This window comes from Ammospiza caudacuta, chromosome 5, assembly GCF_027887145.1.
Source record: "Ammospiza caudacuta isolate bAmmCau1 chromosome 5, bAmmCau1.pri, whole genome shotgun sequence".
Lineage (NCBI taxonomy): Eukaryota > Metazoa > Chordata > Aves > Passeriformes > Passerellidae > Ammospiza > Ammospiza caudacuta.
The window spans coordinates 7,054,374-7,125,771 of record NC_080597.1 but is presented as its reverse complement, the minus strand read 5'-3'; the positions used below and the strand labels follow the sequence as shown (position 1 = coordinate 7,125,771).

Below are 71,398 nucleotides of genomic sequence, written 5' to 3'. Positions count from 1 at the left end.
ATATAAGAAAATGCTTAGGCAATGTGGGTTTGTCTGGCCTCCATTTTTATGTGTTTGTACTAAGTTTGGCTTTGGCATTCCTGTGTGCCACCCAAGTTGTATTTTATTTGGAGGAATTTTCATGTTGCTCTCTACTTCAGAGGACTCAGCAAAGAATACATATTTTACACTTTGCAACATGGAACTGGAACTGTCACTATAACATGTTTAGATATTGAATTGTCTAGGCACTCATTTATCTCAAAACCAGGATATGTGTTTTCTGACACAAACACAACCACCTTCTCTTTTGACTCTAATGGCTATGTAAAGCACCCATAATTACTAGTGAAACACCCCAAAAGTGCCAAGTTTGAGCACGTGTTTCTTTCCTTTTTTTGTTTATTTATGTATCTATGCATACATTGTTACACTGGCCTGGCTCTTGCTTCAACATATGCCCAATTTCAGCTGAAAAGCTCAGGAGGTTAATGTTCAGTGTCTTCCAAAATGAAAAATTCTTGTTTAAAAGACCTTTTGTACACTTCAGGAAGTTACATGGTTTTGCCTTCAGACTCCTACATTCCAACCATAATTTCAGGGAAAGATTGAATAGATACCGAGTCTAGAAACTCATCCATGGCATGAAGAAAAACAAAAGTGATATAATAACCAAAAATACAATGGAAGCACAAATATCTATGTGTCAAGAATCTCAGTCTCATGGAGATGTAAATCCTCCTGGCTCCACTCTTTTCATCAAAATTGTGAGAATTTGCAACAGAAGAGGATTTCCAGCTCTTGGGGGAAAAAAGGAGGTCCAGCATCCTATGAATTTCTATATGTAAGGCAGGAAGTTTATTAGTGTGTCCTCAAAGATACTGTAGTTCATCTCTTAATTTAAAAAAGAAGAAAAAAAGAAAAAACTAGAAGAAAAGAGAGGGGAGGAAAGGAAATTGAGGAAAGAGGAAAGAGGAAAGAGGAAAGGAAAGGAAAGGAAAGGAAAGGAAAGGAAAGGAAAGGAAAGGAAAGGAAAGGAAAGGAAAGGAAAGGAAAGGAAAGGAAAGGAAAGGAAAGGAAAGGAAAGGAAAGGAAAGGAAAGGAAAGGAAAGGAAAGGAAAGGAAAGGAAAGGAAAGGAAAGGAAAGGAAAGGAAAGGAAGGGACTTTTAAAGTTTGAAATTTAGAATAACACAAATCACTGTAAAGTCAGACCTTTAACACTTGATGGTATAATGCACTACACTGAGTTGTAATACTTAAAAATATTGACACTGCTTGTAAAATCTTATATAGGACTTGAACTTAAAGTTCTTTCTGTTATTACATTTCCCATCTCCTTTTTTATGCTTTTTTTTTTTTTCAGAGTAAAAACTTCTTACAGCCTCTGCTTCAAATACAAGAAAATCTGGTCCCAGATGTCACTAATTGGGAACAGGTTAGCAGAGGGATTTACAGAGAGATGCCTGAAGTTACAAATCATCATGTGGGATCTGACAACAGCCTGTCTCACTGGGCTGTTTCATTTCATTGTATGTTAATAAGCTTTAACCAGCACCATGCAAAGCATAGAGGACACTTAGTGTTTGTAACACACCAAGTACCATGTAAATATCTCTCTTCTAGCCAGGGATTCAGCATAAGCACAAACTGAAATGAGAAGTAAATTAATCAGTGTCTTTTGTTTCTTAACGTCTGACATTTAAAAACTAAATTTAAGGAGTTAAATGTCTTTCAGCAGATCACTAGTTAAAGAACATTTCAAAATTAATTTTCTCTAATAAACACAATGTTTGGAGAGGGAAGGAAAAGTAAAGGGAATTGCATTTAGGTATAATGTAGATTTGCTTTTGCTGCTGAAATCAGCAGGAACGTTGCCATTAATTTCAAGGGTAGAAAGACTGAACTAAGTACAGTACAGTTGCACTAAATGAATAAACAGAAATATTTCCTGCCCATGGGGTTAAAACACTACGCTAAAACACAAATATTTAATTTGAAATCTAGTCTTTAAAAAATAAAATTATCACATTACAAATAATCAAGACAGTTCTGCACATTTACATGCAAGCTTAGTCCAGAGACCACTGAAGTCAACTGACAATTCTCAACACATTTCAGCTGGTTGAAACTGCCAGGTAACACTCACTATTGGCCCATTATTGAACTTAGATATTAACACTTGTGTTCCATTAGAAATGTTTACTTCAAATTTATTTATTAGGCTTTTTTCCTGCTATAAAGTAAAACAATGCAATTGCACATAACAAATTCTGGCATGCTCCCAATGACAGTATTTTGTGAGCCTTATTGTCCATTTTCCTGGGTTTCATGTTAGTCATTAGCCCTGGTGCTAACTGAGAGTAAGACAGAAAAACAGTGGGAGTTGTCCTTCATTTTCTTTTCATTGTCTCAAATGACTATATAAGAATTTGGGTCCATTGAAATATACTGCAAAATTCTCCTTACCTCACAGGAAATCCAATCCAAGTTATGTGAAACATTTTCTGCTGTGGAGATTACTTTAGACATACTCTGTCCTTCAAATAAAATGAAAACTAGCAGACAGTTAATATGCACACATATACTAACTAACCATATCATTATTATTTTAACATGTCATTTATTAATGTGCAAATTCTTTTGACTCTTCATTCCATGGTTGTGTGAATATTAAGATCCATGTTTGAATCATGCAGTTGAAATACACTGGTTTTGAAAAGAAAGGTTTTAAATAGTGAGATTCCATTTTGGCTTTCAAGATCACTTTTTGTCACTAGATAACTCAATATAATTATTCTGACAAGTAACACCAGACACTCTCACTCCCTTTCCTGTAAGACAGGTCTTTGGCATACTATGATGTATTGTGGAGCCACTGGTCTTTATGGAAGGCATATTCCTATGGAAGTATCAGCTTAGGAGAAGGAGAGATGGCACTTAACTTTCACCAAAAAATTGAGTTTTTCACTTAAAAGAAAATCAATGTAAAATTTTCACTTAGTGCAATCACAAGCTGCATCTGAATTCCATCATGGAGTCATCTTTGTGTTGTTTTAAAATTACTCTGTAATTTTTCTGTTCATTTAATCCCTGGTTTCTGTATTAGATTCATTTAAACTAACAGAAGAGCTCAGAAGGCTTAACAAGATATGCGAAATGGAGAAAAGCAAACTGCCGTCTTGTAACAATTGCACAGAAAATGCAAGTAAGAACACTAAGTTTTTACCAAGCTTTCTTAGAGGATATTTCAGGGTCTCAAAGGAAGTGCCCCAAGCACCCTCTCAAGCTCAGAATGTCTCCTCTTCAATATTTAGGGAGGAGTGCTTATTTCTGGCTTTGTGGCATCCAGAGTGCTCAAAGCATTAGTAGTAATTACTATTAGTTATGAGTTATACATTAAATTCATTATGGAAATTAACACTGAGATTACTGCAAGAATGAAAATCATCATCACATTCTTACTATTCTCCCAAACTTCCTGAAGTACAAAGCAAAGAAGAAACAGACCAAAACATTTCAAAAGAAATGTTTTGGTGGTACCAATTGTGTCTCCTTCTAAACAGCCAGTTTGGCTTCCCAGTGAGAAGCAGGGAAAATAAATCTGCTATGCTGATCAGAAATGTAATCCTCAGACCACATTCAGTTCATATTGAAAGATATGCATGCACACACAGGTCTCTCCTCCTGTGGGGAAAAGAAAAAAAGGGAATGAAATTTCTTCTCTAAACTAAAATTTTTATTGCTCCTAAACCAGCCCTTTACAGCCCCTTTAGAATCTAAATTTCAAACAGATTTGCCTAGCCCCTCTGATGTATTCAGGGCAACTTATAAACAGTAAAAGAAAGGTAATATAGTGGAGCCTCTTTGGCAGTTTGCCTGAATCCAAACACAAATCATCTGTTGGCAAGAGAGGAATGGTTTGGTTATGTCAGAAGTGGCATATGTTACTTTAGGAAACAAATTTCCTCTGCAGCAGGAATTTAAACACAAGTGCAGCTCCAAAGGATCTGAACAGTGCTCTTAACTGAACAAGAAAACTTGTTTGAATGAATGAATGAATGAATGAATGAATGAATGAATGAATGAATGAATGAATGAATGCATGCCCAACACACAGGAAGGGATGCAATCTGTCTGATGATTCAACTAATATGCTAGAATACAAAAAAAATCTAAATGCCATCCTGCAAAACAGCTACTACCATTGTTTATTATAGCTAAAGGATGAGAAAAAATTAAAATAACAAAATTATGATCTATGCTGCTTCTAATTTAGACTTGAGTCTTAGATGCACTGATATTGGGAGAAAAATTCTTAGTGAATGTTCCCTCTTTCACTCCTAGCTTCAAAAATACTCTTATTCCAACTTAAACATTTTGAATTCCTGCACTTTATTATTTACTAGATAGGCCAAGAAATCAACTGTCACATACAATGTGATATTATTTCATTACACGTTGTCAGACATGAAGAACTAAAGTACTTTGCTAACTTTATAGAACATTATTATTATTATTATTATTATTATTATTATTATTGCTGTTAGTTTTGTCAGGGGTCAACATACACTGCAGACAACAAATAACATAAGTAAAAGACTTAGTGTAGTAAGAAAATTCTTAATTTTGTCAGAAATGCTGTAATATATTGCTAGATTTAACATATACTTGTACATCTATAAAAATACATTAATTTCGTAATCAGCAGGAGTCTTTAGGTGAACTCAGCATCCTAGGGTGCCAACTATAAGCCTCATTTAATTGTTAATCAAGCAGGTATGTTAATGATGGACAGCATGCTAGCATCTGGATAGACAGGGAATTTTCAGTGAGTAGAAGAGTGATTTCCCTATTTATCCCTTCATTTTAGCTTTATGCTAATATAAAAATATTATTTTCAAAATCCTAAACTTGCATAAATCTCATGAAGTTGAACAAAAAAGAGAAATAATTGCTGTTAATAGAACTAAACTGAAGTTAATAATGTAAAATATACTTTTCTTAAATCCCTGGAATCCATTAAAGGAAACTGTGTTGTGGCTGTGGTGGACTGAATGTTAATCTAACACATATGTTTTGCAAATGCCTATTCATACATAAATTCTCAGATGAAATATTTGAAAGCATTATTATAATCTTGTACTGGAATATTCTTCTAGATCTTAAACTGGGTAGTTTTAAGAAATATATACCTTAAGGAACCACATAATTTTTGTTGAGTTTTAGCTGAAACAAAAAAAACACCCCAAGCCCCAGTAGGTTCTTCAGAAATGACCCTTCTAAAGGGTTTTGCATTCTAGACTGCTACAGCAGCCTCAATGAGTCAGCAAATGAAGAAAGCACTATTCTGCTTGAATGAACATCAGCTGGTTTTGAACTCCTTTTTCTCATACCAGGCTTTTAAAACAGAAACATGAGTTTCTACTCACGCTATATTGAAAATATGTATGGCAGATAAATAAGCTTAAAAAATAACAAGACATAAATCCTAATTAAAGTGCCAAAGTAAATGTAATTTTTACTGTAATCAATACTCTCTGATATTGTCTGTACAGTTTTTTATGCCTCAGTTCTCAGTGACAACAAATACAATGAAATGTCTAAACCAGACTGCAATTTGGTCAGATTTGGAAGCCATTAAGTCCATTTAAGTAATTTTGGAAGTCATTAAGTCCCTTAGTATTTTACAAAAATATCAGCTCTAAATTCTTGCTTGGCTATCTCAATAGTCTAATAATACAGTGCACCACATCCCCAAACAGGTGATTTTGGTCTTAAATTGTGTGATTTCAGTCTTCATTGTTTTTAAAAAAGAAACACTTTATTTGCACTTCTTAGGAACAGGAATTCAAGCCAGGGGGCCATTTGGACTGGTTTGTTTTTGTTTGTTTTTTTTTTTTTTTTTTCTAGCTGTAGCTGTAAGTGGATGCTCATTGAAGAACAACAGAATAAAAACAGACTTTTCCTTTAGAAGCCCCTCAGTTTCCAGTTATATGCAGGTCACACGATTTCCTAAGCTTACTGGAATTTTTTCTGTTTAGTAATCTTAAGTGGATTCCTCTTCAAAGTGTTTGTCCACTTCCCCCTAAAATCCACATAAATATGAGCATCTGCAAAGCCTCCTGGTGAGCAGTTCCATGGGGCTGCTACTTTTTGCATAAAGAAATGCCATACTGTATTTGTTCTGAAATCAGCTTCATCTGATGGTCCTCAGTTTTTCTATGAAAAGAGACAGCAAACAGCTGACCTGCTTTAACTATCCCTGTGAAATCTTTGGATTTCTTATCAGCCCTCTAAATCACTCTTTTCTGCTAACCTAGTAACCCAGTCCTTCTAGAGAAACTCCATACTTTTGTTACCTTTTTTTGCCTTTGCTGAATATTTTCAAGTTTTAATACATTCCTTTTTAAGACCAAGAGATCAGAATTTGCACAATATCAAAAAAACCATGATTGAACTATAAAGGTACATGGTGGCATAATGGTGTTCCCTGTTTTATTTTCAGTCCTGGAAATGCCTAGCAGTTGATTTGGTTTTATGACTGTCACTGAGCAATGAATCAATGTTTTATGAAACTAAAGATCATAACCTCAGAATCTTGCTCTTGAGTGGGAACAGCTGGTTCAGTTTTATGAGACTCCTGAGTTGTTTCTGCCATGTGTTTGAGTTCACATTTATTTACTCTGAATTTCAGCTGCCATTTTATTGCCTGGTCCTTTAGTCCTATAAGCTCTCCTTTACCATCTCCTCTTCTTCCCTCTATCCTCAATAACTTAGTAGCATCCAAACTTTTAATCTGAATGTTCACATCTGCTTCTAGGTTATTTATGAGTACATTGAAGAGAGTAGAGCTTAGCACAGACCACTCCTGAAATTTTCAAATGACTCTTCACTGTAAAAACTACATTTTAGACTAATCCTCCTTAGCCAATATTTTAGGTGACTTTTTAGCTAAGCAAGGACCTTCCTTTTTGGTCTGTGCTGATTCATTTTCTTAAAAGCTCTCAGTGATAGACTTCTTTAAATGCACTGCATATCTACATGAACTATGGCCTGAAATAACAACATGGTCCACAACTTCACTGATCCTCTGAAAGATCACCCAAAGGTCCATAAGGCAAAAGTGTTACATAGATCATATTGAGTAAGGTTTTCCAATTTTAAATTTTTATTATGAATTTATAACTGAATTCTGCATGGAACAGATCACTGCACATTAAAAACAGGAACAAATTAGTATTTCCAAACCCAAAAAGGTACTATTTTACAAATGTGGGGCAAAGAAAGAAAGAAAGGAAGGCACTCACTCAGGGAGGTTGTGGCTGCCCCATCCCTGGAAATGTTCAAAGCCAGGTCGGATAAAGCCTTTTGCAACCCGGTCTAGTGGGAGATGTCCTGGACATGGCAGGGGAGGTTGGACTATATGACCTTTAAGGAGCATTCCAACCCCTTAACAGTCTAAAATTCCATGATTCTATGAAGCTGCCTTGAGTTGGATTTGATGATCTTGGACACCTTTTCCAACCTCAGTGATTCCATTTCTATTCTAATGGGTGGTAAACTGAATTACTTGGATTTTACTATCCCTGCAATGTACCATTCTGTAAGCCAAAATCGCGTTTTACCAAAAATGTGACCTCAAATGATTAATTCTTTTCCTTTAATTCATAGAAGAAAAAAGACTAATTAATTCATTAGGAAAACCTAGAAACCTGGAAAACTAAAGTTGTTGAGGAAGAAAACTCATATCATTATTTCAACCCTTTCAAGTACTTGCAAAAACCTTCAAGGAAAAATACAGCATTTAATTGTGATTATTTTCCTTCCCTATGAAAGAATTTTATTTAAAAAGAACTACATTTATTACAATTACCTTTTTAAAGTGATACCCACAGCCAGTGTTCCATAGCCAGCTACACCACCCAGTATCCTCTCCATATAACACTGGCTCATAGTCCCCTGAAAGCATATCCCAAACAGATACTGTTTTTCTACTATCTAAAAGACATCAAATCTCCTAGGCCCATCCATGAAAGCTCCCTATGATGCAAAATCAATAAGTAAAAAAAATACTGCCTGGATCATGAGATTCCAAATGTATTGGATAAATTTCTAATTATTATTTAAATTGAGTTGCTATATTTATAAAGGCATTTATTTCTTTCTGCATTTGACATTAATTATCACCTAAGTATATTTAAAACTCCACCATGTAGGACAAAATGGGAAACAGAATTCTTTTTAAATGCCAAAAGTATACATGGGCCAAAATACTTCTGATTAAAATTTAGGACAGAAAAAATCAGTGAGAGGTAAACACACAAATGGAGCACAAGCAAACAGAAAGATGGCAGTATTCACAGAATTAAATTGTCTTGCTTGTAATAATAGATGAACTGCTTACCCCCTCCCAGTGTCTTCAGTTTTTCATTCATTTATCAATATCAACCCTAAGTCACTTATCAAAGGAACTGTAAAGTAAATTTAAGGGTCTAAAAGGACAAACAGTGCTGGTAGAGTAGATGCAGGTCATTGTGCTGTGTGTGGGCAGCAGTTTTACATGTATAGAACACGATTTCAATTTCTCCTCTTTTAATGAAGAGTAGTTCAGTGCAGATTTTTTGCAAAAGGGAACTGGTGCAAGACACAAGGAGTAAGGAACGTGAGTTTCTGAAGCTGTGCTGTTCATGTCTGGTTGGTGACAGCCAGGCTTGGCCAGCACTGAAGTTGGAAACCATATGGGAAGTGTCACAAACACTTGGAAAATACTGCTCTGAAAACTACTCGAGGCAGTGAGGAGCATGTTCCAATTACAGCATCATACTGTAAGTGCAGTTGGCACAGATGCAAGGCAGGATGAAAAGCAACAGGCTGAAAATCGGAATATTTTAGGGGCAATTGCTGGGACTTTGTCAATAAAAGCTGTGCACGTGAGTGAACAACTTTTTGGCCTTTAGTAGTTAAAATAACAATACAATTAAGCACCAGGCATAGAAAAAATATGGTGTGTTTTTTACTTTTTTTAAAACTTAAAATTTGCTGTAATCATTTGAGACTGCAGTGAGTTAAAGACTTGATTTATTTGCAGGGTATCTCAAACAAAATACATCAAAAAATATTTTTGTCTAAAATATTAGCAAATCTCAACATCCATTCAATATCATTCAAACAAATCAAATAGCCACATCAGTGTCTGTTCTCCACTCAATATATTTGCTCTATGTACAACAAGATGTGCAGTTCCCCAAAACATTTTATACCCAAATGTAAGAATTGAATGTGGAAAGACAATGCTTTGTTTTAACATCTCTGTGAGCACAAAGCCTCAATTCTGCACCAATTATGCTTCTACTAAACAGCTGCATTAGGAACACTTAGCAGTCTCTGATAAGAGAGGCTTATTTTCCTCCAGTGCAAGTTTGAAATTCAGTTTACCCACCTCTTCAGTGCACCATAAAATGCAGGATGAAAGAATTTTCCAAAAGACAAGAATCTTCCTAAGAAGAAACTTCTATAAGTGAAGAATCCCATTAGAAATCCCTCTTTTCTCTACCCAAGCATGCAACTCCAGGTACAAATGCCACACCTCAGCATCAGGTAACACTGCTCTCTGCACAACAGAAAACTCGACCTGCCTTAGCAATGAAGGGCAAATGCTTCCCACGGTGCTGCTCCTGCATTTTGTTCCATGCCAGGGAGCCAGTGTCAGGGGAATGTGACAGGCATTGCTCTGTTCAGCACATTGTCACATTTGCAAACCAGTTTTTACCCTGGCATGTCTAAAATACCCATTCCTGCTCTGTGTTACTGCATTACTGCAATTTCCTTTTATATTTAACTCTGCTGAGTGATTTCTAGTTGAACTTGTATAAATCACTGTAGATCAGAAGTCTTGTTCTAGGGCAAACATTAAAGGCTAAAAAATAATAAAGAAACAGAAAAAAAAAGGAAGCTAGATTGCCTAAAATACTTTTCAAAACAAAATTGCTCCTAGTGCTTTCACACATCTCTCTCTCTTGTACATTATTTTCACAGACTGGGCCAAATTCAATAGACACATTGAATGGCCTTATCTGATCTCAAGTCATTACTTAATTAGATGACAGAGAATTATTACATGACAGGGAGTCGGTGAGAGAAAGAATAACCCTGGGCAAAAACAAAACTCCAAATCTGAGATATAAATACACATAAAGCAAGCACCACTGCTTGTTATTTTGCACTTTTTCCAAAAAATATTAGTGCTAAATTAGGAACTGGCATAGTGAACTCCGAAATGATCACACACAGTTGCCTTGAATTCTCAGAAACAGAAGATTAAGATTTATATGAGGAAGATTGCATTATAGATGATAAAAGGTTTATGTATCATGCTCTAGGAAAGTTTATTATTTCCTAATCACTGGGAAGAGTCTGTGGACTGGAATGTGACATGGGGAAATAGACGTTTTTGTGTAAGAGGCCCATTATAACAACCGAAAATAAGCAACTAGATCTTGGCGTCTGTCACTGAAAACAAAAAGCACAAGTTGAAAAGATGGAAGAAAATGGATTTTTTTTCTTCTCATAGTTTTAAACAGCAAGTTGTGCAGAATCTACACATCTTCATGGCTGCCTCAAATTGTAAGATAGAGTCAGACAGAGTAAGATAGAGTTTCCATACTCAAGAAGGTGGAGATACACAGGGTTATACATTTGCTCTTCATATTCTAAAATAATTTGGAATATTCTACCTCAGCTGGAGGAGAACAGTATCTCACAGCAGGAGAAGACTAAAAACCACCTTCTCTGTCTCTCAACCTTTCCTTCCCCATCTCATGGAACTGCTTCATTTGTAGTCTGTTGGTACTATTTATGCATCCTGGAGTGTTTGTCTTTGGTTACAATTTAAGGGGTGTATTCTTCACCACCTACATCACCTTCTGATGAGCTGTCACTGGCTGTTTTTTGCAACAGCTGCCCAATGCACACTCAAACTAAAAGGGGGCCATCTCTGCTAATAGGGCTCCCAGGGCTTCCCAGAATGACCCACAGAATTACATCATCCTATTGTGAAAAGCCCCACTGGGGGTGGTACTGAATGTTCCTACCTGTACAAAATCTGGGGCTTGGGACCCCTCAATACCACCACTGGTGCACAGAGGGAAAGAGCTCTCAACAAGCACCACTGGACCTCCAGAGAAGGACCAGACCTTTCTACAGCATCACCACTTCAACAGGACCACAACCATCATCCCAGTTGGGCTGCTGCCAACACCCTGACCAGCAGGATGCCAGGCTGTATTCTGACATTGTCAGTTTAAGCCAGTGTTTCTGTACTGTTGCCTTTATTGTAATTTTTCCTATTAAATTGTAGTTCTGACTTGGAATCTCTAGCAACATATTCGTGTGGAGTTAATTCCTCCTCTGGTTTGCCTTCAAAACAATACAGTGCTTTTTTCCTATTTAAAAGATAGAAAGATATTGGTTCTGCTCCCCTGGAACTTCCAAGAATGTGTAATTTCTGAGAATTTCTTTGGAAAACCTACATTTTGTATATATGTATTTGTATATGAGTTGACTCATTATGAAAGTAGATTGATTAATTCGGTCCAGAATAACACTACTGAGTAAATAATCCCAGAAGGGATTAAAACTTCCTGGTTTTACATAGAAGAATTTTACCCCATCAGAGTTTTTTGCTGTCAGTGGACAGCATTACTTTTACTACAGTATTAAGTTAATGAATTTAATTTTACTTCATTTTACTTCATTTATTCCTTCTCCTTCTTTTAGTTATTTTATGTTTTCCTTTTCTTATTTCTCTGTCCAAAACCTTTTGAGACTAATTTAATAACATGGAAGAACAAATGAAAGCAAGGAGAAATCAACCTATGGAAACTAACAATCTATTTTACTTGTATATTACTTCAAAAATGACTTATAAAGTCTGACTTGCCTTGCTAAATTACACAGTTATCCAAATGGCCCTGAGGTTGTGCTTTAGAACTGTCTGGTACAGAGCTGACATACAGATGTTCCTTCTCTGTTCCTCTGAATGTCACAGTGATATTGAGATAAAAGGCACCTAGATACACAAAGGAATATTTTCAATGAAGAAAAAATATATTCCCTTCATTGTTTTTAGAGTCAAGAAATGAAATCATAAAATTACAGAATGGTTATGTTTGGAAGCAACCTCTGAAAATGATGTGGAGACTCCCTCAGCCAAACAGAACTACTTAGAGATGGTCACTCAGGACTGTATCCAGATGAATTTTGAGTATCTCTGAGAAACAAGACACATTTGCTCAATCTGTTACAGTGCTCCACCATTCTCCTGGGAATGACTTCCAAGTACAAAAGTACAGCTCCATGCAAAAATTGCACCACACACTGTCCTATAAAGAAATATAAACGTTTAGGAAAAAAACACAGAAAAGCTAAAACTGAAAATTCAGGTTGGCAGTCAAGTAAATCATCACAAGAATACATTGCCCATTTTACTTCATATCTATTTGTGTGTTCTTACCTACTATTAGTGATAATACTCTCAACCAAAAGTTTCAGTCTCTATTTTCTGTGACATGAATATGAAGGTAACTCTACATGTTCACACTCAATACTATCATATCCTTTGATTAAATTGTAAGCACTTGATAAGAGAGGATACCAAAAGTACTGAGATCCCACTGCTGACTTTAGTACCTTTGGATGTGGACATAATCCACTCTGAACCAAAACTCACAATGTCTCCTCAATGTAAATGTCCTTCAAGATTCCAGACAAAAAAGACACCAGTAAATTTGTATATTGATGCAGCATGCAGCATAATGACAATTCTATGGACTATACATATATTTTCTCTAGACATTCCAAAAAAATACAGCTAATACTGATAAAGACAACTATACTTTACACAGAAAGTAAGAATGAAAAAAACATTTTATGATATTTAGTTTGTGCACAGATTATTCAGGGCCTGAAGCTTCAGCACAGTCATAATTTAGTTCACAGAAGGACAGTGCTTTTAGGCAGATGAACAGAATTTGATTATTCTGTGCATCTAGGACCTCACATTTTAGCATATTAAAACTATTAACATGGCTCCATTCTAAAGATAAACAACAGTTTCTAGACACAACATCTTTTGTTTGCGTAAATGCTTTTTAGTGAATCTAAGTAGACTTTGAAAACCATACATTTTTTGTTTAATGTTCCTTGCCAAGAATGAGAACACCATTTGGACTACAAGCTCAGTGACATCACTGCTGAAGAATGAAATTATTTTCCTGGCTATTTAAAAAACCTGGATACTATATAACATTTTTTAAAGTGTCTGTTCCTAGGATATACATATCTATATAATTGACATTTCCCAGTGGGAACAAATCTTCTGTTTTCAGAGAGGTCAAACAGACCATGAAGAAGCTAGGGCTCATAATTCCTTTTTCCTCAATGCACTACAGAGAAAGGAAAAGAAAATGGTGGAAATTTGCTCTTCACAGGAAAATATAAGAACATAACTAATTGGATCAGACCAGTTGTCCATCTATCATAATATCCTGCCTTTGACAGTAACCTATGCATTAGAGGGAAGTAAGAGAAAGGCATAATAGACACCTTCCAAAGAACCTGCCCACAGCTGAACTTCCACCACTGAACTATGAGCTTCTGAGCCAGTGGAGCACTGAGGTATGCTTTATCTTTGAGTATGAGCAGCTCCATTCCCTTGAATGAAATCATGCCTCCTCCCACCCTCCTTTAGTGATTTATCACACAGTGCTCCTTAATAATTTGTTTAAGCCCTGAACACAACTCCTGACATCATAATTTTCACAACATGCCCAAAGTGGTTCAATAGATTCTTACTAAGCATATAAAGAAATTGTTCAATTTTATTAAACCTTCTCAAAGATTCTATTTCCTTACTTTTTGTGTTGCTTTCCAACATTTCCTTCTACAATGGAAAGCATATTGCCTTCCATTTTCATTGTCTTCTCTTCCCTTATCAGAGACTCAGTAAGACAGCCCATTCACTGTGCTCTCAGTTGTAGCATTTGTGCAAAGCTCAGGCTGGAGACACCTGAGCTAACCCAAACCAGACCTAATCTGGATTGCAACTCTGCACAAACGCAACTCCTCTACTCTTGAGGTTGGCTGCATTTCAGGAGCAGTTGGTGTTATTATGTTGCACAGAAGGCAGCTAAACAAAAGTCACTTAAAACCTGAGGATGCCCATGAGAACTACAAAACTATTAAGTAAAAATAATATGAGACCTTTAATGGCTCGATGTATGTGGGTATTTGTTGAGATATTCAGGCCTACCAGTTACCCAGTAGAACTTGACATCTATTTTACCTATCAGTTTGTCTTATGTATTTTTAAATCTCTCTCTAATGACATAAAATCTTTGGTATATTTATTGGTTTTTGTTCTAATCAGTTCTTCTGCTTTATCTGTCTTTATAATTTAATGCTATTATTTAACTTTATCATTTGACTGCAGTGCTGTGAAATAGTTGCTTGGAATTCAAAGTGAGCATAGAAAATAGATCTAATTTATATATTTGTTTATACTGTTTGCTGTTGAATTGTTCTCATTTTGCAGATTAGAAGTCAAACTGGAGAAAGCTTAAAGTTGTTCCAGTCAGACATGACATGGGGCAGACCAAGGACACACAATCATTTTCCCCAGCGTTCTGAACTATTGCACAAACTGATTCTTTCTGAGATTCAAACATTTTTTCTTTCTCATCTCCAAAATGCTCTCTTTTGTACTTCAGAATTTTTTGGCAGAGGACACTCACAGCCAAGCATAAGGTATTGGATCATGTTACCATGCTATGTCATTCCCCAATCAGTTTGGGTTTGGGGCTGTGACAAACTGGCTAAAAACTTTTCCTCATCAAGTCTGTACTTGTCTCAGCTCTTTGTCTTCGGTGGCTACAATTTCTCTTTAATAGGTGTCATTATTATTTTTAGCAGCCATTGTCTTCCACTAGCTTTAAGGTATTATCATGCTGCTTACTGGCTTTATCAGTGAAGTGTTGTATGTGCTGCCATTGTAAAAAAACACTTCCTAACATGTCTTGGTTTTCAGAGACCTGGGCTAGGAAAGGTTTGATATTTGTGCTTTGTCCATAGACCCCTGTGACTTGCTTTTTTCCCTATGGTTATAGGACTTGCACAGTGACAGAATCTGTATTTCCTGTCCTGCATTCCTGCTTTCCATTCACACATTGAATTCCTTACCAGTTTCAACCCAAACAAAAGAAGGGAAAGTTTTCAAATAGAAATTTCTATTAGATTCACAAGCTGAGCTTGGAGAAGGTAGAAAGAAAAAAAGGTGATGGATCTGTTCAGGGAAAGGATGCAGCAGTTTGATACTTCTGTTCCATGTGGCTTCTGCTCCATGTGCCCTGTCAGGCAGCACAGATGCAGATCTGAACAAAGCACAGCTTGTGGGCAGGTGACACAAGAGAATTTTACTGCAAAGTAGCATCATCGAGTAGAAGTTAAAATACCACTATGTTATTTATGAATTAATTTCCATAAATGCATCATAATATCCAGAATACAGTAAGTCTCATGTGCTAGAGATCTACTGTACAAAGTGATTTTCTTTAGTAGAGATGCTGCTATTACTCAAGTACTTTCTCTTGACATTTACCTTCATGACAACATCAACAATCCAATCCTACATCAGCTAGTTAAAAACTACAAAATTTTCCAGTAAACTGTATGAATTAATACACACAGCAGAACTGAATAAACATTTAAATTCATAGTAAGGCAGATCTGTAGGCCCTGGGACAATGATTGTTATACAGGTATCTTTAAGAGTTCATCTTATTAACAAATAATATTAGAATAAATAGAAGTAATTCACGGTGCTGGCCAAACTTGTCATACTCATTTTTTGTTCATTAACTTTTTCTAGTAAGTTGCTCTTTTGTACTGAAATATGACAATAAAACAGTTTTCTAGCACTTAGGAAAGCCCTGAAGGAGGAGGCTGAGGCCTTTCTTTTTCCCCAAGCCTTTGGTATGTTGAGCTATAATTGGTAACTTCAGGGCACATGGGTTTTCTCTGACAGAAAAGAAAAATGTACTTTAGCACAAGTCACATTTCTAGAAGAGAAAAACATGTACTATTTCTTTAAAATCTTTTCAGCCTTACTTATGTCTAACAGAAGGCTTTTTTCTGCTCCTTGCTGATGCATTTCCTCATAAACTGAATTATGTCATAGTTCTGTGGCTTTACTTATATACAGGTCAAATTGAAAACTGATGCTGTATTCCAGCATCAGTTAATTTAATACAGCAAGGGCTTTCATCTTCAATAAGGATGCAAAATCATTTTCTTCTTCAACGCATGCAATTAACAATTTGAATTTTACAAGGAAGGGAGGAAAGAAAACCCCAAGCCAGGAGAACATTGCAGTGAGAGCCTCCCTTTTTCTGTAATATTCCCTTTTTGTGCTTCACTTTTTTCAGCATGGAATTTAATTGGAAATACATACCCATCTGGTAGCCTGAGATTCTTCCATCTCTATGCAACCTACATCTAGATTATAATTATGCAGGAAGAAATTCAAACTTTTATGTTCCATGTTTCAAAAAAGGTATCCAGGCTGTAAGAGGACTAAGTCTCCCAAGTGTCCGTTTGCATTGAGGAAGCCTGTCCAGAGTGTGCAATTTCTTGTCAAACTATAAAAACTAAATCAGAAATGTGCAAGCAAAAGATTCTAACAGGTATGTAGGCAAACCCTGTCCTCCTTGCAGAATACTAATGCATCAACACACATTGTAAGCTACAGAATAAGAAGGGCAGACTTACTTCAGAGTGGAAGAGGCTTTATTGAAACTGTCACCTTCCATTTTCCTGAGCTCAGTACATGCTGCTTCCCATGTTCTGGCAGAGTGGTCACATAGCTGTGCACACCTGAACTTTCAAATCATGGCTGCAGCTACAAGTGTCCATAATCCTGACCAGAACCTCAGTGACCTCTGCTCTATTTTGTTCATAAATTACCTGTAAAGAGGCTCAAAAGTGCAAAAAATTGGAAGCATGAAATATTACTTTCATAATTTACCCAGATTTTGATACAGCCATGGTTTGGTGTTTCTGACTTTTCATTCACATTTTATGTAATTGTTTTTCTACTTTTTTTGTTTTTCTATTCTGCTTTTTGATTAGATATCTGAAAACAGAGATGATTCAGTTAACCAGCATGAAATCTGTTTTCCCACGGCTAAGACAAAACTTGCACTAACCTTTGTATCAGTGAAATTCTATTCCATCACCTTAAAGAAAAACTATAGCTCTATTCCCTATGGGATGCTAATAATTGCTTACCAAACTAAAAGCCAACAGGAAGAGGTAAGGGATGAAATTTTGGTTCCATCAGGGATTGTGTACCTTTTACTCATACAAAGGTACACACCACACCAGAGCTCAATTCTTTATGCCATACATGACTCATGCTCTCACTTCTGGAAGAACTGTTACACATCCTACTAAGGTCTCAAAAATAGAAAAGCAAAGAGCCTGTAGACCATTTTTTAATGCAGCTCATCAAAGCAATAAGTTATTTCCCAGCTGGATAACACCAGCTGGATAACACTTGGCTAGCCTTAGCAGAACCTCTCATTCTTCAGTCATTTAAGCTTAAAGGGAAAAACATTTTCTTTGTAGAAATAAGCTTATGATCTCTGTTGGAATGAACTCTGGCCCTGGCCATCCTTCCAAAAAACTACTATTTTATCTTTCTTTTTTTTTTTAAGCCAGCAGGAGCTGAGCAGATGGTTTTAAAAATTGCATTTTAATTTCTGTCTATGTGCACACATCTCTTACTTACACATTACATGCTCACATATATTGTGGGAGGCTAAAAACATTGATCCACTGCAATTCCAGTTATCCTGAGTCTAGGCTTGGGACTTGGATCTCTGAGCTGGACTTAGGTAACTACAGATAAAAGCAGACCTGCATCTCCCAAGAATTCAGAACTCAAAATCATCATTGTTTCACACTGGCTGTTATTCCAGTAGAAGCATAAACTCAGGGAATGACTGGATCCTTCTGCATGTGAAAAGACAAACAAGATTTTCCAGTTAGAAGGTTTGCTTGAAACTATGTTACCCATCTTGCTACTCAGCAAACCCCAATTATTATATGTCCTTTTAACTGAGTTTTCTCATATAGCATACTATGAAACTGTTGAGCAGTTGTACCATTTTTTCATCCATCTTTTCACTAATTTCCCCTCTCATCCTGATTTCAGAGCAGTGTCATTGGTTTCAGGCATTTTAACCAATTTTCAAGACATCGTGTTTAAAACATCTCATCACTTAATCACTGTTATTGCAATTAAATTAGCATTTAATTGTCATAGCATTAAACTAGTAACTCATATCTTAATATTACCAATTAAATATAATTTTTTAAAATACTAACATCTTTATGTAGCTAGCTGTTTATTTTTGTCAATTTTTCCCTTATATGCTCTATTTTCCAATCCTCACTTCCTTCCTAGCATTTTCAAATAAGAAACCTAAATTAACTCTTAAATTTTATTGATGGATAAAGCTCATTGAAAATCTAATAAAGTTGAAAGGTAAATAATTTTCATTTTTATTTGCCATATCAAACACTCACAGTATTTACAGTACTCTGGTTTTTAGTGTATTTCAAGCACCACTGCAACAGCAAATATTCTCATTAGAAAGGCCATAGCACACACTGGAGCACTGTTTTGTTTAAATTGGTGTGACAGTGATGCATCTGAATCCTCAGTATTCCACTCTCTTGTATTATTGCAAAATGTCATAGTTAAATTAGACTTTATTTTATTTTAAAAAAATACACTTATCCCTATTTTCTAAGGAGCTCAGTGTGATTATTTTTTTCTATGTGAACAGTAATTGTGCAATTTCTACTATGACATCTAGAGGCTGCTGCTTATTTTCTGTGGTTTCTTGTATGGGCAAGATTTTTGTGGTTTCTTCTGTGAAGAATCAGGATTGCTAATGAGAAGCCACAGGAATTAGATTTCTCAGGGTGAGAGTTCAGCACAATTCTGCTAAGCAGCACTACATTTAGAGCATCAAAAGCAAGAAACATTCCAAAGGGGAAATATGTGGCCAAGTTGGATGTAAAGCTTAACAACACAGACCAAAAATAAAGTGTAAGGATCTCTAAAGTAAAGGTATAAAATTTATATTCCTTTCTGAATACCTCATAAGCAGGTGATCTTAAAAAGAATCCTGAAGGACACAAAATTTCTTAAAGCAGCAGAAAAAAATAACGGCATTGCAAACAGTTGAAGAGACTTTTTTTGTATATTTACAAAAAATACACAAAACTACAGTGGTGGAGAGTAGGAATGATTCCAAACCAGAACACTGTGGATCCTATTTGGTAGAGTTTCAAGCTGTTATGTTGATTACAGACAGTCCAGGACAGCGTAACAAAACAGAAAGTAACAGGTTGCACAGAATGAAAATTCCCTTTGAAACTTCCCTTTGGAGGGAAATTGCTAAGCCCCACAAGCCCAGGGTAAAATGCTATTCAACATCATAAAGAAGGAAGTAAATGTTGTGATCATATACTTTCCTGATCCTACTAACCTACCTGTGCAGTGAAAGGATGATGGGGAGATAAAATGATGTTAGCTGAAGCTTAATAAAGGAAAACTCAAAAGTGACACATACCAAGAACCACCCTCCCTTTCTCCCCAATTTTAAGTATATATTTTGGGGGACCTGAACTAGGTCATAAAACTGAAGAAAAAAATATACTTGATATATTTTGAGATACTGTAGAATTCTATGAAAATACCTCTCAGTGGTAAACAATGGCCAAAACCCCCAATGTTAGAATTCTCTAGAAATACACGTGTTTGCATTATGAAAAATAGGAATTAACCAGAAAATATCATTATTACACAATCTTCTGACCCCCTCATCTCATAAAGGTTATATACAGAAGCCATTAAAAAGGACTGAGAAACCTGTATAACTTCTACTCAGGAAAAACTGGACAAACTTTGGATTCTTCTTTCTATAAAAAGGGAAAATTAAATGGTCATGTCACAGCAGTCTAAAACAACTTTAAACATATGAGGAACAGCTATTAAAAACATTTTCATAAAAAGATTAACAAGAAGCAAGCGAAGCTCAAGGATGCCAGGTTCAAAAAACAAACAAACACAAGGTGAGTCTGCAGAAATACTTTTTGGCTGGTACATTTATTTACCTGGGTTCAAAAAGCAAAGGGTTTTTATCACCATTAATGATTCCAATAACAACCAGCTATATATTATGGCTCTGGAAGTCCTTGAGACAGTTTGCTGGAAAGCAGTATTGCCCCATCTTGGAGAAGCTGATGGCTTAGCTGGATATTTATTCTGATAAATTTCTTAGTCCCTCTTTAGGGAAAGGAATGGAAGAAGGGGAACCATACCCAGAATTTCAAACTCATTTGCTTACACCAATTACAATAATTTCCAAGGTTTAACTATGCACTTTGCATTACATCACTATCAGTGAGACAGAAAAGAATTACATCTCATTTACATATATAATTAGATAGTTCATGTGTCAATGAACAAAAAAAAAAGATCCCAATCAAATTTCTACAATCACATCAAAAAACGCTACTCCTCTTTAATCAGTGTTTTGAATCAGGCAGCAAGATTTTATCAGTGTGATCCCACAGGGCACTACTTCAGCTGAGCAAACAGACCTGTTTAAACAGTCCCCTTTCAGAAATGCTTCCTTCAAGCATCTTTAAAATCTTCCTGCTAATATCTCAAGAACCATGCATTCTTCATTATCTTCACAGAGGTAAGAATAACTCATTTGAGTTTACCTCAGCCCTCAGTTTTTCTTAAGCATCTTTCCTCCTTTGCTTGGTGGAGGCATCTTCAACCTGTTTCACCCCAAAGTTCATTACCAAACATTACCATTATTGCTAAGACAAAGAATCACCAGTGGACTCCAAACCAACATCATCAGGATGTTTGTACCTCAGATTTATGTACTGTTTGCTGGCAAATTACAGTTTGAGATCTGTTTTCATAAATGGGCTCTATTTTTATTTAAGGTTCACAATATTAGAGGTCTTGGATTTTTAGCTGAGTCTCTCATCTGACTCATTTTTTGTCCTCTTTCAGATATTCTGACTCCCAGGGTTAAGTCTTCCAACCCTTTTTGCAGTCCTTTCAATTCAGCTCTTTGTCTTCTGGATTTAATTTCCTTGTTAGCTCCACCATCCATTTCCCTTATGCAGTTACTTTCCTACATTGCTTGTCCATATTTTCTTTCTCTGTGTTGTTTTCTCCTCTTTCACATCTTCTGACTCCTAGGTTAGTCTTCTAACCCTTTTTGCAGTCCTTTCAATTTCAGCTCTTTCTCTTCTGGATTTAATTTCCTTGTTAGCTCCACCATCCATTTCCCTTATGCAGTTAGTTTCCTACATTGCTTCTCCATATTTTTTCCCCTGTGCTGTGCTCAGCCGTTTTCAGATGCCAATGAGAGGCTCTTTAATTGCTAAGTCAATACTGTCACCATGAAGACAGGAAGTACACAGGTTTCATGAAACTCCTTGACTTTGTTTGGTGCACATCTGCTTTTTCATCCCTTTTCTGTCACACCTGGGAGTTGTCCCCACTCTCCTTCAGCAGCACATTACCTCAAACCTGCTCCATTATTTCCAAAGCATCAGGGTGTATGTAGGAATACTTTCCCCCTGCTTTTTCACACTAAATCTAACACAGATTCTGTTTCAGTGCCTTGCCTCAGTGCAATAATCACCTCCATGACTACTGAACTCTTTTCTCCTTATTCCCACTGACCAACTTGACCACTTCTTCCTTTTTCCTTGCATTTCTGTCTGGCTGAGTTTTTGCTTTTAGAGAATCCAAAACAAAAAACCCAAAATCAAACCACAAACAAACACATTTTCTGCCTAGGTCATGTTCCTTCCCTCCCAGAGAAGTACATCTCTTGTGGTCTCTGGGAGGCAGCATTCCTCTCTGGCAAAACTGCATAAAGCAGCACTAAAGTTAAAATTCAGATTTCTTTCCAGAAGTTGATTCCTATAGGCATGAATAATGTAAATATTACAGCTAAGCCTGAGACACAAGAGTCAAACAATCTACTACTGAATCTACTAGTCCTATCAGAACAACAATAATGTTTAAAAATTATTACAATGTTTTCCTTTCCTTAGAACAGATCTGTCTGTCCTTTAGTTTGAAAGCAGTGTTTGAACAGGGCAGGGAACAGAAAAAAACAATAAAACATGGGATTGCTCAACTGAAAATTTTAATGTGTCTACATACTTCTGTATAATTCTGGTTGATTTATCCAGATCATCACCGGGTGGTTGTATTAAACTGTGCATAAAACTCCTCTGTTGGAATATTTGAATACTCTTCCTCTTTAAGATAAATGTTCCTAGAAATGAGTAAAAATTTTTAAAAGCCATTAGTAATTTTTGTTATTATTCAGAAGTAGCCTGAGAAATCTAAAAACTATATCATGCATTAACACCCATAAATGTTCATAAATTATTAGAAATGGAATTTAATGTAACTAAAACTTGTTCTGCAAAATTTATGCCACATCTCAATATAGAAAAATTGGTTTTTTGGTTCCTGAAATATCCTTCCAGAAATCTCAAGAGTAAAAAAGCCTGAATTAACACAATCCCAAACTTTTGTTTTCATAATAAGAAGGCATCATGTACTGGAAATGAAATTCATTTGCAAAAGGTATATATGAACCTGAGACTGGCTCAGTTGGTCAGAGCATGGTGCTAATAATGCAAAGGTCAAGGGTTCATTCCCCATATGAGACATTCATTTAAGAGCTGGACTTGATGATCATTTTAGGTCCCTTCCAACTCTGACTATTATGTGCTTCTGTATTCATGCACAAAAAAAAAAAAAAAATCCAAAAAACAAAACTGGAAAAATAGAACACTAAATCATTATGTTTGTTTTTCTTGTCCTGCATGTATTATCTTTCTCCTTCCCCATAAGAGCAGACACAAGAACTGCCCTCCAAGACACATTCAGTGGTTAGTTAAAGAATCATCTAGGTCTGTCATACATAATGGAAATGCTGTTAGTGTTGCTAGCTTAACCCTGAGCTATCAGAAACTGGCAGCTCTACTGGCAGTTCATCCTTTTTAGTTTCAGATATATTAAAGAAGCATGTAATGGTTTTTCACCTTATAATATGATTTTCTGCATAGCTAATTATATTTATTCACTATTTTGCCATCTATATAAACAGTCTGTTGTCAGTGGAATGCTTTTAAGAATTACAGATTCATGTCAATCGGTAACACTCAAAACCTACTCTCTGAGGTTTGATTAAAGAATAGTGGAAAACACACTTCAGGTGAATCGTTGAGTTTTTTTAAAGCATGAACTTGTAACGAAAAAAATCACAAACAGAACAAGTCAAAAGAGCTCTTTGAAAGCCGAGCTATTGGGTTAATAATGATGAAGAGCTTTTTTCATTTGAACAGTGCTGCTTTGGTACTTACTTTGCTCTTTGCTCCTGAGAGAGCCCTGCATTGACAGCATCCAGGTCTCGGCGCTGCACCTGGTCCTGGCGCTGCTGGTGCCGCTCCCAGAGCAGCTGGGTCCTGGCAGCCTGCACGCGCTGCCTGTCCCACTCCGCATCCCTCCGGCGCTCCTGCTCTCTGGCTCTCTGCAGCAGGGAGAAAAAGGCTTCATTTTCTCTGTCCAAGATGGAACTCTGTAGATAAAGTCTCATGGGTAAGTTTATCAAAACCTTGCTTGCCTTTATTGAGCACTAGGGGCAGCATATGAATGGGGAGAAGGGAGCAAGGATTTCTAAACCACACAGAAGCAAGATACGGCAAAAGAAAGAGCTATTCTTTTCTCTCTGGAAAACCCCAGAGCAGCAACAGATTTTTTTTTTCTCTCTGTAAAACCTCAGAGCAGCAAAAGATTGTTTTTTAATTATTGTTAGCAAGAGTTGAAATTTCTTGAAGCAAGAAGTGCATAGACATCAGTATGGCTTACAATATGGCCAACTAAAATAGGGGAGCCACGAACACCACATGAGTAGAAACTTTTTTTCCCTCTGCCTCACTTCTTGTCTGACACCCCACTGAACAGAAACAAAAAAACAGGCCTGCAAAAAACTTACTTTTCTTGGCTGTACTCATTTTCAGCCAGCCTAATGACTTGAATGGGTTCATTTCAGAGTAATAGGAAAGGCAGGGAAATAACAATTCTACCTTCAGCTTTAATAACAGTACTAGGTAAAATATAGTATAGCCTACGGTGTTGTAAGGACTAAAATATAAAATCAAACACTATTCCTTAGCTGTCATAAATGCAGCCTATGCACAAGGGAGGCAAGTCACTTCTATTCCACAATATCTAGGCCTGAACACTCTTGACTTCATAGGAGCCTAGATGTCTTCATTTTAACTGCCTGCTTCTATACACCTCTAGAAGCAGGTTACCATTGAAATTCTATTTTATAGCATGGCCTCATAGTTGTGTGGGATGGTAGAAATGAAACTCCATCACATTCTTACATTCATGAACTTTTAGGCTTCTGAAATATGCACGAGCAAGGTCACTGGGCCTGATCTATGTGCCTTGCTTGGGCACCCTTGAGCATGAGAATACTGCTTTGGCCTGCCCTGCTTTCACCTTCAGCTCCTGGATCTTCATCCCCTATGGAGCAGCCTTGCAGGCATCTTGTGCACTCTCAGGTCACCATGAAGCCTGGGTCTTGGGCTGGGTCTTTGCTGCTCAGCTGGACCATCATGGACCATGCCCTAAGATCTCCTTGGCTCTGGGCTCCTTAGCAACCTTCCTCCCAGTCCAACTCCAGGGCTCCAGCCTACTCCATGACATCTCCCAGGTGCTTCAGAGGTACTATGTTCAGTTATACTGATTAAAGTTTGGGTAAAATCCAGATCAATGGAAAACACAGCCTCATATTGACATGTCCAGGGCAAACAACGGCATTTTTATTTTGCAAACATTGTCTATAGTATTATTACAACCAAAAAAACCAAAAATACATGAAAATGCATGTGAGCTGAAATACCTGTTTCTCCAGAACTTGTTCCTTTTGGAACTCACGAATTGCCATCAGCTGCTCCTGGTTCATCCCCTTCCATCGATCCACCAGCACACCCCCAGGACCGATTGCTTGGTCTGGGTTTTCAGAAAGGAAATCTCCTCGAAGCAGGCAGGTTATTTCATACATATCGTCTTTCATTTTCTGAGCCTTTTCCAATTCATTTTTGTGATCTAGTTCAGCAACCTAAATTCAATGGAAAGAGAGAAGTGATGTTTTTTCCAAGAAAAATATGAACTAAGGGGTGAAAAAATGTTAACGCATCATAAGAGATGATTTCCAACCTGCATACAGTTGTCAAAAGCATCACCTACAAAAAGTGATCATTGTCTTATTGGCCAAGATCAAAACCCTAATATCAAACAGTTCTTTAATGCTGTCATATCACATATAGCAAGTAAACTGGGGAAAAATAACTTTGTTTTATAAGAAAACACAGAATTAAATAAAAAATAATTCCACATTTATCCTCAAGTAAATGACGAGTATATATTTGGCAGACAAACACAATATGGAAGAAATTTCAATAAACATTTACAATCTCGAATCACTAGACTTGATTTATGTATCACACACTGAATCTAGGTGAAAAGCATGGGTAAGCCCTCAAAACAAAGACAGATGTCCAATAAAGGTCTGAGGATGCAGCCCTGATTCTCTTTGCTGATACAAAATGCAAACCTGAATCATATTACATGAATGTATCTGAAATACTGGAGATCACAGTATGCATTTGCTATGGAAATCACTGTTTCTAATGTTCATGACAAAGCACAGTCTCCTACTCAAAGGAAATTTTCCCTTTACAATACTCCAGAAATAAAATACAATGATCTTACTGAACATATTTACCTTTCAAAGAAGAATGAGACTAAATAAACTAATTTGAAGAAGAATGATAATGCTATGCATCTTTCATTTCTAATACTGTCTCATTCTTCTGTAATGCATAAACTAAACTATCTGGAACAATGCCTGGCTCCAGCATCCAGTGGACAGAGAAAAACCTTCTGCTTGCTAGGGCACACAGAGCACAGGGGATGGAACAGCCTTGGAAGTCAGGTGACAAGAAACCCCCATTGAAAACATGACTTCTTATTTTGATTTTGTGCATCCTATTTTCCTTCTCTGTCACCACATTTTCTAAAAAAATAACAAACCAACTAAGTATTAATTTACCTGGATTTTATTGAAATTTTTAGTAGCTGTACAAACAGCACGCCTGCTTTCCTCTTCTTTTCTTTGTTCTTCCATAATCTTTCGGTCAAGTTCAATCCTAAACTTGTCATAAAGATCATCTAAATTAGATTCAAATAAAACACAGTCAATATTCATGGATTTGATGTGCCATATGAGTTAACCAGGGGAAGAGACAGGGGGGAGTTACAGATACAGCAAGCTGAAAAACTATTTCCAACTATTTTCCAAATCCTACCATCAAAGCTGTCCATCTTGGGATTTCAGGTGATTAACTAATCAGTTTAATATGTAATATGCATTGTATTAATATATAGTATGTACAGTTTAATATGTATTTATGTTGTCTAAACACTTAGTGTTAAAATGAAAGAAGTATGTTAAGTACTACAGAAAATAATGTTTCATGACAAGCTGGGAAAGAAAAATCTGTGTTATTTTTTTTTATGCCTGATGAAGTTTGGCCTGATGAAGCAAGCATACCAACTGGAGGCACAAACTAGAAATGAAACCTGGGTGACATTAAAATCACATGTTATGAAACAGAGACTTCCTAAGAGAAACAGTGGATACATTGAAGCCTATAAAGTAAAAACTGGTCTAGTATTTCAAAGTTAAATATACAATACCATATTTTCATCAGATACACCACAACTTCAGAAAAAGAAGATTAAAACTACATTATCTTTTTTGTTACCTGCCAATTTTTGGTCAGCTAATGCATTTTTTAAGTCTTTCTGTTGCTGAAGAGACCACTCCCTTATTTGCTCCTTTTGAAACTTCATCCTCTGATCATGGTTTAAGTCTTCACCCACAAACTTCTGCATGCCAGAGACAGTACAGCGAGGATCATCATCTGAGACTCGAGCAGGTCTGTCTTTCTTTAGGGCTTGTGGATCATTCAGGTCAAATTCACGTCTTGTTTCTGGCCCCTGAAAATTCTTATGGAATTCAGTTAGAGCCCTATTGATGTCTCTGATTTCATTTTTCTGGCGTTCTTCTAGCAGACACATGAGCTTGTCATTTTTCTTCATGTGATGAGCTAGACAAAAATGAACACAATGAAACCACAAGTCTTAGGGGTCCATGAGTCATTGGACTGCACACATAAGGTGAAAATAAAATTTTTAAGATGAATACACAGAATATAAGTTTTCAAACTCTTATGCATTAGGAGAGTATTTGATCCATAAGTACCAGCCCAGCAAACACTCTAATGTTAGTAATATTAACTTTTGAAATATTTTCAGCTTTTTAGGTATAAATTATTTTATTAATGTAAGAATGAAATATGTGCATGTGAAACAAATACAATAATAAGTACCAGAATTATGAGGTTTCATTTGGTGAAAACCTGCTACATAAGAAATGTACAGTAAACCAGTTGATCCCACTTACTTTTAGTTTACAGCTAAAGCTGAAATACATTGTTGCTTGCCAGGAAGCAAACCAAAATTGTCCTGCAACTGCAAGGAATATAGGTAGCTCTTCCATAGTTCCAATGATTTTTCTAACCATAGCACTAAAATCATTGGCTGGTATCAAATTTTGAACAGCTTAAGAGCTCCTGCCCATTTAATTGGGACTACATAAATTCCAGCATTTTTAAGAAAAACATACAACAAAACTCCCGCCCAACTAGCCATTTTAGTTATTTAAAATAATTTGCTAGAAAATATAATTTCCTCTTTTGCCAGACTCCACACTGCTGCTGGTAGTTTCCCAAGAGTCAGACCCTGACAGGTGTATTTTCCAGCCAGGAAAATCACAAGCAACTGTAGTAGAACACAGCATGGAAGTGGCACCTCCTTTTTAGCTCCTCTTGAGGCACACAGAGAGCTCAGGCTGTGGGACCCTTTCATCTGATAGCCCAGGAAAGCATCCCAGGCAGGGAAGACCACAGGGCACAGCATGAAAAATTTGTGTGGCTGCAAGTTCTGATTCAGCAATGGCTCCTCTTATCACCTTACTGTACATGACTCATGCTTCCAGCAATAACAGCCCAGAGAGGATTCCACAGAATCCATATATTCTATGGAAGAATGGCTAGACAAAAGATGAGCTCACTCTTCATAAAAGCAACTAAAACAGGTCAGCCACTACTATACTCAAAAGGTATACTTACCACTTAAAATGGTAAGTAATTATTTTTTTTTAATCCTGTTGCATACTCAGGTTTTTAAATGATGCTATTCATCAATACCTTTTAAAAGAAAACACTGAAAATTCTGGCCTATCAGGCAATGTATCCCAGTTTAATCATGTCAATAGAAATCTTAAGCTAACAAGGAGAATACATAGTGTGCCAATGTAGATGTATGAACATAAATAGGACATAAATTGGATGACTGAATTTAGAGAATATATGAAGGGATAAAAGAAAGCAAGAAATGGATTAAAACATTTCGCTTTTCACAGAAACATCACAGTGTCTAGGAATTTACCAAATCTTTCATGCTCTGCTTTTTCAGCTGCTTCTTGAATTTTCCTTTCCTTGACCTGTGCATCCAATGCATCTTTATCAATCTATTAAAATAAAAAAAAAAGCAGCTCTTTAGGAGAACAATTAAAACATTGTCAATCTACATTGACTCACAGTTGTACAAGATAGATATAACCCCACTAGCAACAGAATTTATACACATTACTAATGTAGGTAAAACAACATCCAGAAACAGAAATATTCTTGTTTGTTTGCTTTGTTTTAATAATGGTAGGAATGTTCTTGCACCTGATCAGATGAAAACACCACATTTACATGATACATAGAGCTATAAATATTTTCAGCTGCATTACATAGAATATGTTTCCCCCATTACAGCTGGCAATTTTATTTTATTGTTCTGCTTTCATTTATAAAACAGATAAGTATTTTAACAGTAAAGATGACAGAAAGTTTTAATAGTTCATATTTGAAAAAAATACAAAGGGTTCACTATAAGAAAGGAATGGAAATGTTTCCTGTCTTATCAGAGAGAATCACATGGTTGCCAAAATGCAGTACAGGATACAGGATCTGTGATGAGCTGCCAGATATGGAACAGAACATCCACATGCATGGCAAGTGGGACCTGAGCAAAGGATAATACAGGTCACATCATCAAATGGGAGCAGACACCTCCATTTTGGGCAAAAGAATGTGGCCCCACATTTGTTAGCAGATTGTGGCAAATTAATGGGCAGAAACATGGATTTTACTCTTTTTTTTTTTTTTTTTTTTTTTTTTTTTTTTTTACTGATGAGCCACTTAATGTCCTTAAAAATTTTGTCAAAAATACAATGACAGATCTTCAGGAATCTGGTAAAAAATTTTAACAGACTTTGTCTAAAACCTATTCAGATGAAAAGAGAAACAGATGACAGCTGAAAATACACATGGTTAATGCTGTAAAGGACAATTGACAACAGCCATCAGCAAAGAGCTAAGTTTGTAAGCAAGGCTGAAACCATCAAGAATTCTATCCTCCAAAAACAATGGTGTTGTGGACACTAAATATCAACTCTTCCAGAGGTCTCATTGGGAAAGCCAAGCTGACAGTATAACTACAGGAAATACTGCTAAGAGAAATTCAATATAAGTTCTTAGAGTGGCAATAATAGAGGCAGGTCAGTGTATCCACTTGTGTTACACTGTTGGCTCTGACCTCTCCAAAACACTTTCACTCGACCCAAAAACATCCCTAAAACTGACATTTCCAGTCACATAAAACTATAGGTTTCACTTTTAAGCATTTAAATAAGAAATCTGTGAACAGTTTGAGGCAGCTAATTTCTAAACTCATTCTATTTATATATAAAGTTTACATGTAAATTGAAAGTAATTTTTCATTTGGATTACACATCTGAACTCTTCAGAAAAATCAGTGATATACTAGGATAGATTCTTCAAGCTGTAAGTGAAGAGGGCATTATCTTATTTTTACATTACTCAGATAACAAAACAGATACAGAAGTAAAAGTAATAATAAAGCTAGTAATAATCAAGGAAAAAATACAAAATCTGAGTTCCCATTCTGCTGTCCAGTATATTACCTCCATGTTCTTAAAATATTCAAATCCTGCTTTAGGATTTCTGGTTTCTAAGTCAAATATTGTCTTGATTTTTAAATTTTCTCAGTGACTGCCACTCAGGTTAAGTGGTCAGAGAACTGAAGCAAAGAATCTTAAAACCACACAGAAATACCGATATAGAATAGCTCTGTATGGATTTCCTAGCTCTTTATGGTTTAGACCTGGCCTTAATTCAAACCATAAGAACAGTCCCTTCAGTCAGCATTCTTGTTCAGGTACATTGAATGATGTTAAATCAAAATAAGCTGCTAATCAAAATTCTTCAGATGAACTCTTCTTCATTTTAGATGTTTGTCTAATGTAAACAGATCTATCAAAACCTGCCCAAGTCGGTTCTACAAAATAAGGCAATTTTACAAAAGTATTTGGGTAAGACCTTTGGATGGTGTACTCCAGTACAGCTCAATAAAATGCACCAGGATATGTTAGTTGTCAGCTATTTCACTAACTGAGAATTTATGGTTTGCAGTTCATTTTTAAGGCTTTAGAAAAGCCACTTTATAGAGAAAGTATGTTTTTCTGATTAAGAAATTTCAAGTATCTTAACCCATATCACAACTGCTAAAAAATGTTATTAGCTGCTTCCACTGAAGTATGTTGTTGGTGAGTGTGGGGATGCTGTACCAGCTGGATAATACACCTGTCGTGATCAGTGAGAACTGCTAATTGCTCTGCAGATACAATGACTCTTGCATTAGAGTGAAAAAAATAAAGTCAAGGCCTTGTCAGAAATAAGGTGAAGATATTTTTCCACTGATTTGAGACATGTTTCTGTACCTAAGAGAAGAGGATCCAATTGACATCTGTTGCAATTTTACCAGTTCAGTGAAGTCACCTCACAGCACTCTTCCCTCCATGCATGCTCACAACATCTTAATGTGGGCCTTTGGACATATCAAGAAGAGATTCAAAATACCATTGCATCCAAAGCCAAATAGGTATAGAGCACATTATTTCCTGACGTTCAGGATGCAAACTGCAGAGTGAACTCTGGAGAAAATCCACTAGCCTGAAGCATTCACATTTACACATCCACACCAAGAAAAATCAGACACAACAATTAATTATATATATATAATCAAGGATGGATCTGTCCTATTCATCTGATGCAAAATGTGGACTAATTGCAGGGCACTTACAGCAGTAAATCTCCCACAGCATCAATTCTAGCAAGGTCCAGGCAGAAAAAGACAGGTAAAAAACAATTACTTGCTTCATCCACATTTCATGAACTGACTCTGGAAGCTTCTGGTTTCCATTTAAGTATTACTACACAGAGATACAACACAGGGCTTGATCCCTCTGCGCTGTCAGGGGACAATGACACCTTGCCCTTCAATCCAGAGCAGTGGGGCACAGGTACACATGAGAAACAATGGCCATAAAGGAAAACACAAGAAGCTTTGCCTCAACAGGAGGAAGAATCTCTTTCTATCGAGGGTGGCAGAGCACTGAACAGCTGCCCAGGGAGGTCACGGATCTTTTCCCCTGAAGACATCCCAAACCCATCTGGGCACGTTCCTGTGTCACCCGCTCTGGGTGACCCTGCCGTGCACGGGGGTTGGAGTGGATGATTTTCAGAGGTCCCTTCCAACCCTAAATATTCTACGATTTCTTTCACCGGTAACTTTAAAAGCGACTCTGAAAGTTGGATCTGGGCCCTCTCTTCCTGCTTGCTCCCCCTCACATACACACACCTGAGGAGGGATCACTGGGTGCCGCTCTGACCGACTCAGCCGCCCCTTCCCTCCCTGAACCCTCCCCGCCTTACGCCGTTCTCTTCAGAACCCCTGGGAACACCGGGGGGACACGGCGCCTTCCCTCCCGTGCTGCCGCCCTCACCCCTATGGTGCGGATCCGTGCGTTGAAGATGCGGCCCCGCCGCAGCAGCTCCCGCCGCCGCCGGCGCTCCAGGGCAGCGGCCTCCTCCAGTTCCCGCTGCGGCCCCAGCCCGCTCATGGCGCCGGAGGGAACACCGGGGCTGGACTGAGAGCGGTGGCCGGGAACAGCGGTGGCGGCCAGCCGGGACACAAGGCGGCCGGTCGCGATGGGAACAGCGGCACGGCGGCGCTGGCTAGGCGGGACACAAGGAGGCCCGTCGCAATGGGAACGGGAGCGGCGCTGGCCAGCCGGGACACAAGGCGGCCCGTCGCAATGGGAACGGGAGCGGCGCTGGCCAGCCGGGACACAAGGCGGCCCGTCGCAATGGCACCGGCCAGCCGGGACACAAGGCAGCCTGTAGCGATGCCACCGGCCAGCCGGGACACAAGGCGGCCGGTGGCGATGGGAACGGGAGCGGTGGCACCGGCCAGTCGGGACACAGGGCGGCCCGTCACGATGGCACCGGCCAGCCGGGACACAAGGCAGCCCGTCACGATGGCACCAGCCAGCCGGGAGACAAGGCGGCCCGTCGCGATGGCACCGGCCAGCCGGGACACAAGGCGGCCGGTGGCGATGGGAACGGGAGCGGCGACTCCCGAGCGTACCGCGGGGCGGAGCCGCCGCACGAGGCGCGCAGGCTGTGAGGGCGGGGCGGGCTCGCCCTTCCTTCCCTTTGAGGCGATAAAATCGTCGAAGAGGGTCGTGGGGTGGGGGTCGTTTTTTTTGTGGGTAAACTAGCTGGTAAAGTATCATCGTCGATTGTTTGAGGGGGTTGAGGTGTGGAGCTCGGCAGCTCCTGAGCCCAGCTCCCCGCGGGGATGGGTTACCTGAAGCTGCTGGTGGTGACAGACTTCAAGTCATGGAGGGGCCAGCAGGTTATCGGGCCCTTCATGAGGTTCAACTGCATCATCGGGCCCAATGGATCAGGTATTGTGGGTGGGTAGGGGGCAGCTGCTCCATGAGCTGCCAACATTGAGGGCTGAGTTTGGTGGAATTTAGCCTTACGGACCTGCTGAAAACCTCCTCATGTGCACCTGAAGGTGTGGCAGTATAAATGAAGCCTAGGAAGCACCTGCTGTATAATTTTTAGCTGAAAGTGTGGGTTTTCTTCAGGATGGAAGGGCAGGAGCAGGCTGCGGGGGAGAAAAGTTCGTGTTGACTTGGTGCATTCTAGCTGAAGCAGAAAGCCTATTTTGCGAACAGCACACCTTGTCTTGGCCATCTCAGCTTACAAAAATCAAATAAAGATGGTTTTATTTTAGTACTCCGGGCTGTACCAGTGGAAACCTGCTTGTTGACGGGAGTCTGTGGGTTTTGCTGCGCTTCCTCCGGGAAGGGGAAGGTGGCTCTGTAAAATGGCGGCTGCTGTGGAGCGGGGCTGACACCGACGACGCTCTGAAGGGGCAGCAGCACCGTGTGATCTCAGAGTGCTGGATATTCTTTGTGAAAAACGCCAGTCACTTGTTTCGAAAATTTTAAAAGTTTAATAGTAATAAAATGTTTATAAAAATAGCAATATAATTAGAGTAAAACTGGTAGTATACTACTATCTTGTCTGGGTCTGTAAGTGGGGTAGCTCCTTTGAGAAGGAAAGGGATAATACCTTGATAGTAAATTCACTTGGAAAGAAGCTGTCTTTGCAGCCATATGGCCACAAATGTTTGTAAAACTACATGATAGCTGTTTTCCACTGTCTCCTCTTTAAAATAATTTCTGATCAATTAATGGCGAACCTGCAGGGTTGCTACCTTAGTTTGTGACTCTTCCTACACTGCACTTTAAAAGCATTTGGTCAGTTAGTCATCACTTAGCAAATTTGTTTAAAATAGTTATATTTTAAATTCTTTTTTGTATAAAAATTTTTAATAACATGGGAATGCTGGAAATACTGCACTAATTTTGGGAAAAAATATGTGTTAATCTGCAGATTGAATGGGAGGTGCTATAAGCTTCCCTGAATAATAAGAGTAGTAAAAAAGGATAAAAAAAGACTGTAGATGAGAACTGTTAGGTATAAGCTTTGGATTGAAACTTACTGTAAAAAAATTCAGGTTGCTATAATGCCAGATAGGCTTATTTTCTGCTGCCAGTGTGTTACATCTTAAAAATGTGTTTATTATGTGCAACAGCTTTTCCTCGATAAAGTCACAAAATCACAGAATGGCTTCAGTGGGAAGGGACCCCCTATGTCATCTAGTTCTAACACTCCATCAAACATTCCACTAGACCAGATTGTTCCAAGTCCCATCCAGCTTGCATTGAGCACTTCCAGGAGTGGGGCATCCACAGCTTCTTTAAGCAACCCATACCGCTATCCCACCACCCTCAGAGAGAAGAATTTCTTCCTAAAAGAATAAAAAAAATACATAATTAGAAATAGAATTTTAAAATAATTTGGTGATTCCCCAGATTCTTTAATTCTTAATAAAATACTTCCATTTATGTCATGTCAAAAATGTCTGCATTTTTTTTTTTTAATTTTTAAGGAAAATCTAACATAATGGATGCTGTTAGCTTTGTGATGTGTGAAAAAACATCAAACTTGCGAGTTAAAAGTGTTCGAGAACTTATCCATGGAGCACATGTTGGAAAACCTGTTTCTTCTACAGCCAGTGTGAAGATTGTGTATTGTGAGGAAGATGGGGAAGAAAAAACATTTTCAAGAGTTATCCGTGGTAGGTTCTAGATTCTACTGCAGGTACTGTCTATTGTGTGATATATAAAGAAATGAAGACCAAAAATACCCAAGTTAGAATTTCAGATGCCCAATATTAGTTCATAGTTGGGCAGATTAGTATAGTCCTTCAGATGGTGATATAAATGAAAAAATAGATTTAATTAGTTAAAAAAATTAAGCAAGTTCTTTGCTCAGTATCCATCTCTAGATATTTCTTTTGGGTCTGTGGGTGATGTAGGCTCTAAGAAATAGGGTCTGACACCTTGCTGCAGGTGTCAGTTCCTTTAGAAAGTACTAAAATTGGAAACTAGAATTTTTAAACAGAAAAAATAAATTACTGAAAGGAATAAAGAAGTAATTGAAACCTATTGTGCTCTCTGAGAAAATTGCTCAGTTAAATTATTCCAACTAGTTTAACTTTTCCAGTGTTTTTTTTTTTTTTTTTTTTTTTTTGTTTAGCCATTTTCAGCAGTATTTTTTTTTCCTTTCCTCCTTCAGGTAGTTGTTCTGAGTTTCTTTTCAATGACAAGTCTGTCAGCCGATCTGCTTACATATCTGAGCTAGAAAAAGTAGGAATTCTTGTCAAGGCCAGGAATTGCCTTATTTTTCAGGTGAGCATTCAAGGTACTTTCAAAGGAAACCAAAAGATTCTTAGGTTATTTCATAGGATACACAGTTAAGTTTTGTCTAGAAATGAGAGCACCCTTAGCCAAGTACAAGGCAACATACTTTTTATTGATTTTAGCAAGAAATACAAGAAATACAATTTATATACCAACCCCATTAAATACATTTAATGGGGTTGGTATATAAATGCATACACTAGTAAGAAAGAGGCTAACGTGGAAGAAGTTGAGTGCTTCTGTTATTCACAATATATATAGAAAAGTATGGGTCTGTATAAATGCTTAGTGTATTTAATTGCAACAGTGCTAGGAAAAAGTAATTTCGTCTTTAAATACTCCTGTTAGTAAAGACACAAGAAAATGTAAAGGATTTTTTTTAACATTGAGGGGTTAAAAATTCTATTCAACTATCAGTTGTCAAGAATTTTATGACATAGGCCTTAAGCTTTTGATGAATAATACATTTCACAAAATCATGTTGCTTAGAATTGCTGACAAAAAATCCTAAGGAAAGAATAGATTTTTCCCTTTTACAGAAACATCTATAGAAATCTGAGTGGCTGGCAAGGTACTCAGATTTTTGACATGAATTTTTCTCCTCATTTTGACATGAATTTTTTCCTTGAGCTTGAATCTAGATGCATTTCCACCAGCTGTGTTGACCATAAATAAATACAAAAGTCAATCTGTACTATATGCTCCTGAATTCGTAAAGCATCAGAATGATCTATGTTGCTGCATAATTTATTTATTTTCAATTTTGGTTTAGGGAACAGTAGAGTCAATTGCCATGAAGAAGCCAAAGGAGAGAACTCAACTTTTTGAACAAATTAGTAATTCATGGGAATATGCTGAAGACTATGAACAAAAGAAGAAGAAAATGCAGCAAGCAGAAGAGGATGCACAGTTTAATTATAACAAGAAAAAGAGTGTGGCAGCAGAACGCAAACAAGCAAGGATAGAAAAAGAGGAGGTAGCTTGAAGTTAATCAGTTTTTTCATGCTAAGTTACCAGATTTTGCATCTCTTGTGAACTTCAGTAGTGTTTGTAATAAGCACAACAAACCAACAAAACAAACCCACAAACTTTTTTTTTTGTTTTAGTCCTGTAGTTTTTTTAGTATGGCATACTGTATAATAATTTAGTATCATTTGAAAAGGTAGAGGGATACATATAATCTAAATAAAAGAAAGTATAGGTTTGCCAGTATATTTAATTAAAAGTATTGACTTCAATATTTGAGTTTTATGATTAGTGACCATTACTGGAATTAGAGCTACTTGTACACCATCACTTTCATCACTTGAAATTAGACTGCTAATGATAGAAAACAGTTTTTATAAACTATACATTAAATTTTAATGTTGGTAGGCAGAGCATTACCAGATGTTAATCAAGGAACTGGATGAAGAAAGGATACAGCTGCAGCTTTTTCAGCTTTATCACAATGAAAAACAAATTAGCTTTCTGAAAAACAATTTGGATGAAAAGAATATGGAGGCTCATATCAAGAAAGAGGCTCTTTCTACAGCAGAAGATTCATTTAAAGTCAAGAAAAAAATGTTTGGGATACTAAACAGGGACCAACAGCATATGGAAAAAGAAATGAAGTAGGTTTTCCAATCAGATTCTGTGATAGTTGAATAAAACATTATCTGCACATGGAATTCCTTGGCAGGTGTGCATTTCCTGGTGAAAATGTGGTTGATAGTCCAGTGCTGTGGAAATCAGTTCCTAGTAATTCACTGAAGTAAAATCCAGAAATTATTTTTACCTCCTATGCCATGCCTAGTTATATTTTTCATTATATAAATACTTGTTTGCTATTAAATTTTCGGAGGTTATGTTTCACTTCTTAATTTACTGTTTTCACTGGATATAAAAAAAATCCTCTGTGGGCATACCCACAGTGTAAACCCTACCCTTACAGTTTAAAACTGATTGTTTGCATATGTGGTCAGCAGTGGGGAGGGAGTGTCTTTTCTGTCTTCCCTCTCTCCCCTTTTCCTGTGGCTTTGCACTTTTGGCTGTGTCTTGTTGGGGTTGGTTGTTTTGGGCTTGTTTCTGGTTTTGTTTTTTAGGACTCTGGAGGCATCACTGATTCAGCAGAGACCCCTCTATATAAAGGCAAAGGAAAACACATCCTACCAAATCAAGAAAGTAGAAATGTCTAAAAGATGTCTGAGGGACAAGGAGAAAGCCTGTGATAAGGAAAAGCAGAACATAAAAGAGCTAGAGATTGAATTGAGTGATATTGAGAAGGCATGGAGAGCATTTGAGGAGAAAACTGCAGAAGAGAGAATGGAGAGAGCAGAAGATATTGAGCTGGGGGAAAGTCAGGTAAACCTGGAGGCCCAAAAGTGCTGTTTACTAGAGAAGTCAAAAATGCTCCTGATTACACAGAAACTGTTATTTCACCAATGTCCTGTGATTTTTAGTGATCTTTTTACCCTTGACCATAAACAAAACCAAAATTCTAAGTTTTATTTAAACACATGGTACACTGTGGGAGGGTAGGACAGAAAATGTTTGTCAGGGTCTCAGGGTGAGTGATTTTTGAGAACTGTTCATCTGAGGTATCAATTAGGGAAAACCAGTGAAGACTTGGTAGTAGACATAACATCTCCTTTGAGAGGGAAAGGGCTACATCCCTGGATAGTAAATTCACTTGGAAAGAAGCTGTCTCTGCAACCATGTGGCCACAAATGTTTGTAAAACTACATGATAGCTGTTTTCCACTGTCTCCTCTTTAAAATAATTTCTGATCAATTAATGGAGAACCTGCAGGGTTGCTACCTTAGTTTGTGAATCTTCCTGCACTGCACTTTAGAGGCATTTGGTCAGTTAGTCATCACTTAGCAGATTTGTTTAAAATAGTTATATTTTAAATTCTTTTTTGTATAAAAATTTTTAATAACATGAGAATGCTGAAAATACTGCACTAATTTTGGGCAAAAACATAGTGTAAATCTTCAGGTTGATTGGGAAGTACTGTAAGCTTCCCTGGATAATAAGAGTAATAAAAATGGATAAAAAAAGACTGTAGGTGAGAACGGTTAGGTGTAAGCTTTGGATTGAAAATTAATGTAAAAAAATTCAGGTTGCTATAATGCAATCAGAAGCTAGGGGAGTCTCCTGGATAATTTTCATAAAATTTAGGTAGGTAAAGTTGCTTGAGGCTGTAACAACATGAGTTTTCTCACTTTCCAAGGAATGAAAATTTCTTTTTTTGTTTCTTTTTGTGCAGTTAGAGCGGTACAAAGAGCTAAAGGAGGTGGCAAGAAAGAAAGTAGCTACACTGGCCCAGCAGCTGGAAAAACTTCGTTGGGAGGATAAAGGAGATCAAGAAAGGCTGAAACTTAATCGCAGGAAGAAAAATGAAATTGAGGTATCTGTGTCAAACTAGAATTAGGTTCTTAGGAGAAAAATGTCTCTCTGGTATAACTGTATATAAACATGTTCATTGGTTTGAGCTAATCAAATCCTCAGCAGAAGAGAGATACATTGGAAGTGCTAACTTAGTTTCCATGTTGCAGCAGGTTTAGCAAAATGGCCTCTAAATTTGTTCAGAAATCATGTGCATGAGCCCACACTGAGGATTTGGGTTTGAAAGCCTTGGCTCTCATATTTTACAAGTACTCTCAACATTGGCTTAACTGTCAGCAGTCTCTGGTTGTGTAAGTGTAGTTTTTCTGAGGTGTCCCACTGCTGTTGTATGTGTGTATGATACTCAAACCCTGCAGAGGTGTATTTTGATCACAGCAACATCTTTGCTGAGATGGTTTTAAGGTCAGTTGTGTGTAAGAATGTGTTGTAGTTGGAAAAATCTCAGTGACCTCTCTTGTCTTGCACTTCATAGGCAGCTTTTTTGTGTGAATACAGTTGCAGTGATTTTGATTTGTGATATCTTTTGTCATTGCAGATCCAAACATGTAAGAATAAAATATGTGCATTTTTCACTCTGGCTTGGTTACCATTCCTGATGGTTGCTTCTGATAGAAGTAAAAAGGGCAGAATGCTATGTGCTGGCATTTCTGGTGTGCTGGAAACCTTGGCCTGTTTTGGGTTTTCTGGCTGTATTTTTTTTTTTAACTCTGCTAACTTGCATTTTTGTCACCTACTAAGAAGTTAGAGAGGCAGGATGCAGTTCTTCAACATTTAGTTACAGAGTCAAGATTTGAGGGAGACTGCTGTTCAGAAAGCTTAAAAATGCATCATATGAGGCTTTACAAGTGATAGAGCTCCAAACACCTAATTCTTGAACATACAAGCTTGCTTCTATGGAAAAGTCTGTATTTTACTCCATGTTTATGAGGATATAATAATAGCGAAGATAATGTTTGTACATCCGTTTTTACTTCATAAAATTTTTTTAAATTACTAGTTACCAGAAAAATGTAGTTGGTATCTAGAAGTGAAATAAATTCCATTGCCTGTGCTTCTAATCTAGCAAGTCCCATTGTGTTGTTGAGAAAAGAATAAGGGTTACTTAAGAGTGCATGAAATATGTATATGCAAACAATGTAGTGGGTGCAAGTTAACTCTCCATCCTTACAACTATTTAAAAAGAAGTCCAGGGATTAAATTAAGGTTTAATAAACTGTGTAGCTAGCAGTATGTTTTTTTTCCTCTCTACTTGCTTCAATTAATGTGTTTTTAATAAATTTGAGTAATTGAAAATTATTTTTTTACCATTGGTGGGGTTTTTTTACTGCAATGTTTTGTGTCAGTTTGGAAACTGTTTCAACTTTTTTGGAAAAAGCTATTGATGTAGGGCCAAGAGTAGCACCTCTTTGTTTCAACACCTATAATTTCCTGGTGCTTTGTTGAAAGGTTGTTTTTTTTTTTTGGTGGTGGTGTCTTGATTCTCTGTGCTGAATAGGTTTTCCCTAAATTGTAGCTGAACATGGAAAATCCCATAATGGCCTTGGTATAATAATTTCCCCATGTCATTTGTTCAGGTGTAGCTTGGCACCTACTGTTGCAGAAGAGATGCTGTCACTTCACCATGAAATAGCAATAAAGAAGAAAAGATCTATCTCAGTACTTGTTCTTAACGTAGACCTGTATCTTAAAAACTTAAAACTGTCATTTTGCTCTGATTTATTTTTAACACATTCTATTTGTGACTGCATAGGAGACCATCAAACAGACTGTGGAACAGGTAGAAGAGCATGAAAAGCGCATAGAGAAGTTGGAAGAATATGCTAAAGTATGCATGTATGTGTAAAAAAAATAAAAGCTAACTGGATTTCTTGGGTGTTAATCATTTTCAAAACATAGCAGGTTTCTATTTCCTTCTAATTATTTTCTTTGAAATTTTAATAAGAACTAGAATTCTTACTAATTTTACTTAATATTTCAGTCACTTTGGCTGTCAAAATAAAGTAGGAAGTATGATGACTAATCCATATTTTGTTTGAATCAGTTCTATAGGTATAAGTTCTCACAATTTATGGTACTGTGGGTATGGGGCTATTATTGGACAAATTCTGAGCAAGAAAACAGGAGAATTTTGTAGTTGTGCTGTTCTAGAAAGCATTAATATTTACATTGTGTATTAGCACACCTTGGTTCTTGTCTCCTGGGTCTTGTCTTCTGCCTGCTATTTACTGCTTGTGAAGTTAGGTGACTTCAGAATGACCTTCATTTATACTGAAAGGGTGTCTAAATGAAAATGTGAGTTGTTTTTTATTTTTGCTTCTGTTCAAAGTGGATCACTAACAGAAAAAAAGCAGCAGGAGGAAGCGCTGGCTAAGGAAATTGAGAATGCAACAATCCGAATGGCTGAAGTGAACGAGGACTTGAACAAAATAGTTGGTGAGCTGCAGAATGCCAAGATTGATTACCATGAAGGGAGGCGTGAGCAGATGAGAGCAGAGATCCTGGAAAGTCTAAAAAGGCTCTATCCAGATTCTGTGGTAATGGAATGGCCTCATTTAAGTGCTTTATTTTAGAGTTAAGACTTAAAAGTTCTGCAGCAGGCTGAGTAAGCAGCTGGAGTAAATTGGACAGTCTGGAATATCTTTCTAACTTTTGTTCTTGCTTGAGTGTATAGTATTAATATTAACTAATACTTCTCTGTGTTTTCATCTTCAGTTTGGAAGATTGCTTGACCTGTGTCAGCCTATTCATAAAAAATACCAGCTTGCTGTTACCAAGGTATTCAGCAAATACATGACTGCTATTGTTGTTGCCACTGAAAAAATAGCAAGAGATTGCATTCGGTTCCTAAAACAGGAACGAGCTGAACCTGAAACTTTTCTTGCTTTGGATTACCTTGATGTAAGTATGTTTTTCCTTCTCCTGTCATCAGCAAGTTACTACACTTTTAAGTCTTGATACTGGCTCATTTTGAACTGTCTTGTTTATTCTCCATGCATTGGTGTCCTTTGATTTGATGCATAGCTTATACAATTATATCTTATGCCATCATAAGCAGCAATGCAATAGGTTATGCAGGTTGAAGGACAGTGGTGTACAGAGAAAATAAACCTCAGATCTGTTTTTAGTCTTGCAGTGACTGAGCTCCTTGTTGTGTTGATCTGTACATCCTGTCCCCAGACTACTCAGATTTGGACATGCTTTGCTTTAACAACACTGCTTGTTTGCCTTACAGGTTAAACCAATTAACGAGAAGCTAAGGGAGATAAAAGAAGCTAAAATGATGGTGGATGTTGTACAAACCCAATTTGCTCCACTGAAAAAAGTGATTCAGTTTGTGAGTGGGAATGCCTTGATCTGTGAAACCATTAAGGAAGCAAAACACATTGCATTTGATGGACCAGTGAGGCTGAAAGTGAGAAGCCAAAGTTTATTGCATACATTTACCATTGCAGTTATGTATTGGATGCCATTAAATAATTCTTCTGTAAACATGCTGGAGTACTGCAGATAAACACAGAGCTGGTACTCTAATCCCGCAGAAACAAATCACTAGATACTTCACTTGGCTGATTTTGCCTCTGACAGTAAGTTGAAGTGGTTTTCTGGAAAAAGGAGGCAAATGAAAGGATAATTAGTGTCCAAATATGAGTGTTGGTGTAGTCCTTGTTATGAGGAGTAGGAGGAATGGATAATTATGCTTCTTAAACTGTCTTATTTAAAAACACAAACTTTATCTTATAAAATACTTTAAAATACCTGCCAGAATATCTTGGTTGTAGATATGGATTATATTAAGGGCTGCAAGCTTCTCTGTCACTTTCTGCAGTTCTTTCTTCATATTCCTGTCTCTATTGCTGCAGACATTATTTCATTCACTTAATAAACCTTCTAAAATTTTGATTAAGAGAGTTTTAAGTTGAAGGTGAGTGTGAAGTCATTTTTACTTGAAATAAAGTCACAAACACCCATGTTCTTTACACAAATGTACATTTCACAAGCTGTTTGCCTTTATTCTGTTACCATGTTGCTTGGTCTCTTCTACCAAGCTTAAAAGGTCTGTTCTACACTTTTTAAGTGCAAGTGTATACACAAGGGGCTATATGCAAGGAAATGATAGTTTCATTTTATGTTCTGATCAGCTGTTATAATACCAAAATGTGATTACTTCTAAGAAGGAACAGACTTCTATTTGATTCAAATGCCTCATGTTAGCAGGTTTGAAAGAGAAAAGAAAAATTTGAGTCCAACTCAAATGTGATTGCTACTTGTTTTACCACCATATCTTGGGCACTAGTGCATGGGATACTTTGGCTGGGTTTTTTTGAGATTTATTTGGATATAACTTGTTTTCTTCCAGACAGTGTCTCTTGATGGAACTTTATTTTTGAAATCTGGAGTGATTTCTGGAGGATCAAGTGATTTAAGATTTAAAGCTAGATGTTGGGATGAGAAAGAAATGAATAAAATGAAAGAAAGAAGAGATAGCTTGATTACTGAGTTAAAGGTAGGTCTCTTAAAAGCACTTAACTGCAGAAGTCATGCTGTGTCTAACTTAATTCACCTCTGGGAAGGTGATTTTCTAAAAGTATAATTTTTAAAGCTTCTGGAAGATGCAGACAGGACATAATAGCTGTTCACCCTCTTCCAGTTAATAATGAACTCTGCATCTCAGTTCTTGGCTGTGGTTCTCAGCTCACAGGCAGAAATACAGGACAACACTGTTGGTCCAAGCTCCCTCCTGGAAAACATTAAGAGTACCTGAAGACTTGTAATGAAAATGACAATATGGTTGTGTAAACATGGGAATGTTGGCATGAACCAAAACATGCCAGTGTAAAATGATTTGTCATACCTTTAGTTGGCTTTTTTAAAGAGGAATGGAGTTGTAATTTAATCTGCAAGTGGATACTCTCTTGGGAGAAATAAATCCATTATGATATTAATATTGCATATGACCTGTGCTATCAGCCTTTACCTTGAACGAGGCCTAGGTCAGTGGGGCTAGCTTTAACATCTGAAAAACAAGTAATTTTCACAGTTCATCTTTTGTTTTTCTCCCACCACAACACTTTCCAGGACTTGATGAGGATCAGACGGAAGGAGGCTGACCTGAAGCAGCTGCGTGCTCAGTGCCAAGGAACTCAGACACGACTTAAATATTCACAGAGTGAATTGGACATCATTAAAAAAAAACATCTTGCTAATCTCTTCATGGTATAATATTAAATCTTTATCATTTTCATGTTTGATAATCGTTTTAACTGCAGTTACTGATCGAGTAATGCTACTTCCTTACATAGTATTTAAAGTCAGTTAAAGTTTTACATACAACAGTTTCAGCTGAGGAATTGATAAAATATAAAAAACAAAGATTGCAAAGTACTTCACATGAGGCTTTTTCTATTGTGGTTTAAAACTTGGGTTTCTGGTAAGCTTGGTTTATCATCTAGTAACCTTCAGAAATCTGTAAGTCAAAGTGCACTTTATGAGGTACTTAGTTTACTTTTCCACTTGTTAAAACTATAATTGTTACATGCAAATTGGCACTAATAGTGGCTAAGTGGCTTTTGAGAAGAAAATATTTAATGTTTTTAATTAGAAAAAAACCCAGTTAACCTGGAACAGAGCTGTCCCTTAATTTCTAGAAAGTTGATCTTCCTGTTGAGAAAAATCATTGTCTTTTTCCTCTCTATCTAGGAAAAATCAAAACTGGAAAGTGAACTGGTAAATATTGAAGCTCAGCGTGATATGCTGAATGAAGGAATAGTACAAAGAAAAGAAAAAATAGAAGAGTTTCAGAAGAAAATTAACAAGGTAATGCCTTCTGTCAGAGCTTTTAGAGCTCATGCTATCAGGCTACAGAAGCTTAAGTTTTACTGATGTAGACACTTTGGCCATCTCATCCCTTGGTTTCCCTGTAATTTCCCAATCTGCCAGTGGTCCCTAGAGCAGTTCATACAGACAGTGGACAGATTGCAGAGCAGGATTGTGATGAAGAGACTAAAGGCATTCAGGGAAGGGAATGTTAGTAAAGCATAATGTGATGCCAAGAGGAGTTTCTTGCTGGGTTCTGCTGGAGTAGGCAGCAATTGACCTCTTGGGGAAATAGGCACCTCATCCCTACCTGTGTTTTGAAGCTGCCTTTGCTGCTACTCTTGTCAAACCAAGAAATCTGTTATAAGCTGTGGAAAAATGGTACTGCAGTTTTATCTGGGAAATACAGAGCCCAGGACTTAGATGCTGGTGTAAATGAATATTGTTGGAGAAAGAGACATTCCTCACCACTGTCTGCAATAACTCAGGCTGTATCTTATATCTGTAATTTAGTTCCTGGCTTCTGACCCATTCTCATCAGTCAGTCTGGGATTAATCCATGACTGGAATTCTACATGTAAGAACAAGCCAGAATTGCTGCCTGTTCTGTGTCTTGCTGGGGGTGCAGGCATGAGGGAGTGCAGATGTCTGTCATCTGCAAACACTGAGGAACTCATTGATGGTTAACTGTGTAAGAATTCCAGATACAGGAACTTCTTTTGCTTGTTCTGAAAAAAGCAAAAACGTAGATTTGGATCCAATCATCAGTTTCCAATGAGTAGTGTGACTTGGATAGTGTAACTTGGTTTGTAGTATTTGATACCTGGCTAAAAATCCTAAACAATACCAAAACAATATAAATAATATCAGGCTTTGACCTGTAGAGTTCTCTTAAAATTTTGTCCAGTCCATTGGGTTTCCTTTTAAATAGGAATTTATAGGAATGGACTGTTGTTATTTCTTCCTTCAGTCCAGTCATATACACTGTACCTAGTATTCACCTGCTTAAATTGTAAAAAAAAAAAAAAAAAAAATTAGAATTTATTTTGACTGATGCTTTTGTTAATATATGCTGTATAATTAGGAAATGAGCTATTCTGTGACAGAGTTTTTGTTATGACTTTTCTATAAACAGAGCATAGTAGTTAATATTGATGGATCTCTTGAAAGGATTCAAATAAAGAACTGAATTACAACTCCAAGAAACTTAGTGTATCTGATTAGTGTCCTGTCTAGCTTTCTCTTCTTCAGCTGCCTGGGAATAACAGGTAAAAGCAGGGAAGCTGGTTCCACTGTGATGACTTCTGTCTTCAGAATGACCAGCTGCTGTCTAGAAGAGCATTGGAGTTACACTTGGTAGATCACAAATGCCTTATGTCTGTCATTTAAAGTGAAAGTGTTATTTGAAAATCTCAAGTACAAATTTGAAAATCTCAAGTACAAATTAATTTTCAGTAGTTGTTAGCTGTTTTCTTGAAGTACCTTAAAAATCTAGCCTGTAGCATGAAGTGATTGAGTATTTTACATCTGTGAGTTTCAAAATAGCATAATCATTTTTTGTTCCATTTCTCTGTCTTTGAAGGTTGAAGATGATGTGTTCCGGGAGTTCTGTGAAGAAATTGGCATAGAAAATATTCGTGTGTATGAACAAGAGCATGTGAGACAGCAAGAGGAGATTGATAAGAGAAGGTGATATCTGTCACTAAAATGTGAACCAGTGGTTGGTATTAGATTGGGCACACTGGTACTGGAGAAACTCCCTCACAGGAAACAACACAAAGTCATAGGAGAATGTAGAAGGTTTTCCTTGTCACTGTTAGTTAGGCCACTGCTGTGGATTAATTAGATAAGGATCAGTTAGATCACTGCAATGGTTTGGGTTTGTTAGACACAGTCAGTGACAGCTTGCAACAAACTTGATAGGCAACATTTACTATTTTGGCAGCAGTATTGTAATAAAATAAAAAATAGTTTTCTAATACCCACATTGAAAAATGGTACTATCCCAGATTGAGAATAGCATGAAGGGTCACTCATGTGTGAATAAATCTTGAGCAGAACTGGGTGTAAGATGCAGGTGTTTGGTGTAGGAACATACTCTTGTAAGGAAGACAAGTTCTTGAGTTTTTCCAGGCAACCTCAGCTAGTGTTTCTCTCACAGACGTGTCTCTACACCACAGAGTTGTATCTTAGAAGGAAAATGTTAGAATGAACTGATGGTTGAAGTTCAGGTGTCACTTTCCATATTGATGTGGCTATAATCTATATTGTATTTGTTTAACCAGTATCACTGTATATTTGTGATTTCCCATATATTCACAGGATGTAGTGTGATCAATGTAATGCAGATTTTTGTGTTCACATAGAGTATACATAATGGTATCTAAATAGAATCCAGTCACAGTTAATAGCCTGCCTTGTAAGAAGTGGTTTTAAATCCTGTACCTTGACTAGACTGGAGTTTGAAAATCAGAGGACACGACTGAACATGCAGCTGGAGTATAATCGTGATCATCTGCAAAAATTAACAAACTCAGTCAGCAAGTTGAGGGAGACAATTCATAAAGATGAAGCTGAGATTATCAAGCTACAGAAGGTAATAATAAAAACAATTTTTCTGTCTCTGTAATTCAGTACATTCTTTCCTCTCAGTTTCAATTTGGAATAAATGTAGTTGATGCTGTGGATTAATTTTTCAAGGGGTTAATTCAGGGTTGACTTTGTAATTGCTTAGGCAAATGCAGATGCATATTGCATATTAACTTTGGAATAAACTGCCATATTTGAATGCTTATTTATTATTAAAAATAAGCTTACTAAAAATTAGGTTTTGGATTACTGTCTGTACAGTATTATTTTATATTTTGTTCAGTTAGTGTATTCTGTTGCTATGAAGAAGCAACATAGTACTGTAGATAAAACCAGCAGCATGTGGCTCAGATTCAACAAAGATTTTATGAGTAAGAGCAAGCAACTCTGGTGCTTTTACACCTTTAAGCTATTTTACAGCCACCAATACATTTGAAATAATGCTATGAAACCAATTTAGATTTTTAGTTCAAATAATATGTATGGGTTCCTCCTTCACAATGTTCTTTATCCTGTACTGTGTGATGGTGCTTGTTAAAGAAACAAGCTTGTGCTTGTTCACAGAAAAGGGAAGGAGAAGATGGGTGCTTTGAACAAAAACCAAAATGTGGAATGTATAAAACTGTCACAAAGTGGGGAAAATCCCACCTCCCCAGTGCCTTTCAGTTCTTCTCTGTAACACATTTGAATGTAACAGTTTAACTCCTCCTTTCTGTATAGTGGAGGTTCCAGATCTAGATTTTTGGTGGCAGATTAAAAATCTAAACATTTCTCTGCAGGATGAGGAAAAACTTCTAAAAAAAGTGAATGAACTTTTGGAGGAGCAGCAACGCCTTAAGGATAAACTAAGTGCTCATAAAGCTGAGCTTGCAAAAAGCCAAAATGAAGTTGAAGAGTTCAGAAAGACAATGTTAACTCTTAATAGGTAACTCCTACTTCTACTCCTGGGAAGATGATTAAAGGGGTGATATTTAGAATGGATTTACTGATCACATGTTTGGATTTATCTTTGGTTTTCTTGTGGAAGATTTATTAGAGATATAATGATTTGCATCTACGGTGTGCCTTAGTTGAACAGTGTTTCTAATTCAGTGTGTGAAGGAGAGTATTTCAAGAGGGCCATCCCATAAACCATACAGAATTATTTTATTATCTACCTAGTCTTAAGTCTCACTGTGATCTCTGACCACAGATCTCTCATCCCTTGTGGAGAATATGAAGTAGCTTACAGCTTGATTGGCAGCATGTGACATTCCCTTGTAGTTTCACAGTTCAGTTTGGGTTGTACAGTGGGTCTGATTAATGGGAACACTTATTTTCCAATTTTATTGTTATTTTTCCAGACTTTTCATATGTTGGATGCCTTAAAAAAATGACCTAAAGATAGTATTAGTTTTTCTCCTACTGTTACATTAAATCAGCTCCTTTTTGGACAGTTTATACTTCAGTTCTGTTGTGCTTGCTCATTAATGTTGTCCCTTAATCAGAAGTCATCGCTACGTTTAAAAACCCCATCACATTGGCACATGGTATGTGCCAGTATGGTTATGTAAACTTGTGGAATTTTCTGTTAACTCATGACTGTATGCCTTGTAATTTATGTTGTGTATAATTTTAACAGTGTTTTGCTGGTGGTAACTTGATGCTATCACAGGAATTGGTTGTAAAGAATCAAGCTGTTTCAGGGAGAGTAATGATAAAAGATACTTGGTTACCTGTTAAAGGATCAGATCTCCATACATGTTCACTAGAGCTGAACAGAACAGAACAGAGGAAGTCTGTAATTAGGAAAGATGGGTATTTGAATGTGCTTTTAATGCACTGAGACTGAGGCTCCCTCTGGAGTAATTTGGGAGAATGGAGGGGATGGCAGAAATACCATTTTGCTTTAGTTTGGTGGGGGTTATTGAAGAGGAAGCAGCCCTCTTGGTGCTTGGAATCTGTTTTCTGTGCTGTATTTTTCGTGCTGTTTTTCTGTGGATGTTATTAGCAGTGATGCTTCCACTTTTGAGTTGTTTTGTGCCTTTTTGCATGTAGAGAAGCCACAAAGTTGCAGAGGGAAGCTACAGCTCTAGAAACCTCCCTGGAAGAGATGAGATTAAGGGGACACAATCTGCTGCTTGAGTGCAAGGTGCAGGACTTGAAAATCAAGTTACTGGCTGGATCACTGGATGACATCAGTGAAATAGAGGTACTTACAGTGTTTACAGAAGATAGATATCATGGAGGAACACTTACTCATGAATTTAATTTTTCTTTCCTTACAGGACTGTTTCTCTTACATAGTAATGTTCAAACCAGTGCACTCTATTCATGTGATCAGGTCTCTTTCATTCAAAAGGAGGATTTATTTTTATTTTTGTAGACAGAAATACTGTTTGCAAGTCTTTTTGCTTGTGCTTGAAACATACTCTTGTGAAATATATAAAATCTTGTTGTACAAGAAAACTGGTATGAAGATAAGTAAGAGGATACACAGGGGTGAGTTCAGAAATGTAAATAAATATGGCGTGTGCAAGATCATATTTGGTCTATCATCCATAATATAAATGCTGTGTATAAAATCATCCTTTTGTGTTCAGTAGCTGTAGATATTCACAGAAATCAGGGATAGGCTAAAATAGAAACATTCCTTCTATCTGATGGCTGCCCCTCATTATTTGTCTCCATCTTCCCTTTTTTTCCAACACACCTCTTGTGAGGAGAAATAAACTTTCTGCACTGTTACAGGAGAAATGAGCTGTGGGTTTTGAAGAACTTAGAACAAGTGTGTGAATTTGGCAGGAGTCTTGTTGAACCCATTCCTTAGAAAGGTATTTTTGCTGGAGGATAGGTGTGAACTGGGCAGTAGACAAGATGCAGGCAGTGAGGTGGGGTGGGCAGGGCAGTCTGTGAAGGGAAAGAGGAACTGCCAATGATCCAAGGATGTGGGAACTCTGCTCTCACTGTTTCTGAATAAGGAAGAGAGGAAATCAAGGAGGGGAGCAGAAGGAAATAACAGTGTGGATTCTTAATCAGCCTCACAGAGAAGACCAGCAGGATTTGGTTGTGAGAAAAAATCTTGGTGGGAAAGGGGTCTAATAATGAGAGATAGGACATGTTTTATTGTTTGAAATTCAGGTGACAGGCAGTACAAGATTCTCTGCTTGTGCTATACAGAACTGAAGCTCCTTGATTCTTTTGAGTGGAAGGAATGCCTCAGCTTACACAGCCTTCCCTTGGAAGGGATACACTGGTATCAGTGAGTTTACATCTTCCCAATCAGGAGATTTACAGTATGTACAGTGTTGTAAATATGTAGTAAACAGGTTGCTGCTGCTTTTAGCATAGCTTCAAGCTGAGTTTGGCAGATGTTTTCATCTTCATTTAAAAGGTGTGTGTGTTAATTAGGCTCATGAGATCTTAACTCTTCATTCCATTTGGGCCAAGCAAGAGCCATGGATTACATACACCTCATACCATGTTACCATTGTCTCTTAATTTTAGAATTTTTTAATGAATTGGTTTTACAGTTTCAAAGTTACCTGTTGTATTTCTGAACTGGAATGTTGTTCATCTTACAGCCAGGAGCTGAACTAGAAGGAACCCAGGCTCTATTAGGGATCTATGAGAGGGAAGAGGGAATTCAGATAGACTACAGCACCCTAGAAGCTGACCTTAAGGTAATCTTTTGTCTGAAATTATTAGAGATGGAGTGTCTGATTTTTATTTTTGTGAAAGGTGTTTTATTTGTTGTTTATTTTGTTCTTCCCTAGTCTTTAAGTGCCATTTGGTAAAACCACTGCTAAGCTGAAGGGGATGTGTATGTGTGCTCTGGTTTTGTACTCGTGATGTAGCATTGATGTGTGGGATTTCTAGAGAGGTCAGTTTCCCATATAACTGGCTTTAACTTACAGCTTACCTGAACCACAAAAATGGAACTGAGAGACTTAATATAACCTTGATTTTTTTTTTCCTTCCTCCTTTACCTTCTGCCTGCACAGAACAGAGGATGAATCTGTCATCAGTAGAACTTATCTCGAAGAATTCACTGAGAACCTCTTCTTTAAAAATCAAGAAGTGAAGCACAACTCCTGCTCCTGTGTTGTATTTTAAAAAGGGAATTGAGAGAAAATAATTGGCTTCTTGTTTTTAAAGGTCTTGGGGAAGAAGAGTGAGGGCCTGGTAGATTCATTGCAAGAAATAAGACCTGGGTGGCATTTTCAGTTGTTTTTCAAGTTAAAGCTATTAATGAGTGGGGTAATTGTTTCAGGAACCATGAGTGCTTTGCTGTATGTATTGAAGTGTCTTAGCCTAAAAGCAAATTCGATTGCTGTGTTGTTTTTTGGGTTTTTTTCCTTTAGGAACTAGAATCTGATAAAGATATAGAGGATCAAGTGAAGCAAATGCAGCAAGAAATCAAAGCTAAAGAGGTCACATTAATGAAGACAGCTGCTCCAAACCTGAGGGCAGGAGAGAAGTTACTGATAGCTCGGGACAAGTTCCAAGAATCAATAGATGGTAACACTGAGTCTTTCATGTCACTCACTTTTGTGATTCCACCCTCATTGAAATTCCTCTTCTTGGGGTTGGTCCTGCTGGCTTTGCCTGTTTCAGATATATTAAGGGATTTTTTTGTACTCAAGTGTTTATCCTCAGTTATCTTTTTAATTACATGTTCAGCAATTCATTAACATACACTTGAGTGTCGAGTAGTTTGTTGAAATACAGTTTGAATGATTGGGAAGATATTTGTTCCCCATGTGACATTATAAAGAGTTCTTTACTAGCTTTCTGAGAAGCTGACTTTAATGTTAAAATTGCTTAAATTTTTCTTACATAACTGAAGGAACTGTGTATGTTGTCCTAAACTCATACATGAGCATTTCTGCAAAATGATTATTATTTCCAGAGAGTTTTGAAGATATTAACCATGTAAGAAACTTCAGGGATTCTGGAGCTGTACCAGGTCAGTGCTGGTGCTGCTTAGGGCTGCTTGCTTCCCAGAAGGAATTAGGAGAAGAATATTGTTCCTTGCTCCAGACCAATGTGGCACAGAGCAGATTGAATACATCACAACTTTGCTGGTTTGTGGGTCTTCCATTTGGAATTTGGAAGGAAACTCGCACAATACTGGAATGTTCCTTTTTCTGCAATAAGTATTTTCTTTGATGCTGTTCAAGGTACCCACTATACATTTGTTCTGTGTATTTGCTCAAAGACTTCTTAAGGAGTAATTTCTTAAGAATTATTTTATTTTTTTTTCCATAGCTTTTGAGAACAGCAGAAAGGAGGCCAGAATATGCAAGCAGGAATTTGAAGAGGTGAAAAAAAGGAGATATGAGCTGTTCAGCAGGTGCTTTGAGCATGCCTCCATAGCCATTGACAGGATCTACAAGAGGCTCTGCAGGAACAGCAGTGCTCAGGTGAGTTGTGTGCAGGGGCTGTGCCTTGAAGGCCATACTGGATGCTTTGTTATCTAGAATAAAGTAGCACTGTTTTCCAAAGACCTTAAGAAGAAAATCACAGAAATAAAGACTACAGAAGTTTAGGGTCAGAGAAGGAATAGGCAGTAAGCTTGACATTAGACAGAGAGAGGTAATCTGTGACCTTGGCTTAGTTTAACTCTGCTTTTAGCAGACTGGTAAATTATCACAATACAAGTGTGAAATGTAATTGAGTACTTCATTTAAAAATAACATTGGTTTACACATCAGGTTACACTAATAACAATCATGAGTACAGACAACTGAAAATCATAAATCAGTGCTAGTGTTCTGTACAAGGTCTTGAAGCACCTTCTATCCCACTTAAATGTTTAGAAAACATATACAGACATAATATGTTTGCAACTTTTAAGAAATATGCAGAAAAACTGTCTCACAATTATCATTGTTACTGTTCCTGTGTTAATACCAAAAGTCAAGAGGGATCTCCCAAATGCTTTGGTTATGTCAAATTCCATAGACTGTGGAATTTTTAAAGGATTGAACTCTTAAGATTTTGTGGTTTTCTTCAGCATGTTGTGTGTTTGTTTGGTTTTCTTCCATGATGTCTGTGATTTGAGAGGAGACATTTGAAATGAGGGTTAAGTAAGGAAATTTCTCTTACCTGTCTCCAGTTATGCAGAGGGGAAGAGTCTCTATTATTTTATTGTCTCTTCTATTAATGAGAAAAAGAAAACATCTAGCAAAGATGTTACCAATCATACCTTTAGTAGTTAGGAAAATGGTAATTCTTTTAAAATAATGCTTTTAAATTTTGTCCCTGGGAACCAAGATACAAAGTACAGAAAAAGACTTTAATACAAGCAGTCTTTGTCCAGCTCAAAGCTAAGTTCTGTAAAGCTAAACTTTCACCGAAAAAGGCAATTTTGCAAATATATTGTCTTCCAGGTGAAAAAAGAATAAATCTGCTTTTGAAGTGTAATATTTTAATAATTTAAAAATTCAAAGCCATTACATAAAGGGTGATAAAATCAAGGTTATTCAGTAGTTGAAAGTCTGGAAATAACAAATAAGTGGCACCATTTCCATACTGGTTTTGTTACTGAGCCTCTGGGATCCTGGTTTGTTGACAAAACCATTTTCTCCAGGAACTGGATACTGCTGCTCTCAGAGTGGATGAACAGTGAGAAACTCACTGGCTTCCTCACTACCTCGGGCAGTATTTAAACCTAAAGGATACCCATCGAAATACTTGGATAAATCTCACTATTAATTAACAATTAAATGTGTTTGTTTCTAGGCCTTCCTTAGCCCAGAAAACCCTGAGGAGCCCTATCTGGAAGGGATTGGCTTTCACTGCGTGGCTCCGGGCAAGCGCTTCATGCCCATGGACAGTTTGTCAGGAGGGGAAAAAACTGTGGCAGCCCTGGCTCTGGTGTTTGCTGTGCACAGGTAAGAGAACTGTTCTAATTATTTAATTACAATAAATATAAGAAGAATATTGCAAAATGCTATCAACTTTATTTATGGAGTAAGTAAGTAATTAGAATGTGGATTAACATTTTGGTGTCTCCGTGCAAAATACTGCCTTGTGTTCTACAGCTTTCGTCCAGCTCCTTTTTTTATTTTGGATGAGATAGATGCTGCACTGGACAACACAAACATTGATAAAGTAAGTTGCTCTTTTACCAACAGTATCTGGTACCTTCTGTAAAAGGATGGCTACTTCTGCTGCAGGGTGTTGGGATACAGAGATTGTTTAGCCTGACTGAATCTGATTTAATTTAATTCGGTTGGATTTAGGGCTGAACTAATGAGTCTTTGAGAGAAAAGTCCCATGACTTTTCTTCATTAAAACACCTTCCTGCCCTCTTAATTTCTCTTTCCCTTTTTGCCAGTAACTGTTCAATGTAACAAGAACTGAGGCTGGAGCAGAAACAGCAGAGGTTGCAGCTGTGGGTGGCAGCCCCTGGGAAGGGGAGGCTCAGAACAGGGAGAATTTTGCAGGGAGGAATCCTAAAGCTCCCCACATATGCCTGGATTTTCTTCTGTGGAAGCATTCTTTTTCAGAACAGTGTTTCTACTAGCACTACTGCTAATGTCAGTCTTGGTGGAGCCTAACAAACAAAAGCAGTCGTTTAAACACCAAATATTTTGGTTTTTCCCCTGATGGCATTAACTGTGATGTGCCAAGTACCCCAGAGTTTGCTTGGAGGGTACCTCTGGAATAGATAGCTGGAAAGCTCTACCACTTGTGCCTGCCAGATAGAATTAAATTCCTTCCTGGACATTACTGACTCACTGTGAGAGGTTCCTGGACCTGAATTCCCTAAATAATCCTTGGGATGCAAGTCCACAGGAGTTACCCAGGCCCTGGGGCTGTTTTAACTTTGTGCAGTGTGTTTCAGCAGTCTCAGATGGGATGCAATGGGGCTATAATGAAGATCCCTGAGGAAGTTTTAGGGTTTGGCTCTCTCACTAGTTAGAACTGTACTCTGAAGTTTGTAACTTACTAACAAGAGTTCTTCCCATAACTTACTAACAGTTCTTCCAGTAAAAAATTAATTTCCATTTCATGTAGATAGAAGTGTGCAGAAAGAGGGTTCATTAAAAAGGTACTGGTTTTCCTTTTTGCAGCATTTAATTTATGTTGAGGGAAATTGCAGTCTCACCAGTTAATAACTTAAATTTTCTACCTTTAAGTTGCATTACCATTGAGAAACTTGCTGCTGTCTGCAGTGAACTAATTTAAGATTATTATACAGCCAGTAGCAAACTTTTCAAACTTCTAAAAAAAACTTTAGGGATTTCCACCTTTTTTTCTAGTTTATATAAAGTAGAATTGTTATTCTTTGTCACTGCTGTCTTTTTATAGCTTTATTCACTGGAATGAACCATTGTTTTCTTGAATGTTTTCAAAAAGCAGCACACCTGAGGAGTTGTCTTAAAACCATGCAAAATATCTGGCTTTTACAATTGGTTTATTTCTCACTTTAGCAATCATGATGGAATTCTGCAGCTAGCACAGTTCAGTCCTTCCCTCACCATTCCCTAATCACAGCATTGTTTCAGGTTGCCAGAACTAACTGAAACACTTGGTTTCTCTCCAAAGGTCTCGAGTTTCATTAGAGAACAGGCACATGAACAGTTCCAAATGATAGTTATTTCCCTGAAGGAAGAGTTCTATTGCAAGGCAGATGCACTGATTGGAGTGTGTCCTGAGGTAACAATAATTGTGGGTAAATAATGCACAGGGGGTTGTGCAAGGGCTGGGTCACACCTGCAGTGTTGTCACAGTTGGTGGCTGGGTGTGTCCTGCTGTGCAGGTACAGCTTTGGGGAACTCCAGCTCATGATTGCATCTCCTAGTTACAAAATGCTTATTTCAAGTACCAGCAGTGTGTTACATGTGCTCCTCCCTGTTCTCAGTATGATGATGTCATGTTCAGCCAAGTCCTGACCCTGGATCTTACCGAGTACCCTGAGGAGGAGGAGCAGGACACAGCAGAGAAGCCCAGCCAAGGTTCTTTCTTCCAGTAGTGCATGGATGGTGACAGCAGGAACTTGGGCTCACAGCTGGCTGTTAAAACCTGAGTTTGAATGGGGCTGTCAGGGGTTGACAGGGAAATTTTAATGTTCACTTTTTAAGTGAAGCAGTTTTGCAGATTAAGGGAATCAGCTGCTACTCCTTGATGCAGTTTTGTTAAGGAGTGAGAGCCTGAGGCTGTTTCTGAGGTGTGCACACTGGTACCCAAAGCTTTCATTCCGAGTATTTTGGGTGTAAGAAGTGCTGCAGGTTCATTTCCATAAGTAGAGTATCCCAAAGAACAAGCCTCTTGTTTTTCTTAGGAAAAGTCCACAGTGCCAGCATGCTGTTCAGGTGCTCACTGCTCCAGTCAGGACCTTTTGTGTTGTAGCTGTCTCTGCCTTCAGAATAGGATTATTTCCTCTTTTCTAAAACAGTAAGGCACTGGAGTGTGTTCATTATCTGGGGTGACTTCTGTGACAATCAGATTTCAGTTCTCCACTGCAACCTTACACAAGTACTGTGTAAAACTTTTAACTGTACAAAAACTTGGGATGCAGCTCTAGAGCTGTGATGTAACCTTGAAAAATTTCACCTCTGAGCTATTTCACCTCATAGAGAAGTGGAAAGAATGAGTCATGCTATAGAGGCAAATGAAATATATACATAAAAATATATAAAAATGTAATATTCTTATGTAGCTGTCCCAGTACACTTAAGTTACTTTGCTGGCTGTTTCTCATCTAAGCAGATGGAAGTTAATGAATTTTTCATCTGAAGTTAATGAAGTTGGGTGAAGAAAACTGAAAGCTGGAATCGCTTTATCTGGCTTATGTTCCACCTCTGTGTGTGCTGAAGAGCTTCCCTTGGTTTGTGGCTGTTAATAATTTTATCTTGTGTTCACAGAGGAGGTTCTTTTTGTCCTGTGGGTTGCTTACACACACCTACCTTGTCATGTGCTGTGAGCCCTGAGTTTGTGCTGGGGCTGTGAGGATCCTGCCTCAGGGAGGAAGATGGTCTGAGCAGGAGTGTAACATGTTTCACAGGATACAGATGTTCATCAAACACTTGTGTTGTTACCACAGTTCACTGAATAAAATAATTTACTCTGAGGCATGAGCCAGCATCAGTGCCTTATTTCAGACCTGGTAACAGATGCATTAGGAGATAAAACAACCCCTCACTTTTGAGGATACAACAGATGGCCCTCAGGAGGCTGCTGGACAAGCTCCAGTTCAGCAGTGTCTACAAGGGAAAAGTCACCAGTGCTGGGTGTAAGCTCATCCTTACCAAGGGGAGGGATGGCATTTCCTATTGTGGACCCAAATCAAATCCTTGTGATAAGGATTTGCAAGACTTTACTACCATTATTTAAACCCTAATAAGGGTCATAAATACCTCAGTGCAAGTGATGGATTTTGCTTGGCTTGAAACAACAGGTGCACAGGTTCTGAGCTGATCACCAGGATCCACAAAAGTCTGAATGGGCACTTCCCAAAGCAGCACTTCCCAGCAGCTGCAGGAGGTGGCTGTGTGACAGGAGGGTAAAGACCTGCTGAACCAAAGGCAGCACCACCTGTGATGTTGCAATATTTAAAACATTTGCACGGGTCAGGAAGTGCCAGCCCTGCAGTCTTGTTCCTGCAGATGCAGCAGTGTTCCAGTCTTTCCTCCCCAGGAAAAAACAAATCCTCATGCCAAAAGTGGAAAGCAGGTGGGTCACTGTGCTGTGGTTCCATAAATGTGGAACAGCACTGTTCTTCAGGACCTGGGGATCAGAGACTGAAGCCTGCAAGAATCCAGAAACCCACCTGCAGTTCAGCTGATGGGAGAACTGAAACCCCTCTATTTCAAAGGCACTTTTGACAGATTCAAATGTTGGGTACCTTCACCTGAGGAGGAGCTTGGTTCAGTGCTTCACATAGAGGCAAAGAGAAGTTGCATCTGCTTCTGTCTGCCCCTGCAGGTCCTGCCTGAGTGGTCTGGCAGTGCCAGGGGAGGGACTCATTTTACTCTCAAGCTTTACACATGACACAGTTATGGCTTTAGAAGAGAGAAAGCTAGCATGTACAATTTTATTCAATTTAAAATCATGAAAATACCATCTCAAAACTTTCCATGCAGCAGATGTTAAACACCTACTGTTAAAAAGCTTCTGGGGTGGGCCTTTGGTGTCTGGAGTTTTTTCATTCAAGAGTGGGCATATCTGACTCTTTGATCCTCTTAGGAGAATCAGTGCCACTTTCTCCTAACTTCCTTTTAGCACAGTCCACACATGATGTTCCTGGGGTGACAGAGGGGGAAAGGAAACACATTAATATTGCCATATCCATGTGCTTGGTGTACTTTTTATTCTAAGCACCAGCTAGCAAGATAAACACAATCCTGGTTCCCCCCAAGGTTCTCATCTTTGGATTCTGCTAAATGTCTGGGCTCAAGCTCTCCCCCAAAACTGATCTCTAGTACTGACACAAACAACAGGGACTCAGCTCAGGATTCAGCTGCCTTTTGCCACAGCTAATTTAACACCTGTGAAGTTCACACCTGAGTCTGGATCCCTTATTCAGAGGCCCCAGCTTGAGGTGGAGGGCTGAAATAGATTACCCCAGTGGTCCTAACTTAAGCCATCCCTGAAGTCTGCAGCAAAAATCCTCAGTGTAAGCTGCTGTTGGAAGTACATAAACAGCATAACTGGAGAGTAAAGTGAATGGAATAGAAATTCCTTCAAAAGCAGAAGGTTGTGGGGTTTTACATGCAATAATCCTCTTGGGTTTTTTACCTGGTCTGTAGTCTGAGCTACAAGTAAAGAGGTGGTAAAACTACCTAAAGATGATGCAAACAAGTTAGTAAAGGAGGACTTGAAAGCAATGTTAAGAGGGACTGGAATAAATTGTACTCTTGGTTTCTGTACTGCCTAACTGTACTTATTGAAGTTGGGATTTATGAACTTAGTTGAGAGACAGGTAAGTTTAAAATCTCATTGGAATTACAGAATTAATCTCTGCCTTTACACCTGCACAAAAGTGTCTTGGAGCTTGTGTGCTTTTTGACTGGTCAGGAGCAGGGTTTGCACCTCCTGCACTGCCCAAGGCCCTTACATGCAGTACCAAATGATACTTCTATACAACTCTGATGTTGGCTGCAGCAGCACAGAGCTCTCAGGAGTGGAATCTTTTAAAGTGGTTTCACTAGATCTTCTCCATCAATTGGAATGTATTATTGCTTGGGTTATTCACAGAAATAGCACAGAGCAACCTGAACAGCTCAGCTGTAAAATCACCTTCGGTATCACACCCTTGAGATTCACTCTTCCTGACCCCCTTAAGGGAGGCTTTTGGAACAGAAACATGTATTTGGAAATCTAAGGCAAAAATCTCATTGATGTTAGCATGTTAAAGCTCCAGAAAATGTAAATAAAAAGTTACTAGCATTCACCAGAGTACTCTGAGGTAATAATTTGTCATTTGATAGACCTGAAAAGGCCATTAGTTACCTGCTGCTAAGCAGAAAGAAAACCAGAGAGTATTCAGCAAACTTTCAGAGCTAAATGCACAGTAATCACTTAATTACTTTGGAAATAATTTTCTTGTGTGGGTAGGATAATGGAACTTTCTGTAAAAATAAAAACATTACTTACCCAAGAGCGTTGTGCTGTCCACCCGGTCAGCATCTAGAGAAGTGTAAGAGACATCAGCAACACACATGAGCGTCCAGGAAGTTTTTACACTTTTATGCACCATCCCAAAACAGCAAGGTTGTATTTAGAATCCCAGAATGGTCTGGGTTGGAAGGGATGTTAAAACTCATCCAGTTCCACCCTCCTGCCAAGGGCTGGGACACCTCCCACTATCCCAGGCTGCTCTAAACCTGTCCAGCCTGGTGACCATCCAGCCCGTTTTTTTACCCACATCCCCCAAGTTTGCAATTTTTCCCTTTTTAAAAGTAGGGGTTGTGTTTCCTCTTTTCCAGTCAGTGGGAACTTCCCCAGTTGACAGAGTTTTTCAAATCATATGGCTAAGCAACTTCATTCATGGTTTAACAGATTGAGAATTCCACCAGGACAGGATTACTCCAGTCCAGGTTACTACCAACCCTGTTCCCAGGTGCAGCTGAGCCTCTCCTCTGTTGGGCTCTTTCACCTCTCCTAGGAACTGGTTCTCAAGGCATTCCAGGATTCCTGGGCTGCCTGTGGTTTGCTGTGTTCCTTTTCCTGTAGTCCCCGGTCTGCATCAGGCTTATCTTGGTTTTGCATTTCTCATTTCTTTGATATAACCCTCTTAACAACTCCCCCTGCTACATCTTAGAATAGAGTTTGTAAATAGGCACAAAAAAACCAAATCCTGACAGCTGGGTGATGTACAGAGCACTTCTGCACACCTGAAAATGGGTTTGTTTGGGATCTTGACTTGTAAATGAGATCACAAGGTTTTCAAATCTGAGTAAGGTCCCTCTTCTTACAAGTCTGCTGCAAATCAGACAAACTTCCTGAAACCTCAGTGGTGTGATAAATATTTTTCCTACCCTTCATGGAAAGAAAAACATAATGCAGTCTAATTGGAATATTCACCAAGTCACAAAACCCAGGATATTAATTTGGACACACACTTTTCAGGGAAAGGTTCCTCCTATGCAGCAACTGGGAATAATTTTAGACAAAACAGTTTCACTGAAATGATAAATAGAAGAGCTGTCAAACAGTGATTCTTCCCAAGGTCATTTAGTTATTTTCCTCTCTTCTCTGGATAAACCAAAACTGAACTGTCCTTGTTTGGAAAACATTAAAGAAATCTCTCTCCTTAGACATACAGTTGTTGTTTCTCTTCATTCTCTTCACAACCCTAAGGGTACTAAGCCAAACACTTACTGGATGCAGTGATTAAATTTCCCATTCTATGCTCAGTCAGATATTGTGGCTCAACCAGCTTATCCCACCAGCTAATCCCCTCAATTCTCTTAATCTCTTTTCCTGACAAGTCAGATTTCTGACAATGTAATACTCAATAAGCTCAAATAGTTCACATCATAAATACATATTAAGTGAACATCTTTACCAAATACTAACAAAGACACAAATCCAGAATTCAAGATTAAATTTGCAAGAATCCACAGACCCCTGAAATCCACAGATTTAAATAAAAAACATTTAGTTACAGTTTGGCCACATGTCCCTCACAAGCAACAAAGCTGCACACGAGGTCAGTGCCTTGCATCAGCTGCAGAGTTCAGGCAGGGCAAACTGCCCAGGACCTGCTGCAGATTGTGCTGTTGAAGAGGCCACATTACCTGGACTTCTCTGTTTGCAGATTTGAGCAGTCAGATCCTGGACATACTCTGGGAATTGTTGGAAGCAGTCCCCATAGGACACCACTTTTATTCCATGCAGCAGCATATCTGCCTGCAGCTTAAAAAAGTGGTCTTCATTTTCTTTAAGCACCAACATGTAATGTTCTAGATCCACTTTGTTCTTTACTGTGTAAAGAAAAAGAGCCTGGAATATCTGGTCACGCAGAGTCTCTCCACAGCCCAAAAACAAAAAGGATTTGGTTCTGTACAAGTTCTGGAGAACCTCCTGTGAAGGAACAGAAAGAAAGAAGAGCCACATTTACTTCAGCAGGCAAAAGCCAAGGTCAGAACTTTTAAAATACATCAGCCAGAAAAGGTTCAGCAGAGCAGAACCTCACTTGTGACTTGAAAAAAGCAAATGTTTTAGGACCAGGCCAAACTGACATTTCAAAGCCATTGTTCCTACACATAAAAAAGGACAAATTTATAATACAAATATGGGAGTAGGAACAAGATGATCTTTAAGGTCCCTTCCAGCCCAAGCCATTCCATTTAATTTAAATAGGCATGTAAGTGCTGCCAGCAAGGGAATTTAAATTGAAAGAACTGGGGTGACAGAATATTGTAAATCAACCTCTAAATATGGAAAATGAGTATTCCTGACCAAATGTTTGACTTCCTATGACAGCTAACATGACATTAATCCAGGATCCTGGTACTGGTTTAAACCCCTAAGAAACCTAGCAATCATATGATGATGCATCCTTGTCCTGGTGTCCAGTATTTTGAGGCTCCTGTTCTTTCCAGAGATAAACACAAACTGTGACCTCCAGCTGAGGGGTTTGGTTGTGATTTACACGGCCAAGGGCACAGACTGCCCTTGCAACAGAGGCATCTTCCTGAATAATTCTGAATAGTTCCTCTGGTCCCCAAGTATTTCATTTATATGATCCCACAGAACCTTAGTTATCTTGTCTGCAGTGATTACAAGAAAACTGTTTGGCAAAACATAGTCAAAATTTTAAAGGTCATACAAACCATGACTTCAGGATCTTGAGTAACATCTTTATATCCTGAGGGATCCAGCACCATTCCACAGGGATCTGTATATAAGCCATGAATATGAAGAACTCCATATTTTACATGGCCCCTTGCCCACTGAAGAACCTAAAGCACATCATGCAAGATACATCCTTTTATTATTATACACCACACTCACCATGAATCTGCAAAACTATACAGCTGAACTGACTTAAAAACCACTTAAAGCAGAAACAACTCCTTTAGCACTTTCCTACAGCAAGAGATCGTTATGATTTAAAGTGAGCTGTGTAATTAGTAATTACAAAGAGGTGATGGCTGACACTGCAGCTGTCTCTGGCTTTTTGGGTTAAACAGCCAGTCAACCAAGGAGCAAGTTCCAGCAGCACTGACAGAAAGGTATGAACAGCAAATTAACAACCAGCCAGGTGAAATTCTATTTGGCATTTTAACAATGACTTTACACAAGTTAAATAATTTGTGGGTTTTTCCAGTTGACAAACATGTCACTGAAATTCTCCTTGGTAACTGTTACCAGATTATTCAGAATAAAGAGATATGTAAAAGAAATGTCTGGGCATTAAACAGGAAAACATCTTTCAGTGCAGCTTATGTGCCAACTTGTCATAAATTAAGTCTAATAATTTTACAGCTCTCATCATACCTTATCCTTATCTTTAAGGTCTAAAGATTCCATGGGTTTACCCTGCTGCTGACCAAATATTTCAAGCAGGTTATCATAGTTTGTAGTCAGAACCATCGTGCCTCTCTCCATGAGCCTCAGGATGGACTGCAGAACCACAGGGTTCTGAATGTGCTGCTCTAAATTATCAAACACCTCCATTAGGCAATCCTGGAAGAAGTTGGGCTTGGTGTCCCCGGTACGCTGAGGAAAGAGGAGAGGAACAGTTGTCTGGGTTTCTCAAGAGAGCTTGTAATACAAGTGCAATAGAACAACACTGAAATTAACTCACCCTGGATTCACACACCAGTATCTTATCAGTATTCAGCTATTCAGTATATCCTGAATATCCCTGGGATATAGTACAAAGAGGGATTGGGGGAGGACAGCAATTTCTGTGTTTTCATTCCTGGCTGATAAAACTTTATATGATTAAATCTGCTATGAACACATGCAGACTTATTGTCACACTAGAGCTGTTGAGAGGCTCACCCCAGCTTACATTTAGCACTATGTCTGTCATCCAGATTATTTAAACTAGAAGGAATACTTGGCAAAGGTCTACACTGAAAACCTCTGGAAACTCAGATGGATGAGTGAGACTGGGCATGCACAGGCTGTCCTCAGGGAAGAGTGATCTGCACTCTTGTTGTTCACAATGTTTGGCCCAAGGCCATCAGCAGGATCAAGGCCTAGCTGTACTTACAGGGTCTCTCCAGTTATAGCCACAGATCTAGAAATTCCTCTTTCAATCTCAAAAACATTACAGCAAATATTTAATAGTCAGGACTCCTGTTTGCATTAATTCTGATGAATGCTAACTTATACTAAAACCCAGGGATTTTTTTAGTCTCCCCAACATGTACAATGTGCTGTGTGATTGTGGCATTCACATTCCCTGAATATAATTCCTTTGCCCAGGGTTTTTCTCCTGGGAAGCTGAAAGGCAGTGAGAAACCTCAGAGAAAAGAAAAACAAATCTTAGCTCATTTGCTTCTCCTGTGTTGTGCTCAGATGTGGAATGTGCTTGGAGATTGTTCACCCACAGGTGATTGTTTCATTGGATTCTGGTGTGAGTTGTTTTGCCTCATTAGGGCCAATTGGGGCCAAGCTGTGTCGGGACTCTGGAAAGAGTCACAAGTTTTCATTATTATCGTTTTAGCATTCAGTATCTTTTCTGTATTCTTTAGTGTAGTTTAGTATTCTTTAATATAATATAGTAAAGTAATAAATTAGCCTTCTGATAAGATGTAGTCCTTCTCATCATTTCTTCCTTCATCAGTGGCCCTGCATTTACAGTAATATGATTACTCACAAAATTTCTATTTTCACCATTAAAAAAAAAAAATCAACTTTTGGAAGAAATGTTCCCTTAGAACATAACCACATAGTAGGCTTAGAAATGAACAGAGGTAACAAACATACTCACTGGTGACATCTTCCTGATGAGATCATGTGCCACCACAAGCAGGTCCCTCTCTTTGGCCACCTTCTTGCGGAATTCAGCGACATCCCCGGGGTGCAGCACCTCCAGCTGCTCAGCTGCTCCAAGCACAGCCTCGATGCAGCTCCTCCAGGAGCACAGTGCTGGGATTCCTGGGGCCACTGCAGCACTCACCCCCGTCCCAATCACCAGCAGAAGGTCCCGAGGCTGCTTTCTTATCAGACTTTTTAGGAATTTCCTTAAACACAGAAAACAAAAGCGTTCATTGCTCACAGCGCGTTTCCTGGCTTGCATGAAGAGCTCAGGGACCGACTCCACAAGTTCACCTGAGCCATGAAAGTGTCTCCAAAACACCAACAAACCTGCAGGAACACAGCTCTCCATTCCTGCACAACAGCTCTCCACTCCTACACATTCTCCTCTATTCCAGCCACAGAAGCTCATGGCCTCCCCCAAACCAACAAATAGCCTTGATGCCTTTTTGCCATTTCAGACAAATAAATGTGGTAAATGGTTAATGCCAGCCAAAAAAAGGCAACAACTTCAAACCACCGCTATCTCTGAGATCCAAATTGATAATTGCCAATTTCCAGGGCAAGCCAAACACCATTTCCAATGAAATTTTGAAAAAAGTAGGCAAAAGATTGTCCAATGACTGAACTACTACATATGTGATAGAGAGGAAGTACAACTATTTCAAAGGGACAAGCCACACTATTCCAAGAAAACAAACTTTCAGATTTTTTCAGAGAAAAAGCTGACTATTTTATTCTCATTTCTGAACACTGTAGGATATGTGAACATAGCAGCCATGCTGGTGCAGATCAAGGGTTCATCCAACTCACTGTTTTGACATTACTACCCACAGATCCCTCTCAGAGGAGTGTTGGTGTTACATCCACAGTCTCTGCAAAAACCAGCAGAGAGGAATGTGAGGAAAATCTGCCTTTCATGATTACTCAGCAAATAAGTGAAAATGCATACAGCAAAATCACTCTGTACAAACAAGGATTTCAGCAGGACAGAAACCCAGAACTCCCTTGACTTTCCAAACAGCCTTTACAGATTTTCAGTTCCTGGCAACATGGTAATAAAGATGATTACACATTTTATTTCACAATCATCTGAAACTATGCAGGTCAAACTATAATGGTCAACTTGAAATGGCCTCAGGCAAAGCAATAAACATGCAGGTATGGTTGCCAGCTAGGGCCTACAAATAAAATATGTTTGATACCCCCATGCCTTCCTGCTGCATTTAGCCCAAATTTTTTCCTCTCATTGTTTACTCCTCACTAAATAACTTGAGTGAGAGAAGTACTTGGTCAGTGAAGGAACTAGCTCCGGGGATAATTTCAAGTTTTCTGGCATGATGTTGTTCTTGTATTCAATATTCAGAAGTTTATTCCCACTGTGGTTTCAGATGTTCATTAAGAGATGGTTTTGTATCAACTCTAATAAAAGTTACCTGTATTTCTGCTCACTTCTAATGGAGGCCCCTTCTGGTGAATCCATCTCTGAGCCCTGAATAAAACAAAAAGCAAAAGAGTTCTTAATGCTTCTACCTTAGAAAAAGCCAAAACGAAAATCAGATTAATTACTGTTGATTTTCTTTCTCTTTATTCCTTAAACAAGTGTTTGAATATCAAGGCTCCATGTGTCACGTCCCAGTGAAGCCAGGCACTGATGGAAACAAACCTGCCAAAGGACAAGTGTCAAACCCAGCACACTCCAGTTGAGCTTCCAAATGCCACAGGACTGGGTAACAGAGATGCAGCTATTCATGCAGCTAAAAAATTCTTGTGTCTAAATTCAGGATAAAATTTGTCACTCCCACTAAAACTACAAGTCATTACAAGTCAATTAATGAGTTTCTTGGTTTTATTTCCTGCTCACAAAAAGCCCTCTGGCTACAGGACCAGACTGCAAGGTATGAGAGATTTTATTTAAAATACGTGCTGAGAAAAAAATAACTTATTTCTGTATCACCTATTATGCCTTATGCCTGAAGTACAGGAAAGACTTTGTCTTGGCAGGAGAACTGGCTATGGGGTCATTACTTAGAAACCCCCAAATTTCATTACAGGGGTTTATTTTTTTATGAGAATGTAATTTTTGGTTGGCTTTGAGACACAGTTTTTGGTGATGGTGATGGCAAATTGCAGTCCCTAATCCCCTAAATAAACATTGTGCCAGAGCCTAGGTCTCCTAAGATAGCTGCCAGCTCTCTCATTCATGTGCTGGAAACTAATTTGGAAGCAAGAAGCTCCAAGTTTGGAGATGATTTGACTAACAAAAAAACCCCAAACCAAACCAAAAAATACAAACAAAAAACCATCACAAGCCCCCCTCCAAAAAAATTTAAAACCCACAAAAAAAACCAAAACAAACCCAAACAAAAAACCCCACAGATGTCTTCAGCAAATGCACCCAGGGTGTCTTTTAAGGCAGAAAAATCTTTTCTTGTTGTAATATTTATTTTCTCTGTACTCCCTTCCCTGACCAACTGTACCCTATGGAGGTGCCCCCACTGTTGTCATTAGCACATCCAAAAATCAGGACAATAATCTGTTTAAGGCAAAGCACTTCAAAATCACACAGGCTGGCAGAAACCTTCTGGATCACCAAGGCCACCATCCCAGTGTCACCATAATCACCTCTAAAACACGTCCCCTTCATACATGGGAACATTACGAGTGCAAAAGGCAAAATACAAAAACAATGTACAAAACAAACGCAAAAACAAAAAACGCGCAATGCAAAAACAAGACAGCAAGAGAGCGCAACTTATTTTTGTGGAAAAAACAGTTCTTATTTTATAACCCCATTCAAAAAAGCTTTATTAATATTATTATAATTTTATTAAAATCCCCACATTTAATAAGAACATCTCACCACGGGCTGCTGTCAATACCAACATTTCAGGCCTCGCTGTTTCCTTTTAGCTCCCAAAGTTATTCCTGGAAGGCGCAGCGGGAGCAGCGATCCCAGCGAGGAATGGCTGCGATGGGGGATGCAGGTCACATCTGCCGGTGCTCCGAGCGCTGCCAGCCGCTCCGGGACAAGCTCCGGGCCTGACCGCAGGTGGGGACAGCCGCCTGCCAACCTGGCTTCCCCTGCAACTGGGAGCTCACTGTGGGATGCCCGGCAGCCGGGATGGGAGCTGGCTCCTTACTCCCAGCACAACGAGGGGACATCGGATCAACTCTAACCTCGCATCTTTCCTGCCCCTGCACACTCCGGGCTTATCGGTGAAATAACAGCTCCGTTCACCGGCTGCAGCTCCGGGTCACCGCGCTGACTCAACAAAGCGAGTGTTCCCAGACACTCTGATAGCTGAAAACAGCCTAAAACGTTCAACCCTAAAGGAATGCCCGGTCCCGAGCCCGCCAGTTCCCGCTGAGAAGAACCACGAACAACGCCGGGAGCAGGAGCCAAGCCGGGCCAGCCGCTCCCAATTCCCTGAGGGCTGCTGGGTTCAGGAACCGGGCCGGGCCAGCCGCTCCTGCCGCTCCCAACTCCTTGAGGGCTGCTGGGGTCAGGAGCCGGGGCAGGACAGCCGCTCCCAGTTCCCGGCCGGCTGCTGGGTTCAGGAGCCGGGCCGGGGCAGGACAGCTGCTCCCAATTCCCTGGGGGCTGCTGGGTTCTGAGCAGGGCCGGGACAGCCGCCCCCAATTCCCTGCCGGCTGCCGGGCCGGTAGAGCCGCTCCCAATTCCCTGTCTGCTGCCAGGAGCAGGAGCTGGGCCGGGAAAACCGCTCCCAATTCCCTGCCGGCTGCTGGGTTCAGAGCCAGGCCGGGGCAGCTGCTCCCAACTCCCTGCCGGCTGCCGGGCCGGGCCAGCCGCTCCTGCCGCTCCCAATTCCTTGCCGGCTGCCAGGACGGGAAAGCCGCTCCCGCCGCTCTCAATTCCCGGCCGGCTTCCGGGAGCGCCCCGGACGCACTGCGGAGCCGAGCCTCCCGCCGCCCGGGAAACAGCCACCCCGCCGCCGAGGTTCCGCACAGCTCGGAAATGCAGATTGCGATCAGAATCTGCTCCCAAATCGCGGCCGTTCCGCTCAAACCCCCAGCAGGGTGGGCGGCGGGTCTGTCCGCTAGGTCCCGGTCTGGGATCGGGCACGGGAGCGGCTCCTCTCACTGGAAACCCCTGAGAGGCAAGAGCGCCCAGCTGCGGGTCTGCGTCAAGCACAGCAGCAGAAAGCGACCTGGCTAACCCGCGTATTAAGCATTTGGTGCTCTGAAAACGTATTGGCGATAGAGATGTTAGAAATGAAAAACACTACAGTGAGGAAAAATTAAAATAAATAAATAAATAAATAAAAGCAGGCATAGACGGCGGCGTTACCTTGTGCGGCTCTACTGACGGCACGGTGGGGCTGGCGGGGGTGGCCGGGGCATCGTGCATGAGGCGCGGTGCTGTGAGGCCGTGACAGCAGTGACAGACAGCAGGTGGCACAGGCCACCTGGGACAGCAGTGACAGCAGTGGCACAGGCCACCTGGGCACGTTAACCTGCCCGGAGAGCAGGGCAGCGCAGCCCGCCGCTGCACACAGCCGGCTCCCCTCAGCGAGTCACAGCGCAGCACCCACAGCGCCTCCCTCCTCCTCTTCCACTTCCAATCCTTCTCTCTCTTTTTCTTTTTTTTTCTTTTTTTTTTTTTTTTTTCCCCAGCTTTTAATATCTTAAAGCCGAAGTGTAAAAACTTCCAGGTCCTTCAGCATGGTTTATTCTGGTGTTTGGTAACAATATTTAGCTCAGTTGCAGCTTTTTTCCCATCAGCAGTTCCCCCTCCCTTTGAAGCGCCTCGCTTTAAATCTTACAGTCAGATAACTAAAGGCTCTAATTGTGCCCAAGGAGGCTGTAACAGACCTGTACCCCCAAATTCCTGTTGCAAAACTCTGTTGAAAATGCCTAATTCTCTGGTTTTAATTCCATAACTGGGGTTTTCAAGGCTATGTGCAGAAGGAATTCTTTGCTGTGAGGGTGGTGAGGCCCTGTCAGAATAAGAAATTTCCCTAACAGAGCAGAAATGTGAAAAACGCCAGTCACTTGTTTTTAAAATTTTAAAAGTTTAATATTAATAAAAATTGTTATAAAAATAGTAATACAATTAGAGCAATAATAATTTGGACAAATTGAATTAGGACAATATGAGACAATAGAGACAAAGAGTTACGGACGTCCGGGTACCTTTTTCTGGGCAGCACAAGCCTGAAAAAGGACCCCTGTTAACAGAGGATTAACCCTTAAAAACAACAGCCTGTTGCATATTCATACATGATGCATAAATTCCATTCAAATACAGGATTCTGTCTGGTCATCATGAACTTCTTCCTCTGAATCCTAACAGCACCTTCGAGACAGGAAGAAGTTTGTTTCTTCTGAAAAGAGGGCAATAAATTCTTTTTCTCTGAAAGATTTAGGTGTCCTGAGGCTACTATCTTGCTGCGAGTCCTCTTTTAAAAAAGTATCCTAACATAGCATAGTTTCTATTTTAACATTTTTTATAACTTAAAACAATATTTAATACAGCGCTTAAGAGAATTAATACAGCATTACTTTCTAACACAACACATATAATATTCATTTTAATATTTGAGAAAAACCAACCATAAAATACATGCACTTTACACAAGAAAGTTTGCCTCTCAATGTGGCTGAAGTTTGTTAACAGACCAAAACTTGTACTCATACCACAGCTTTCCATGTGCCTCAATGAGCATGCAAAAAATACCTATTCATCTCAGAGATTGATGACACTCTTGCTAAAATTAAATTAATTTAATATCTTAAAATGTGTGAACATTGTATGCTCCATCTGTGCTCACAGGATGTTCTGATCCTTTCCCTTTTGTTTATTTAGCAATTATGTCATTAGCTTATGTAGAAAATAAGATCAAAAAATAATTAAACAGTCAAGCCACAAGCACTATTTCTTTCTGCCTGGTAATAAGAGCTAATTCCAGCACTAGTTATTAATTTTCACTCAACTTACTGATTCCTTCCTTGGTCCTCATGTAATCACTGTAACTTGCATGAGCATGGAGGATGTACAAGGTCTGGTGGTTGGAACAGGAGACCAGACAGTTCCTCATCTTGCTTGTTATGTGAACCTGAGAAGTTGTTTTTACAGCCTTTACAATTTAGGTATCCCTGCCGAGTGAGAGTAAGGCTGTTTATGTGCAGCCAAACAAAAGTACTGATTTACTGCAGAAAAGCTGTGCTGAGTGATAGGACTTACCTGTGTCTTGTTTTCCCCCATTTTTAGAGCACATGAGAAAATCTTCCAGGAAGGAACAAAAATGACATTGTTAATTTAAGTGATTAATGCTTTTATACACACACACAAACAGGAGTTCTTACAAAATATAGTTCTTACTGTTGTTATCACCTCAACTCACATGTAATCTTCCAAAGCTCAATAAAAGGCTGTTATAAAATGTGAGGAAGGAAAAGAACAAATTTCAAAAATAACAAAGCCTAAATACCACCGCAGGAAAGAAAGGAAGTGAAGAGTCATACTCTGCTTTTCTGTTGAGACAGAACAGAAATGGAAATATATCAAGATAAAGAGGTGGCAGCATCTGGCACTTGGCAGAGGCTCCTGTCCCTGCCCAGTGACTCAGAATCCAGGCAGGTGGACACTTCA

The 71,398-nt window shown here is 38.7% G+C and overlaps 3 protein-coding genes across 5 annotated transcripts; 1 reads left to right on the top strand and 2 right to left on the bottom strand.

Annotated features, from left to right (window-relative positions):
• Positions 1-22,215: 22,215 nt before the first annotated feature.
• Positions 22,216-32,373, bottom strand: RIBC2 (RIB43A domain with coiled-coils 2). Its single transcript, XM_058805838.1, has 7 exons — positions 32,218-32,373; positions 28,749-28,830; positions 27,002-27,346; positions 26,287-26,405; positions 25,075-25,293; positions 23,525-23,691; positions 22,216-22,425 (listed from the first exon to the last, which is right to left on the bottom strand). The coding sequence occupies exons 1-7, from the start codon at positions 32,332-32,334 to the stop codon at positions 22,344-22,346; spliced, it is 1,131 nt and encodes a 376-aa protein (XP_058661821.1). The 5' UTR covers positions 32,335-32,373; the 3' UTR covers positions 22,216-22,343.
• Positions 32,374-32,985: 612 nt separating this feature from the next.
• SMC1B (structural maintenance of chromosomes 1B) lies at positions 32,986-56,314 on the top strand. Its single transcript, XM_058805374.1, has 25 exons — positions 32,986-33,183; positions 34,743-34,931; positions 35,432-35,544; positions 36,329-36,532; positions 36,931-37,169; positions 37,641-37,899; positions 38,807-38,947; positions 40,697-40,779; positions 41,273-41,480; positions 41,659-41,844; positions 42,179-42,358; positions 43,304-43,450; positions 44,023-44,160; positions 44,644-44,760; positions 46,343-46,449; positions 47,215-47,356; positions 48,129-48,274; positions 49,387-49,540; positions 50,913-51,011; positions 51,693-51,849; positions 52,600-52,754; positions 54,076-54,227; positions 54,378-54,447; positions 55,888-55,998; positions 56,204-56,314. Exons 1-25 carry the CDS (start codon positions 33,075-33,077, stop codon positions 56,312-56,314), a joined length of 3,717 nt encoding a protein of 1,238 aa, XP_058661357.1. The 5' UTR covers positions 32,986-33,074.
• A 2,032-nt stretch (positions 56,315-58,346) lies between these two features.
• FAM118A (family with sequence similarity 118 member A) lies at positions 58,347-69,309 on the bottom strand. Of its 3 annotated transcripts, none has more exons than XM_058805564.1 (8): positions 69,095-69,309; positions 66,219-66,274; positions 64,736-64,988; positions 63,289-63,510; positions 62,622-62,750; positions 61,584-61,869; positions 59,938-59,970; positions 58,347-58,584 (listed from the first exon to the last, which is right to left on the bottom strand). In XM_058805564.1, exons 1-8 carry the CDS (start codon positions 69,152-69,154, stop codon positions 58,487-58,489), a joined length of 1,137 nt encoding a protein of 378 aa, XP_058661547.1. In that variant the 5' UTR covers positions 69,155-69,309; the 3' UTR covers positions 58,347-58,486. The 3 variants fall into 3 exon arrangements, with proteins under 3 accessions (XP_058661547.1, XP_058661549.1, XP_058661548.1); XM_058805566.1 differs by lacking the exon at positions 69,095-69,309 and adding an exon at positions 67,669-68,542; XM_058805565.1 differs by lacking the exon at positions 69,095-69,309 and adding an exon at positions 67,646-68,541.
• Between the last annotated feature and the right edge of the window lie 2,089 nt (positions 69,310-71,398).

Coding starts and splice junctions, on each gene's coding strand:
- FAM118A (XM_058805564.1), bottom strand. CDS start 69,154: ATGCACGATGCCCCGGCCACCCCCGCCAGCCCCACCGTGCCGTCAGTA. Junction 64,989..66,218: donor AGAAGTGAGCAGAAATACAG/GTAACTTTTATT, acceptor TCTGTGTTTAAG/GAAATTCCTAAAAAGTCTGA. Junction 63,511..64,735: donor TCATCAGGAAGATGTCACCA/GTGAGTATGTTT, acceptor CTCTTTCCTCAG/CGTACCGGGGACACCAAGCC.
- RIBC2 (XM_058805838.1), bottom strand. CDS start 32,334: ATGAGCGGGCTGGGGCCGCAGCGGGAACTGGAGGAGGCCGCTGCCCTG. Junction 28,831..32,217: donor CACGGATCCGCACCATAGGG/GTGAGGGCGGCA, acceptor TTATTTTAATAG/ATTGATAAAGATGCATTGGA. Junction 26,406..27,001: donor AGCTGACCAAAAATTGGCAG/GTAACAAAAAAG, acceptor AATCTAATTTAG/ATGATCTTTATGACAAGTTT.
- SMC1B (XM_058805374.1), top strand. CDS start 33,075: ATGGGTTACCTGAAGCTGCTGGTGGTGACAGACTTCAAGTCATGGAGG. Junction 33,184..34,742: donor CATCGGGCCCAATGGATCAG/GTATTGTGGGTG, acceptor TTAATTTTTAAG/GAAAATCTAACATAATGGAT. Junction 41,845..42,178: donor TTGCTTTGGATTACCTTGAT/GTAAGTATGTTT, acceptor TTTGCCTTACAG/GTTAAACCAATTAACGAGAA.